The sequence below is a fragment of the Hylaeus volcanicus genome, chromosome 2 (assembly GCF_026283585.1).
Source record: "Hylaeus volcanicus isolate JK05 chromosome 2, UHH_iyHylVolc1.0_haploid, whole genome shotgun sequence".
In the NCBI taxonomy this organism is placed as follows: domain Eukaryota; kingdom Metazoa; phylum Arthropoda; class Insecta; order Hymenoptera; family Colletidae; genus Hylaeus; species Hylaeus volcanicus.
In genome coordinates, this window is record NC_071977.1 from 25,786,694 (window position 1) to 25,858,782 (window position 72,089).

The 72,089-nt window shown below is 47.0% G+C and overlaps 1 protein-coding gene across 1 annotated transcript; it reads left to right on the forward strand.

The window, feature by feature from the left end:
* The first annotated feature begins 5,464 nt into the window (after positions 1 to 5,464).
* On the forward strand, positions 5,465 to 49,803 carry LOC128872133 (iroquois-class homeodomain protein IRX-6-like). Its single transcript, XM_054114524.1, has 5 exons — positions 5,465 to 8,602; positions 28,532 to 29,026; positions 32,736 to 32,848; positions 45,793 to 46,097; positions 46,644 to 49,803. Exons 1-5 carry the CDS (start codon positions 8,564 to 8,566, stop codon positions 47,549 to 47,551), a joined length of 1,860 nt encoding a protein of 619 aa, XP_053970499.1. The 5' UTR covers positions 5,465 to 8,563; the 3' UTR covers positions 47,552 to 49,803.
* The last annotated feature ends 22,286 nt before the right edge of the window (positions 49,804 to 72,089 follow it).

Consider the following 72,089-nt stretch of genomic DNA (forward strand, 5'->3'; position numbering starts at 1 on the left):
CTAAAGAAGATCATGCACCATGGTGACCATATTATGTACATATTAAATCATGGTACATACTTAGTTGATTCCAATAAAAGCTAACATTCTTTCAGTTAAGTCCACTATCTCAAATACTGGCACGTGCAGGGGAAAGATTGAAAAACTCAATCAATTCGATCACCGTTCATCGCAGATCACGGTTGCATTCCGAAAGAATCCCTCTCGCAGTTCGTAAAACAGAGAAGTTTCGTGGTCATGGGTAATAACAGGTTACAACGACGCCAATATCCGGCCCGAAAGGAAACCAGCCATTCCGTAGCAAGGTGCAAGATCGAATTCAAAAGTGCAACGTGCGCGCACTCTACCGAGTGCAGGCTGAACCCGTCCATGATTCTTTCCTCGTTCCACCGTGGTCTAGCGTTAGAAACGTCTCACTCGTAGAACCTGTCGAAGTGCGGGTACTCAACACGGTGACAACCGTCGCTGCACACATCGTTGAAAGTATACGTGATCGCCCCCACCCCGTTTCACCAGGTGAGAGAGGGACTAGAAGAGGGGTGGTCCTCGCGGAAAGTGGAAAGGGAAATCCCCCCACCAGACATCCATGTCCAATCCCCTCTCCCCCACCACTTTTCGCGCGCCGGCAACTATACCCGCGGGTGCCAACGAGGAGGGTCTATAACCGTCCTTTGTCGAGTCGTGCTGCCACCTGTGCAGCAGCTTTCGTCGACCTTGCCCGTGACAGGTCGTCACTGACTACTTCGAACTATCCGCCGGCCGTGCTCTTCGAACCGTCGACCTTGCCTGTGGCTGGTCGTCCCTGACTACTTCGAACTACTCGTGACCTGTCGATCTTTCGTACGAAACGTTTTGTTTCTAAATTAAAATATATCAGTTCCCAGGCTACATATCATATGATTCTTTGAGAATGTATTTTATTTTATATTATTATTCTTTTACCTTTTCAGCAGGATCAGCACGTGGTCGAAAAGTAGAAAAATTTGTTGAATAAACAGCGTTCACTGCCTAACGACGTATTTCTTAATTGATTAAGTCCCAATAATTATTGAAAAAGTCTATTATGTTTTAACTATATGATCTCAATTTCACTTCCCGTTGGGAGTCAGAAAGTGACGTTTGATCCAAAACGTAGAGGCATTTATTAAATACACTTACTGGAGACGGGTGTCTTCGCGCACACCTGGAGTAAAAACTATTAATTCAATCAAACCAAACGATCAATTAAAACATTTTTTATCCTGCAGTAAATCGAGCAAATCGAATTACGTGCTGCACTACAGGGTTCGGAGGTATCGCGAATGAAATGCAGACTTCGGATATTAGATAAACATGTCAAACGCAAACGTGACGCGTGTATCGTGCGAATAATTACGGGGTTCAGCGGACGATGAGGTTGACAGCTCTGTCTGACGAACTTCCCCCGTTACGTGCGCCTTTTACTCGTGATCTGTTATTATAGATTAATTTGTAGTCAGTTTTTACATGTCAGATCCGTACGTAACGTGCTCGCATACGGTGGACGTTCCATGGCTCTCGCTTATGGGTTCAAGCGACAACTTTTTATCGCGACATGAATTTATCGAGCTAGGTCTTAACCCGTGTTCTCGCGTTCCAGGTATGTCCGGCGATGAAGAACGCGATAACCGTGTATAATTATATTTCGGCATCTCTACAGGAAAGTTTCATACAATTTGTTGGTTGCTAACACTACGTTCTTACTTCGTACGCAGGTGACATTATCGCTAAAGACAGGATGTACTAAAAATAAAGCTTACATAAATCCTTCGGTAGATCTGGAACGTAACCTTAGATTATTATGCTAATCAGCTTTATTCTTTCAAATTAATCCAAATTAATGTAAGTTATCGTTCGAATAATTACGAACTAATTCTTGAATCTTACAGACTAATATTTTTCCAACTACAGTATCGTTATTTATTACTCGTTTAGTAATCGCTACTCAAGATATACATAATACTGAATTCATTGATAATAAAGGATAGACAGATAAGTAATATACGGTTAAAAAGGATTTCTGCAAGTGTAGGATAGTTTTTGAGAACACATTTTTCAATTCGTAGCGTTGCTCCGCCATTATCCTAATCCCAAAAACCCAATCGCTTAGCAGGTCATGTAATGAAAATGGATTGCGCGCAAGGTACACGAAACGTTGAACCATATCATCTTTCGTTTCATTTGTATTCAAATTCCAGGCAAAGTGTGAATCATTAGTCGAAGCGTAACAATGCGTATAGCCGATGCATTTAACATGAATCGCATGTACGCGCCGTGCTACACTATAGGCTATAGGGTAGAACGCATTAACATGTTAATGCCTTGTCTCGCGCTACAGTTAACCGTCTCGGCTCACTACGGCTAAACGTGTTGGTTGATCCACGGCATTAGTAATTCAAAGCCTGGAGACACCTACAACGCGCACAATCATAATAAAACACCTCCGGTGTGTCGTGTTTGCGGATCGACTCGATACTAATCGCTCCAATCACGATCAACGCTGTTTCGCGACCCGAGATGGGCGGAAATCTTATCTAGATTGTTTTCAAGTTGCTTCTTCTACTATGTTTTTATTAGTAGTGTTTTTATTTTTTATATACTTTGTAGTCGTTACTTTTATTTAACATTGCAAAAAAAAACCGTTGCGCGTTAACTTGAATCGTTTATATTTCTCAAGTAAGATTTTACCCATCTCTGCGAATCATTTTTCACCGCGACTCTTTGATTAGGAAACAATAAACACTACGGAGAGGGGTTGCTTTTGCCCTGGAGATTAATCTATCCGTCGAATCAAGAAACAATTGCATTATCAGCATCACTTCAAACTACATTTCTGAAAAATATCTTACAAATTTTAATATCGGAACGTCCCTTGTTAGTTTACACGCTCATCTTTGGTACGCGGCCTAACACAGCGTTCACGCGACGGTACCGTTTACACCGAGCGTATCAAGTTTCAATAAACTACGACTAATGAAATCCTTTGATCACTTTCTTTTACCAACTACGTTACTAGATATCGTCGCGAAACACAGGGGAACAAGGAAAATCTACCCCTAATTAACCTTCCTCTATCAAATCGATACGCTATCATCCCCCACACCACAATTTCGTTAGTAACGCTCGGTGTAAACTAGCTCGAACGACGCACGATTCGAAGATGGCCGAGAAAGCGCGTTGTTTCACCGCGAATTTCGTGGCACCGACTCCGTATCACTGGCTGGATCGGGTACCTCGATTCATCGACAACTGGTACGTGGCGAGAGCGAGCACGAACAACGGACAGCGGCCACTGTTCCTCCCCCGTGGGTCGGCTCCACGATTCCCGATCCCGAAGACGCACCCGGCTTCGATCCTCTCGGTAACACACGCACAGACCGGGGAAATCCAAAATCGATGTGCGACGACGACATCGGTCAGCGGCTTTAGGCTTGGGCGTAGTCGTAGCGGAACGTCGACGTTCTGTGCCGTCGACAAATTCGGTGTCGCATTCTCGGAAAGTCACCGATGTAGGGATAGAAGAGCGATCAAGGGGTAGGGGGTTTTAAGGTGGAGTCAAAGAGCGGAAGCGTGGGCCGACGGAGAGGGTCGAAAGACGAAAGACGACATCGGCCGCGAACGAAGAGGGAGAATCCACCGACTCACACCGTCGGAGACACTCGCGTACATCGGCTCCTTACACTCGCACGCTTACGAGCTTACGAAGCGTATACGCATAGTAGCTCACCAAGTCACCAAACGTGGAGGGGTGAAGGGAGCATGGAGTAGTCCGTGGAGAGGAGTTGCGCGCGGCTGTGTGTAGACCGCGGTGTTAACAAACGGTACACTAATGTTTCACATCTCGGTGTGCCTCACCGTATGCTCTCATCTCGCTCCACCTTCGCCGCCGTGGCGAGCAAGAGCGCGAAGTAGTAGCTCAACGTGCCGCGCACACTGCAGGGTGACGAGAAAGGCGGCATCGGGGTTTGGTGGTAGTACGACCGGCTTCGCGCCAACAGGAGGGGGCACGGAAAGGTGGCGAGGGCGGGGCGAGGTTAGTCCGCGCCCACGGAGGGGAAAAAACCAAAGCTCCGCACCCACACGCGGCCCGGTGGAGGGGGAACGAAAGAAGTGTGGAAGGGGACGATTTATCCGACTCGCTCTGACTCTTTCTCACGAATTGCACGCCACGGACGCCCGCCCGAGCGAAGGGTAAGCGTCAGCGCACGAGATTCACCGTGAAACGGAGAAAAAATCTTTGTACGATCGAGCAAGCCTTGTTTAGGTGGAAATTTCGAGTTCGGAACGAATGATTCGCAGAATGAAATTAAAATTACTTGGTGTGAAAATATTACACTCTTAGAGAAACATTTGTTTTTCCGGATGCTCTTCAACATATTTCAGACTGTGACATAATTTTGAACTACATATGCATTGCAATGTTCACAGGGCCTGAATATTAGTTAGGTAAAGTAGACGAATACATTCGTTTCCATTCTGGTGAGGATTAAAGCAAGATGTTATAGCCATTGTATCAATAGAAAGTAGTATTGGAAGACGTTAACGGGTCTGATTACTTACAGCATAATCTTGTGTCCGCATATCCACGCGCCAGCGTAAGCGCGACAGGAGATTATACCAGGCTCGGTCAGACGCGCTAAGTAGTTCTCGTTATCGATCTGGCCACTCTTTCTCTGTACTCCCTGATTTGTTTTTCTAACAAATGAGTAAGATCAATTGCGGAATATTGGAAACTATGTTCAATTATGCGTTTACATCGTACACAAATATGGAAAAGACATGCTAAACGTATTTAAAGTAGATCCACTACTTATACAAGACGAAACGTTACCATTATTCCATTGTATCGCGAAGCGTATTTCACATACGATACCAGCGACACCATAAATAAACAAAATCTGCAGTCCAACGACCAGTCACATTACAACCATTACTTTTCCTAGCGGGAGCGCAACACAAAAGACAGAAACGTCGAAAAACTACATTCGCTGTAAACAATATTTCACGACGAAGGAATCAAAAATGATCCGGCATAACCGTTCACACGTACAAACGTCGTCAATAAATCAGTATATGGTATAGTGTTCTTGTTCCCTCATCTATTGTTCGAATAAAATTTCGCCCGTAGATAGGTGTGTATATCGGCGAAAAATGTCAGTGCGCCTTTTTACCCACCCCGCTATCCGCGTCGTCCCCTCTGTGACCTCCCACCACGCGGCAAATATCCTCCCCCGCAACCTCCGATGCTCGCGATCCGCCACCAACAGCCGCCCCTGCCCGCCCCTTTGATCGGCGGTCGTGCCAGGAGGGCGACAAGTAAGCGCGAGGAGGCGAGTTCCCTTGAAAGAACTGCGCAAAACACACTTTCGCGACGCCACGGCCGAAGTCGTTGTCGTCGTATCCGTCGCTCGGCTGTTGTCAAGTTGTATATTGTTAGTGATCGTCGGCGCGTTGCCGCAATCGCGCGCCTCCGATTAATCGTTCCACGATTCCTCGACGGATCGATTTTCGCCGTTCGATTGGATCACCGTGAGACGTACTCGATCACGAAGGCCCCGTTGTCGCGACATCCCGGAATGAAGCGCGACTTCTGTGACGCTCGCGATGGGAACACTCCAAAAATGGGCAAAACTCTGGTCGATTAAAAAGTAAAATTCATTTCCCAGAACGATGGTACGTATCGAGTCAAAGGTGCGAAACGTGTGAACAATCGTTGGATGGAAGAAACGTCGCCGATTGTTCGAATCAAATTTTCCCAATCTCTGATTGTCGGCGTACGCGTCTGTCCCGCGTAAACGCGCCATACGTTCGTCGCGAGGTGATCGTGCGTTTCGCTGGATAAGCGTTCGAGCGAGAAAGAGGTTGCATCTGTGCATCGGAGCCAGAAGGAGAACGATTCGCGATTCATTGGAGAAAGAGAGAAAGGTTGCCTAGTCAAGTGTCGCGTACCACCGCGGAGCAAGTAGGAGGATCTTCGGAGGTGGGGGCAGAGGGACAGCGAGAGGTACGAAGTAGTTGACAATCGTCGCGGCGAAGAAGGAGGAGAACATCGCGATCCCGCGAGAGAGAGACGGAGAGTGAGAAAACGAACGGGGGTGGTGGGGAAACGTCAGAGTGTGCGGTCGTGTCCAAGAAAGAGGTGGAGAAGCTCCAAGCGACGGGAGAGGGGGCACCGAACAAACTACCGGGAAGAAGTCAGCGGCAAGTAAAGCAGCGCCGCCGAGGCTAAACTTCGGGATCTATCGAACTAAAATTGTCGTGTAGTTTCTGTCTCCTCTTCTCGCCCCTCCTAACGCAAACTACCTCCCCCCTCGACCCCACCAGAGCCAACACACGCGGGCAAGGGCAGCATCTCGGCCGGTTGCGCCCCCTCCGGGCGTTCGAGCACCCATCCCCTCCACGGAAACGAACACCGAACGAAGAGGGAAGAAAGCAGCGGTGGGGCGACACGAGGGACGAGGAGGAGCCGTAGGAAAGAGCGAGAAGAAGAGATCGGAACGGCGAAAGTGGAAAAGGAGCGAAAGAGACGGGAAGTAGGGGAACTTTAGAGGGGGTTAGGCTGCGTTGGCTTGCCCCACGGGCAACTCACCATATTTTATTGTCGCGTTTGCCGACGCTAACCGCCGGGCGTACGGCTCCGTGTGCTCGATCTACGAAGATGCCGACCTAACTCGGGAGAAGAGAACTACACGGGAACTCGGGCCTACTGCACACATAGCCGCGGGTACGAATTCGCGCGAGTATACGAGGTGCCGGTAGTCGCATCGTCAGCCACCCAGCAGAGGTGGCACCGGGCACCCCCACCGCTACGCGCGGCGTGCCAGGTCTGGACCCTCCCACCCGTCTCGCCGAGGGCAAACCATCTCGCAAAAATCGTCCCCCTTTCCATGGAAGGAAAAGAACTACGGCGACGACTCTGCCACCACCACCGTCGGGCCGACCGTTTCTCGTCACTACCACCACCACCACCGGCGGCACACTACCATCGTTATCGCCAGCGCCACCGTCACTGTACCGCTGCCTCCTCCTACACCGCGATCAACCGTCATCCCGCGGAACGAGGATACCAGAACTTACGGACTCGGATCGCGTTGTTCGGTCCTTCGAGGAACGCGGCACTCGCAGCCGGTCGACTCGGCCTCTGCACGCTGCTCCAATGTGCGATGGTGATCGTCGCGTGAGTTCCACCGGTGGGTGAATCATTTTTTTTTTCGAAAAAAAAAAAAACAGTGCGCGTGTGGATTGGTATAATTAATCGGTTTCGATATAACGAGGCATCGGCGGCTCGATCGGACTGCCCCCTCGTAGCGCGCGCAAAAGAAGTTTTCAAGTTACGAAGGGAGAGGGAAGAGTCGCATGGACGGCTCTCCTTCTCGTGCCCCCCTCTGAACACGAGCGAGAACATATGCATACATGTGGACGCACACGCGCGCGGATCGCGCAGAGGACGAAGACAGAAGCGCCGAGGCGTCGCACACGCGTAAACCGTGCCAGTTTGTAGTTGCTTGTTTAAAGAGTGCGCACCACCCGCAGGGACCGCACGAGTCCGCGACTCCAGAGGATCGTCGTCGGTGGACTTCCGTTTCGTAGAGGGGAAAAGAAGGAAGGAAGACGCGAAGAGAAGACGACAGGGTGCCCCCGAGCAATCTGCTGCGTGTGGAAAGGACTCTACGCGGAGGGGAGAGAAAAAAAAAAGAGTGCGCGTGACAAGTCGATCCTTTCCTTTTTTACGAACCGTTCCTCCGTCACCATCGCTCGAGTTCTCGAGACCTAACCCAGACCTAACCGCTAGTTCCCTCTCCGTTCATCGTTTCGTCCCTCTCGAAAGCTTCCTCTCGCTCGCTCCTCCCTCTATCCCGTCTCGCTTTCTCGCTTCCATTCTCTCCCCGTCTTGCTCTCTTGCTCGCACCTCCGCCTTCCTATCCGCCGAGCGGAGGACTGGATTCCGTCGAAAAGAAACGACGATTCGGAGGATAGTCGCGACCGATCATAGCTGGCGCGTCGATCGGATCAACGCCGCGAGTTGGATCCCCGTGGATCATCCACCCTGCGCGTGAGATCTTTTCGTCTTTTCTGTCAGTGAAGCGGTGGCAAACTCTCGTTGACGTACGGTTGTCATCTTCATCGCCGTCAACGAATCCCCGAAGCCGGACGGTGCCGTCCGCGAGACCACGTTGCGGTCAGAAATCGGAAAACTGGTCCCAGCCTTTGTGTCCCCGCGTATGTGACAGTGCGAGTGTATACCGGAGACCGCATTCAGGGTCGAGTACAGTCGGCTAGCAGACAGTGCGATCAAAACACGCCGCGAGTGAGAAATTTTTTTCCACCCTGTATACGACGTTTGTGACTAGCTGTGAGACAGCGCTCCGTTATTCCCATTTGGCGTGTCCGACAGTGAGAAAAATCGGAGCAACGGAAAAGGAAAAGTGCTCTTGTATAACTTGGAGTGACTCTGTGAGAGAGCTGCGATACACGGATGCCACGGGATGAAACGATGATCGCGTAGCGGTGCTCGACCATCACGGCCCTGAGTGGCCGACACATCATGTCACAGTTCTCTTTTCGAGGATCGCCAAATCTACAGGTGAGTCCTCGCGTGATTTTCCGGCTACCTAGCGACGACGGGACACGCGATTACTCCCTGATGGATGTACCTTTGATGACGATCGATCAACCGCTCAAATCTATCGATTGGGTTTGGGAAATTTGTCGTTGGGATCCGTGGGACGTCCTATGAAAATTACATGTTGTTTCGGTAGGGTGCTTCAGCCATAATGGCCATAATAGGCCAGTTGGAGCCAGTTGGTGCCACTTGGTCAGACTCGCGATTTCTTTCGTCTCGAATATATATAAAAAGAGGTAGTTAATTCTATTATCGAATTTATATAGATCAATTTCAGCTTAAGTTTCTATTATTTTTCTCGTGAAATTTGGAGTAGATGGGCTAAAAAATTTGGAGTGGGCTAAGAAATTCTTATGTTCTCGTTATCGGTTCCCGATTCGAGCGAACGGCCAAGAGGAATATTAGTTCGTCGAGCTCATCGACGAGGTGTTTATCAAATCCCGCCTTGGGCGTTGAAATAATTAGGACATTTGTATGTTCTCGTAATCAATGCACGCGGTTGCTATAACACTAATAGTTCGTGTACAAAGAGCAACATCGCTACGTTTAGTCCCGGATCTGCCAACGGTTCCCATCGCTTGGGTATTTACAATGCACGTAACAGCTTCTGCCTCGGGCGTCGAAATAATTAAGACATTTGCGTGCTCTCATAATCAGCGTATGATGCGGCAATTCCGATAGTTTCGATTGGAAAATCAATATTACTGCGTTTCACCTCGCATGTGCTAATTGGATTTACCGGTTAGGCTTATCTGGCATAGGGATGGGGAATCTGTGGCCTGAAAGGCTGCATGCGGGCTTTTCTGGTGTTCGGTGAAGATCTTTCACGTGTTTTATCAATTATGTGTTTCCTTGCTGCGTAAAGAGACTTCTTTAATTGTAGCGTAGCGTAAATAATTAAAATCGAAAATATTGCGGAGGCATGGTGTCTTTTTCTTGTTTAGTTCATGGAAATAAAAGGTAGATTACAAAATCGATGGATTATTCATGGGTTTCTACGATGAATATAAATTAAGATAAATTGATGTATTAAAACACATGTAATTAAATATTCCTTATGCTCTTAGTGAGCTTGATGTATTTGAATTTGCGAATTCACTGAGGCCTGTTTAAATCTCTCTGTCCACGCTAACATATTCCTCGAAACTTTGTTGTGATTTGCTCACTGAACGATCTTAAAACTCGCGAATGCTTTACCGTGGAAAAAGTATCTTGCTTCTATCATATTTCAATATAATCTGTAGATAGGAACACGAGACGCGATGAAACTTTGCTTACCGGCCTATCTAGGCATGAATACGCGACAACGACCGAGAGCAGTGCGCGCGTTTGTTTATAAAAGCCTCTTTCGAATAAAACTTAGGCACACTTTCTATGTTAGTATATTTATCCGGGCTGAGATCAACTCGCGCACTACGTAGATATGTTCCCTCGCAATTGAGAATTGCAATTTGTGAATCGAAGACGCGGTTAATAGGCTCTGTTAGGTAGGCGCTGGGAATTAAAACGCTTATGAAACAGGCTCTCGGTATGTAAAGTGTAATATGCTGCTCTAATTAGTGAGGTAGGAGCACCAATATTGGGTGCCTTCACGCCAATTTTCTTTAGGAAAATTACTAACGTTACTTTGTTTTATACTGGATTGCTCCATAACAAGTTACCAGGCTTTATCTCCTTACGCGGTTAAGATCGCATCGGAATGCGATGAAAAAGACTTTTCTAACCTATTCCTGAACCTACAAATTATTTCGTTAGAGTAGACGCGTTAGAAAGACAAAAATTGAATTAACACTTTTCGCGTCAGTAATAGATTTATACTTAGAGAAAGCGGTAAAAATGTATACTGAATTGCACTCTTTAATCCAGTTGCTTTCGTTACCGAGAAGACTCTTTCTTTTTCAAAAAATGATGAGTCAAGTGATGTAAGTGCGAAGCGTATCTACTATCTACGCGTGTGAGTGACGAGTGTTTGGAGCAGTATGTTAGGAGTTTGAGCGAGTGTTTAGATTAACGTTCCCCGTTGCTGGGAGGGGGTGAATGAATTCCAAGAATGCATGTCGAGATTTTGGCTGCAAGAGAACGAGTCACTCTTGAAAAGAGAGTCTTCGAGTTTTGGTCAGTTGCCACGAGAGAGTTACCGGAGTTGAGCAGAGGGAGTGCACGGTCTAAGAGTTCTAAAATAGTTGACAGAGTTAGGATTTATTCTTAGTTTGTTCGAGCTTCTTTATGCGTATAAAATATCGTATAAACGCGTGTTATTTCCCAAGACTTGAAACGAAGACCCAACACTCTCATGATGATAACGGAAGTTATCTTGATTTAAAGTATCGTCGAATAACCACATTACAAAAAAAAAGGAGTAAAATAACAAATCATATCTTTTCAGATGTAGTTTTCGCTACTCGAGTTAAGAATTTATTTTGAGGATTACTGGTGCTGCTACCTTAGCGTGTTTTCACTGCATCAAAAAAAACGGTATCAACGATTCGTTTAACTGATTTATTTCGTTCGCGATAAGAGATTCCAGAGTTGCGTCACTCTTTGCGTCACAAGAATTGGAGTAGTCTTCAGATCTTCTATCTACGAAAAGGATTCATATTCCCAAGCACAACAGACGCTACCGATTCAAGATACATTTTTCAAATGTTTCAAAGAAGATCGATGCTAATGTTGCAAGGTGGTGCATCGCGTAATAATAAATAAAAGTTGAAAAACTTTTATACCGTGCTCGACTATCGTGTATCCTTTAGGCGATCACCTATGCTACCTGTACCGCAAAGAGAAGCAACGCGAAACAACGCAGTTACAAATTGCGCGGAAACGGTATGGCAAGGAGCGCAAAAAAAATGAACAAGACACGTGCAAACGCATAGTCGATGGTAGGAAAAACTAAAACCCATTGAAATATCGGTGACAAGTGCACGCATATTTCACCTCTGGACGGCGGACATTAAAAGAACCGTCTGGTATACGTTTCGAGATTGTCGTCCAGCTACGGTCGTTGTCGTCCGGCCAGTAGACGTATGAATCCGGATATAATTTCAATCGTTTGAAAGTCAAATGTATTCAACGGTCGAAAGCCTCGACTATTTGCGTCTATCTGTTCCTTCTGGTGCGCGATTTCGCATGTGTCGGGCTAAACCAGTGCAAGAATTGTTCATACACCATGGTTCGCCCCAAGAGTACACAAGCTTTACCCGAATGTATTGAAGGTAATAGTTGGGTTAATTGTTAAAATAAGATGATACGGTTTCCAATGAAGTTTAACTTATGCAAACGTTATTAACAGCAGTGATACTACTAATTAGACACACGCCGGGAAGTCACGATGTACCAGAAAGCGGAACTTTCGCGTTCAAAATATCTCATTGCGTTCATCTACTCGTGTTATTCGCCTGATTTGACTCTCAGCGACCACTTTTTATCTCGCAAATTATAAGAAAAGCAGTGCGACACGATATCATCGTACATTCTAAAGGCTTCGACCGCCTCTTTTTACGCCCATCTCGAAGGAGGCGTATCTGATATGATCCAACAGCTACGATCGTGAAACTTGCGTTTGTTGGGATGTATTCTCGCTAATTGGTAATAAAAGATATTATTCTATGAAGTAGCTTTGTTATAATGCAAGTTCGGAAAGTTTTGGAGTAAGATATCCCCGTTTATTCCTCGCGGAAGCGAATATCCTCGCTATCGTCTCGCATGCGCGTTTACGAGCTGTCGAAGGAACTCCTTCGCCCCGAAGAACTCGAGATCGTTGCATGATTTCCTACCGAGTTGTCGTTAATGAAATTGCACTAGAGGCTATGGACTCGGTTTGCGGCTCTTTTGTAGCGAGAAATGGTATTTATTGGGTACTCGTAAAAGAGTACATATTCGTAAAAATACATATTCTTCTGTTGATAATCTAACATGGACCCTTTAATTTTTTCGTAGATACAATTTTCGCGCGTTTCTGGTGATCGTACGGTTTGATTCGCACTACTTTCCATAGATCTCTGCGTCGAGTAGACGCGATCAATCGTTGAAATCCCGAGAGTTGCTTATGGAAACCACGAACAGAGGGCCGAAAATGGTTCGTTTCGGTGTTGCGACTGCAACGGATAATTTGTAGCGTGGGATCTTGTCTGTTGCGAGAATGGATAGCCGTTGGCAAGGCTGAGAGATTCGGTACCACGTGTCCTGACATGTTGCATATAGGTGTACGCCGCATACCTATGCGGTGTGCATAGCGCCGAGCTGAGAACATGTGTTGCCACGCCTAAAGCAACGTTCCGAAATGATCGAAGAGCTTGCGCTCGCTAGAATAATTATCTCGTCTTACCATCAACGAGCTTTTTGCCCTGCCACACCGACACACGAACACGCGTAATCCGTACCTAGGGTTGCCACCCCCGTATCGTAAGAAAAGAACCGGATGGGCTACAATTTTTTAAACACGAGTAGATTGAGATTTCTCCATTTTCGAAACAATTAAATAATCGCATTTCAACGCAAACTTTCCCGCTTTTCCGTCGAACGACTCGTTTTGCGACCTCTGTATAAAAAGACAGGCTGTCCCTGAAAGTTAATTCGCTATCCTTGACGAATACATCAAACACTTAAACCTCCTTCATTGTCACTGTATTGACTTACGACTTGAAAATAACAAAAGCGTAATTAGCGGCGTGCAAACGCATACATAATACGTTCCTGATAAATGTTTCAAAGGTAAAAGCATTATTCGTGTTGTTTTGCAAATTTGTTGGCAATTCAGCGAATAAGCGCGCAAATTACCTAAGAACTACCATTTACGTTAAAGCAGGTGATACAAACCGAGTGGTTTCTTTTTATAAGCGAATGAAACATATGTTGAACACCGGTAATAGTATGGCGTACGACTAAATAGACCGTAAGCGCTAATGTCTTTCTTTAGACAAAGTAGAGTCGTGGTCGCTTCCACGCGTATCGTTATTATTTAAGCGGCGATACAAATTAATGGCCTATTATCTATGAGTATATCACTCCACTTACAATAGACCAAAACAAACAAGTAAGCACTTTAGTCACGGTTCTTGTATTATCGTTGACACACTTTTCTTTCGAATTGCGTAGCCGGTCAACCTTAAACGCTGATCTCTGTAACGCACTATGCATCATTTATTACACGAAGAGAGATGTCGCAGTATCGTGCCACCCGTAATCGTAGGATTCAATTTCCGAGCACAGAGGGGTAGGGGGGCGAGAGCGAGGTGGGGCAGAGTTGAATCATCGAAACGCCACTTTCTCGAAGAGTGGTGACACTCGTTATCGTAATTATATCATAGCCTCGGCTAAAATCCAGCGATACGACCGCCTTCGTTCCAACGTCCGTCGAGCTTACCCGCGCGCAACGTAGAAGTATATTTCTTTGCCCCGTCTCCAACCGATAGACAATGAGTTATTAATTGTTGTTGGCGACTGTCTTATTTCGCTGGGATCGCGACACCGCGGGTGCTTGGCATTTGCTTCTACGCGATGATGTAACGAGTCGTTGCGCTCGCAACGATGAAACCACCAACCGTAAATACGTGCGACACGCGGACCGTGTAAACTTATCATTAATAATCGTTAAGCGCGTTACAGGTGTGTTCGACATCGGCTTTCGCCGTACACTTTCTTTGCGTTTCGCTCTCTCGACGCGACAACGGACGTCTCGTGGAAGGAAGGTTTTATTTCTACGTTGCCGTGCGGAAACTAGGGCTGTCTTCAAATGTTGACTATTCGAACATAAGGGAAGGCCTCCCTGTTAATGTTTAAGGAACGAACAAATGTCGAGGAGGAGTCCGTAGATACTTCTTCGAGGTGTAAAATTGGAGCGAGTCTTAATTCTGGCCTGAAAAATTGCGAGTGCGGTTTAAGATAGAGCACTGTCGCGACGACAGTCGTATATTAAATTTAGAACGCGACGAATTCATATCACTAATCTGTGTCGCTCAGTTTAATTGAGCTAACAACCCTTCCATCTTCGCTGCTCCGAAACTCTCTTAACCCGACTTGGCGCGTATTTTTAGAGCGTAGTAACAAAGAAGTGATTTTTTAAAAATAAGAGTCGAATATTACGACAGATGCATCATTCTCGCACTGCCACGATATCGGCCCAGGCGATTGGTTACGCGTTCGAGTAGACTCCGAGATTATGGGGTCGCGAGTCTCTCGCAAGCGAATTAAAGCAATTAGGGATAACGTCCACTCGAAGCCGCGAATGCTCCGTTGCGAGCCTCTATGCTGATTATCGACGCTGTCGTACCGATTTTTGTCTTGTAACTCTTCCGTGTAACGACCGCCGGACTTGTTTTGCATAGCGCACACCGTGTAATCGGGCAAAGGTGGGAGTTCTAATTGGAATTTACGTACAGGTATTTCAACATTTCAAGTATTTAATTATTTCATTACCTCGGATGGAAAATTGACGCTAACAAGAATTCAGATTTCAATTTACCTCGTTATTTTCAACGCACAATTATTAATTTCAAAAATTATCTCGTGAAATTTTATTTAAAAAATGAAATAATCGGAAAATAATACGACTCGTTATTCATAGTGGCATTTCAATAATATAAATATCGAACTTATCATTGTTGTTTTATATTTTAATTAAAATACATTCTCTCATCTCGTGTAATAAAATGGAAAATTGTATCAGGCGAAAGGTACAAGCAATTTTTTCGCGTCTAATGATTCCTCTCGATAGAAAAAAGTTCTGTATTCGAAACAATAAAAAAAAAACCGAAGTCGAATTCAATTTGTTTCTAAGTATAAGTACTACTACACAACTACGACATGTTCCGGACGATTTTTACCGTGACTGACTGTATGCATCTAGAGGACGACGCTTTTTTCGCGAACGAACCACATTCCCTGTTATCAAGACTGAAATTCTACACGCTTCCACCATTCAACATCAACATTGTCTCCGTTGCTCGCGGTAGTTCGCGTTAGCCAGCCCAAGCCGCAAAAAAAAGCATAAGCTGGTTTCGCGGACCGCGATAGCGAAAGCTCGCGGGAACTTTCGAACAGAAATCGCGGAATTTTACTTGAGTAATTGTGTCAAATCTGTAGAGCTGAGAGTAATAAGATTTCCAAGATTGAATATTCAATCGTTACTCTAGCGGAGGAAGACGAGCGGAAAAATTGAATTCTCGATAATTTTAATGTTTTTCATGCGCACATTTAGGTGTACGTTCTTTCATAAGAAAAGCTTAAGAGCTCAAAAGCCATAAGAAAAGCTTTGAATAAATTATCAAAGCTAAGCAATGGTGGAGAAAAGAGTTATCGAATGAATAACGGGACAAAACGTAGTTTATCTTTGATTCGTTGTTCAAAGTTCGTTATCTGGGCGAGAATTCCACCTTTCCCCAGTTTCCGGAGGTGTCGACGCACCTCAGCACGAAATTGCGAACGAGGCGTCGCGGAATTTGTGGAATCACGTGGCCTGCTGCGTAATCCACCGCGATTCCTCCGCGACGAGGACAATTCGGAGCGCGTTCCTACGAATCGGAATGTTCATCGCGAGGTTGAGAAGGCCGGGGGCCGAGCCACGGCTTCCTGAATGACGCTTGGTCGCGTAAAAATTATGAATGGCCATATAATTGCAAGTTGGCAGCGACGGTGCGCCAGCGGTACGATACGTTGGCACATACAGTCTGCGACAAAAGGACACCGCAATCACGTTAAATTAATTTTTTCTTTACTTCTACGAGACTTTTGATCTTTACCTTTTGCGCAAAGCTTCGATCACATAAATTTGAAGTGATTTATATATATATGTTTTGTAAATTCTTGCTGAATTTGCCTATGCAAGTATCTCGGCCTGACCAGCACGATTTAAGTACACTTAATGAAGTCGTCGATAGAGGTTTTGCAGAAGAAAATAGGGTTCTTTTCGCATATGTTTACAATAATTTTATATATTTGCAAGAATTTAATATATCGAGGATTTTACCAGGTTCTTAAATGGTACTTTTTTTAAACTGATCATACTACTCTCTAACGTAACCCTGTCAAGATCAAGAGTGAATGAATGGATTTCGCATAGAATCTAAACAAATTAATTTTGCGGTGTGTATTATCTTTTTGTCATGGACTGTAGATACGATCTCCGGTAGTAGTTCGCGGGGCAAGCAGTTAGCACTGTTTGTGCACGCTGACTCGACGCTACTCGATCCAATCGAGCTGACTCAGATCCTCCGCCCTCGCTCTCTTGCACGCTCGCGATCCTCGGCTCGTCTCTGTCTCGGATTCTCTTGCCCGTTGCATTCATTCACTCGCATTGCGCCTCTCCTTCTTCGTCCCGTGGCTCTTGTTCCTTCCGATCCGCGGGCCCCTCCTTCTCTTTCCAGCCTCGCCCCCCTTTTTTCTCTCCCGTTCTCGGACTTCTATTCATTCACTTGCGCGCTCGCGTTTCGCGGCCCCCGATTTTCTTTTTGCTCGTCTTTCCCACCTTCTTCTTTTTTCTTATCCCCAGCACACCCTTTCGCCACCGACTTTCCTGCCCTTCGCAATTTTTTTTTCACGCGACTTGTTGTTTTTAGAGCGCTTGTTTTTGTTGGCCTCGCCGCTTCTTTCTTCGAATTCATTCACTCGCCACTGCTTCGTGTATTCGCGACATTTAGGTACCCGTGCCCTTCGTATAGTATGCATCGTGCAGTGGTGGGTAGTTCTTTATGCATTAGCGTAGAACTGAACGTTTTCCAAAGATTTTAAACTCGAAGTTTGCTAGAAATTGTAAATATCTTTTACTCGACGAGCAACGCGAACATATTGGTGCGAGCCGAGTGTTCTCGCATACCGATTACATTTCGCCCCCTGGTACCAGTTGTCGCTTATGATGAATCGCTGGTTCTTTATCGGCTACGATTAGGCTCGATGGAGTCGGCACGCTCCTCTTCCGGTTCAGTTTCGATTTCGATACTGGTACGAAGAATCGCGAGATAAGGTTGCAGGAAGTTAGCCTCTCGCACAGGTCTACCGATCACTTTGGAGAGCTGTAACGATGGTCCTTTTGCGAAGCAATAATGTTAACAAAGATAATATTTTGCTGAGCTATCGCTAATATGTATATCGATGTTATTAAGTCATTCTAACTACGACGAGACTTTTTAGTTTCTCCTGTACTAATAAAATCCATGGATTATAACTTCTTCATTTCTCATAACAATGACAAACTATTTTCAAGTTCAAACATGAGAACCTGTATTTTCTATAAACTGAACATACCGATCAGCTTGTAGTTTTCATCACCCAAGTGAAACAATAACGGAATTGCTTCAATTACTTTTCTCTTTCTAGATAGTTACGATACCACATGAATATGATAAAGTTGCGGTGAATTCACGTCAGTGTCACCAAAACTAGAGTTCCAAATGGCGCGAATCTGTGTCATCGGTCGCGAACTTATTCAGATTCAACAAAATCTATACGTGTGCCGAAGAACGTAGATCAGATTATTCCTATTGCAACGAATGCCTCAACGGGACCATTTTGACATCATTTTCGAATGTGCGAGTTATCAGTTCATCGAGATAGAAAATCAATTTTCGAGATCGTTAAAGCGGTGTACCAGTTAATGGTCGAGTATCCAAGAAACGAAAAGTCTCGGAACGGAAACCGTCGTATCGGGAAAGTCGCGGGACACCGAATCGTAATGGTCCGTTTACAAGGCGGCCGCGAAATTTATTGCGCGGCCGCGCACACATCGCCGGTGCCCCGCGAGCCAATGATTTATACCGTGAGAAAGATTAGGCATTCGCGGCCTGAACCCTTGCACCACTACCGTTACGCGAGAACGTGTGCCTCCGTCCGCTGGTAAAATAGTAACGAGCCTCCCGGTAAACGACAATTTCAATAAATTATCTCTGTGCTGCCGCGGCGCGAACGATCGGAGATCGGCGTCGTCTCGCCTTTCCCCGAATGCTTCGAACACCGATTACACAGATCCCTCCGACTTCGCATTCTCTCGCCTTCCGTTGAATTTGCATCGACGTGTTCAGTCTGCCGCGACTCCCGTCCCGCAGCGACGAGAATGCACGGAACGAGACTTCTTTCGGTAAAAACTGATCGAACACCCGACGTGTGCTCGCTCGGTGCACGCCGATTCCATTGTTCGCCATTTTTAGACGGACGAAAAATGCCCGGAGAATTTTCGACTCCGACACTGTGTACTGTCACAGATGCCGTACGGTCGTTTCAAAGTTAACAGGCTGCTCGATTTCGTACGGTGGTGAAATTTACCTCGTTGATAGGGTCACCGACTTGTCCACGAGGACCTCCGTTGACTCCTTTTTATATTTAAAAAAGAAATTGCTCCTGCGGTATTTATATATTCGGGAATGAATCTATACGGAACACAGAAATATCGTGTACCCATTTTGTTATCGGAGCTGGGGAGTCATAAAATGGTTGTCGTTGCGAAAATCATGGGACACGTGCTGTATAAATGTAAATTTTCCAATTCTCATGGAACTATTTAATTTTCAATTAGTCAGATTCTGACAACTTTGAAAGGATACACGTTCTTATTATTTCCACCTTTTTACTCTTTCCCATATATATTCGTCACTCGCAAATATTTTAAAACCTGCTTGAAACAAACCTTAAAAAGGATAAAATTCTACCCAAAGAAGTAAAATAAACTTTCCCCCTACCTCCGCTAATGAAGTTTCGTAGAACATCCGAAAGTACCGAGACAATGTAACAACGACTGCTGCCACGAAGAAGGGGGTGAAAGGAAGTTTTGTTTCTCGGCTCGCAACCGCACTGCAACATCTAACACGCTGCTCGCCGATTACAAAGTAACTCTTTGGCGCGATAAGTGTTATCGCGTTAATACGTTCGTGAGCCCCCGCGCTGCAGTGTATGTTTAATAAATAGAGTGGGAGGCACACGAGGGGGTTAGCGTATACGCCAAGGAGAATACGATTATGCCGACGAGGACAAAAATATCGCGCGACAATGCGTAGAGAAACAACCACCGCTATCGTTCGGCTGATGGCGTTAGCAAATGACGCCGGATGCGCCATTGTATCGTCACCGGTTCTATTCCGATAACGCCACTCATGCTCGTTAATCGCTTTACGGCGAAGCTTCGGTGTCCGATGCCGACCACGGCGATCCTTGCTCCGTCGCTGGTCTCGCTTTTGTCGAAACGCGTGCAAACCTTTTCCGTTGGATGATCTTCTCCATAGTCGTCGACGCGATTGCCGCCCCCCTTTACCCGATCCACGATCACGATAACGTCTCCAACCCCTTAGATTCGCGACACAGAGGGAGTCGTACCGATTAGTAAGGAGCAGCGAATTAATTCAACCGGATATCCCAGGAATACCTCGTGAGAACCACCGATTTCAAGCTTTATCAGATTTTCCAATTGCATTTCTAATCGTGCAGGTGTTTGGAAAGATAACGCATCGGCTGGTAAACCGATTTTGTAAACATATCCCGGAAATGTAGAGTTCCTGGAAATCGTGATATTTCCTGAAAATTAAAATTCGGATGTCATTCATAAATTAATAACGCGGCAGCGAATGCGATCACAGTGTTATCAAAGAACGCGTAAACGATTTCATTTCCGGTCACGTCGCGACGATGTAGAGGTTCTAGATTTAAGATGTTTGTTTAATTTCTTTTATCAATAAGATTCAACATAAACAGCTCATAGAGTCTGCTATCGTGTCCTCGACCTATGAATAGAACCACCGTGGTATAAAGTTGCAAATTATATCTACTTTTCTTCACGCGTGAAGAAACACTACATATTGGTAAACTTTTCGTGGAAAAACAAAAATACTCGATACGAAGGCCGATCGTTCTCTCAATGTCTCAATGAAACTGCCAAAGTTTCGCGAAAACATACGTGAGCTAAATCCGTTGCTTGTTTACCGTATCGACGATTTCGCAAGAACTTTTGGCAACAAAGTGTAATTTGCTTGCGATCGACGATTCATATTTTCAATCACACCATCGATAATTACGGCTGATTCGTGTTTCCATTCCGTAATTGTTGTTGCACCGTTTGTTTACCAACCGGAAGATTTGGTCGATGATAATGACGACACCCTACGCGTATCGATAAATAAAGCTGCGAATCGATGTGTTATTTAAATAATCGCTCTTGAAGTATTTCCCAATAGGCTTTGAAAGTTTAGCCAAATTCGACGATATTGATAAGTTACTTAATTGACTTGTTTTTTTCAATTGGAATATTTCAACAGAAATCATTTATTGTGCGAACCGTTCGACTGTATTTCAGGCTTTATTTAATTTTCCTGACAATCGCAAGAAAATAATTCGACTTTTCCTTGCTTTGTTAGATGTCATTCATAAATTTAACTTCAGTGCAACGAAACTATTTTCTTTTTTCGCAAGCGACGCTACCTTTATCAAAATGAATCGTTTCGTTAACACTGCGCGTTGGCCAGAGAACACGACTCAGGTTTTTGGCTAAATAGTGCCAGCCCAGGTAGGTCTATTTATCGGGGGTGGCTAGACGTAGTTCGTTTCACGGCAGAAACGAATCGACCGACCTTAAAATAAATTCTGTCGTTAACGTGCGCTCCGTTTGCGTTCGTTCCTGACCGAACGGTCCCCGTTCCTCGTTGGTTCGATCGAGCGCCGTCGGAATTATGGCATCGCAACCACTGAGCGCCTAAAGTCACTAGAGCTGTAGTCTGTACTGACGACTGGAATTCATTTTTGTATCCCACCCTTTAATTAATGGAGGAATTACAATATACAATGCGGTTGATACGTACTCATTTAATTAGTAGCAAGACAAGACTCTTCTTCAAAATTGGCGTATCTTTCTCTATGTTTAAAATGACACATAATGAAATACTGAGAAGTTTGAGCTCCATAATTTTTCCAATATATCTCAAGGTGTAATCCTATTCCCACGCGTATAAGACTGTCAACCGTTTGAGGTCCAAAACTGTGTTCCCCTCTGTTTAATACAATCCTAATCTCGGTAGTTGTCTTCTATATCTAGTGACTTTACGAGCGGCCAGCCACTATACCTTTCGAGTTTCTCGTGAACGATTCCGTCCTAAGCGGCAAGAGGAGGGATGGTCGAGCTAAACAGGGACTAACGAGACCAGGGTGGGAACATAAGTGAGTGCCGCTAGGCCTAAACACACACGTTCGGAAGGTCCATCAATCTGGTCTGTAGTCAATATTGACTCGGCTGGGCCTCGTTGCAAAGAGGGCATCATCGACGAGCGTAAACCGAGAGAAAGAGCGAAACGACCGGTCCCTTTTCTTCTCGCCAGGACACGCGTGACAAATGCTCCGTGTGCAAACACCGGCGCATCTGTGTCCACAGGATAACCGATTCTCTCTCGGATCTATAAATCGTGAACGCGACGGAGGTCCTTCTGGTTCGCGCATTCGACCATCTCCTCTCCACCTTGGATCGCCGCGCAAATGGCACTTCTTCGTATCGAAATCGAAGAATGCAATTCGTGTCCACTCCTGAGTCGAGTTTATAGAGAAACGATTTGAGAAGTTAACCGGTCGATTTTGTAAGACTCTTCGTCGAATCGATTATACTCGTTTCGATACAAAATCGATTCTAGAGTTGCAAGTATCGAATATCCTTCATTCCGCGCGTTTACATCCATCGGATTGCGCAACGTTCCGAAACCGCGATTTCCTAAGCAGCGACTCGGCGTTTTCGGACTTTTTATGCAGACGCGTTTCATTTACCTTCACATATCGTCAGTACTCAAATCGCTAAGTTTCATCTAAATTTTAATAAACATCAACTATCATTTGCTGTCCTTTAAACGAAAAATTGAAGAAACAAGAGGAAATACCTCGATGAATTCCAGTTACTAGACAATGAATTTGATTTAAAAAAAAGATCCATCCATGATGTATCCATGCACTTAATACTTCACCTACAAGTAGTCACCAAAATCGCCTCACAGAGGAAGGTATAGGATAATGTGACTCCTACGACCGTTTACCTTAAGACGGTCTCGATTCGATTTTTATCTCGCGAAGATGAACGCGTTAAAGCCAACGAGATTTCCGTGGCTGAATATGGAAAGCCAATGAATTCGAACGATCGAGCGACAGACCGCTTTCCGCCGCGATCGTTGGCAAAAAAGCCCATTGGTCAATCCACCGTCCCGATCGCGTGCCTTTCTACCGTGCTCTTGCCCACGTGATACTCGCGGCTCTTTGCCCGCGGATAGAGGGGACGTTCTTACCCAGGGCAACCAGAAGAACAGAACGACGCGCAAGGGATCGCGACGTTACGTGTTCCCACGTCGACGCGACTGTTACATTGTGCATATAAATCGCGTCATAAAACGCGTGTACCTCGGGATCTGATGCCCGACCGTAGTAGTACTGGTTTCTAGCCTGCACGTCCTGGCATTCGATCGCGAACGTTTCCACCCGAGGACTTCCAGTTTTTTCCAACGGCCAGGATCGACGTCCATCGATCATCCATCGTCCACTCGTCGCGCGTACGATACGTGGCGGTTTTTCGTGGTGTAGCGGACACAGGTATGCGAGCCTACCAATGGCCTTGCCCGTGAACGGAATCGCAGACAATTTTCTGCAAACCCGTGCAGAAGGTGTCACTCGACGCCAGACTTCCTTCGGCGTGTTCACTGCGAGCGCCTGCCATGCTCGTTTTGTGAGATTCGTGGATAATTCGCTGGGGCATTCGTGGAATCGTCGAGTTTCTGTATTTTCAGAATGTTTTTGTAGCGTGATTTGGTAATAGAAGGGCTTGATGCGATTCGAAGGGTGTGTGTAAGATAAAGAAGGAATGGTAAGGCTTTACACACTCTATCGCTTGATATTATATTCAAATTGCGTGGTATGCGAGTATATTGAATAAAATGTAACTGTCGAGAAATCTTAATAAGCATGGTACTGTTTAAGGTGCTCCATCTTTGGTTCTCATCGTGAATTCGATTTAAAACGAAAATAGAATTTTGAAGATTACGTGAAAGACTAATATACAAACATTGTATCGCATTAGAAATCGTTAGAATAGTATGTAAATTTCCATTTACTAGTTAACTTACGTGTACGTTTGTATGCGTGTTACACTTTATGTCATGCATGTCCAAGCCAAGCTCTGCGCTAGCTACCCTGCTCCGTTCAATTCGAATCCTCGCCTCTCGACGGTGTAGGTATCTCCGTCCAACTCAGCGCTCTGCTCCAAACTGAAACCTTTCTCTCTCTCTCAGATGTGACACGGGAAGGGAAAGGAGCCACGCGATGGACTTCCCACGTGAGCATGCTCAGCGCCGCGTGATGCGTGATCTAGGTGCGCAATAGCTTACTCGCCGTCTACAACCGCGTGGTTCAAATTGGACAGGCATATTCTCGCGTTGTTATGGGCATTCGAATATTTGAGTAAAACCAGAATAAATCTTGCGTGAAATGACAAAGTATGTATATACAGAAACTGTAAGTTCACATTCGCATCATTAACACATTGGCCGCCACGTAATCCACATGTGGGCAACAAGGATTTTCACTTAAAATCAAAGTTAATTTTTTCTCATAATTTCGACAGTTAATTTATGAATATATGGATGCAAAATTAATGTACTTCTTTAATACATTGGTTTTCACTACTTTGGCCATTATAAAATAAATATATTTTGTAAAAGTGTGATGAATCTCGCGGATCGCGGGTGGCCATCCCGGCTCTATACCATAGCTCAAATAATTTCGATAAGTTTCTCTCCAGAAACCGAAACAGTCGAACGAAGCTCGGTTAAGGCTTCTCAAAACGTGTACTACCTTCCCGATACGTACAGCTTGATATTCCCTGCAGTTCGCAGAAGCAGTAATCGTATCGTAAGGCGTCCGTCGGTACGTGACGACGGGCTGACTCCCGTTTTCAGGTTGCTCGCACCTCTGAGGTGAAATCGCGGCGCTGGCAATTAGCATGCACGCGGGAACAAACGAGCCAACGTATCGGGCTAATGCTTCGATATATCGATCCCCCGGCGCACGAATAATTATCTCTCGCCTCGCTACCAACGCAAGAGGCTGGTGTTTGGCGGGGCTGCACGACGCCTCTGAAACGCTACTTTAAAGGCGACGACGGGAGCAGCGGGCACGGGGCCGGGGTGATATAGTTGCCGACCAGGTCGGTTTGCAGTTTGCACGGTTGCGAACCAGGCGTGCGCAGCACACCTCGATGGGATCGCGTGGAGTAACTCAGGGACCTCGCAGGCTGCTTCTTCCCTGGACCCCTAGGACTGAATTATGGCCCCCGTGGCCGCGGACACTCGCCAACACGCTTCGTCGTTTAACCCCTTGCCCGATCCTGAGCCCCGAAGCGCATTCTTGCCTCCCGTCCTCTGCTTTTCTCGCGAACCCGTGGAATCTTACGATTCCCGGTGAGAACGCCCGCCGGCCACAGTATATCTGCCGCGTCGTTGTTGCTCTTCGACCGCTTCCTCTCCCACCCGGTGTTGCTCAGAGGCATTGAATCTTGCCGCTGGGAATCGCCTCGTGTTCGAGATGGTGTTCGTCGATCGAGGTTTTTTGGGAATTCGCGCCTCTTTCGGGGAAGAAAAACGACATTAGAAACTTCTATTCCACTTTGCAAGCAGCGTGGATAGATACCGATCGTTGGCTGGGATACACGAGAGTTTCTACAAGGCTGCTCCATTTTGTGTTTTGGAGCAATGTTGATCGTTGGATGGGAACCTAGTGTGCCTGGAGAATACGAACTATCGCAGCTAAACCTCTTTCCGTGAATCTTCCCAACGTCCTCCAGATGTCCAGACATCCACTAGAAGAATTCTAGCTTCGATAAAGCCCTGCCTACGAGTGCCGACCTTCGTGACAAGGCATTCTCGACTTCTAGCGGCCCGAACCTCACGGGGATCGGTCGATCGACCCATAACCGAACCTGTCGACAAACTCTGTTCGATCGATCGCGGCGACCAACGCCGCGGTCGTGATTAAAATATCAGTCGTGTAAGCCGCGATAGCTTACACATCCTCGCGCGCGCATTACCGAGCCGAGGATCGAAGGGCGACGCGAGCGCAGTATCGAGTTTTATCGTCGATCGAGACACACCATCTCTCTCCCTCTGGATCCAACCAACGGTCGAGCAACCCGCGGTTATAACGGGTGTCCATCGTCATCCAGCAGCAGTTGGAGCTGGAAGTGGCGGATTCGGGACACGCATTAACGCTGGCTCTCGATGCCATAATGCGCTGTGGGTCACGTTTTTCGTCCCGACACAATGCGCGCGGCTGGCTTTCGACAATGTGTTCCGGGGGCCATCGAAACGAGGCGGTAGACGGATGGATAGATGGATGGATGGATGCGGGACGGATTGATGGTTGGGAGACTCGCACGACCCTGTGGGGACGATCGTCGGGGGTTTGTTTAGGCCCCGGGGGCGCGAAAGCCACTCAACCCGCTAATCTATTTAGCCGTGCTGTTTGATATGGAATTAATGAGGACCCCCTGGTATTATGTACGGGCCTGATTTTCGGTTTACCTTCTTTGTGAAGGGGGGAGAGGATGCCTCGACTCGGCAGTTGCTCTGCCTTTTCAGGCTGCTGGAAAGTCCGGGGGTCGCGTTTGGGTGTGGTTCTTTCGCAGCTGCCATGCGTTGGCAGCGATTATCGGGATCGATCGGTGCTACAGAGGCGTTTATTGTTTCGCTGATCGGAAACAATCGAGTCGCTGGCATAGATTAAGCGTAGGTTACGTGTAAGTTAAATGCGAGTTATTCAATCTTTGCCCGAGACATATCCACCCGGCGAGAGCTAATCACGTTGAAATGTAAATTGCACGGGTAAATATTAGACAACCATCTTATCGTACGATCGTAGGAAAATTGCCATGGCGTCTTTCGATATGTACCGCGATCGAACATTCGACATCGGTTCTTCAAACGATACTGCGACGCCTTCAAACATCTTCCTCGATGCTACCTATGAGTAGCATGGTTCTCAAACACCTATGAATGACTCTCGGCTAATTTTGTCGCCATCAGAGTCGACAAATTCTACAAACGATCGACTCTAGCGTGTCGCCATGACCAGCCAAGTCGACGACTCGCTTGATGCAGCGTAATAGAAACTTTGGAGCCTGTCTCAGCTGGCCATGCAATCGGGACGGCGTAAACGCGGCGGGATACGAGAGATCGAGTGACGATTAAAACATCAGATCTGGTTGAAGGGATGCGAGCGCGATGTCGTCAGCGAATTCTCGACGTGTCGCTGGTGGCCTCCTCGTGAGCAAACTTTGGCTATGTTAATGGGACCGCTTGTGTGTACCCAGCGCGGTCGACTGAGACGTTAACGCGTGTTACACGGCTGCCTGGCTAATGTCTGCAAACGCAAAAACACCATCGACGAGTTTTCCGATTTTGTAATCGCCCGACGACGCGACCGAGGGTGTGCGACGCGTGTCGAACACGCAAGCGGCTGAATTCGAAGAGCACTCGATTTTTTAACAAATACGATAGTCGGATATCGTGTAGAAGCTCGTAGCGATGTGTTGGACGAGCAATGCTCCCTCTTGATATGTAAAAATGATTAAAAGGCCTCTGAGAATATTTACATTCAGAAAATGAAAGATTTCTGATAAAGAAAATTTCATCGCGCCGTCTAATCAGGATTGTTTTGAAAATTTTGTTAATTATTCTTTTCTGGAAGATAGCACTTTGTTCTAATTTGATCTCAGCCCAGTTACGCCACTGTCAGCGACACGACCCACCGCGTTCGGAGCTGTCTCTCCACGCGAACACGATGTCGAACATAAATCGGGGACTGGACTAAACGGGTCGAGAGGGTGAGGTAAATATTAAGTCTGCGATGAACTAAAAAAATTATGGAGACTGTAGTTACCGTGTAACGGGAGAAGGTAAAGAGGGAGAGAGTGGATGACCTGGAACATAAGCGTACCCGCGCTCAGGGTTGTTTGCTCAGGGTCCCGTAGTCGCTGGCAGTTTCAAGCAAACAGTGTTGATGTAAGCCTCTATTTAAAATAATTTCGTTGAACGTCGCGACATCTTGCTTTCAACGGTGCACCAGCGTTAACCTCCCTCTCTAACGTGCATTTTATACCGATGTTATGTAAAGGGAATACGAAATGTATCCTGCTTAGACCAGAGACGAACAAAACCGTACAACTGTTACTCCGTGTAACACCAGCGCCATTTTGTCGATATAGTACAACGTGATTTTTAAACTGAGAGCCTTTGAGGTAGCGGTGAATCTTTTGTTCGAGCTTACCTTCGAGTTAATAGTGCGATGCTTATGAAACAATCAATGATCACCATTCATCGCGCTGACGCTTTAAGATTGCCTAGGCGCTGCAATGGATCGTAATTAAGTGTCCAATTAAGGCAGCTTCATCGACTATGAATTGTGCCAGGCCCTGTTTGGAGTACAGGGTGTCTATACATTTGCGCACCCCTTGGAAAACTTGATTCATCATTGCATTATTTACGATTAAATTTAATCCTTTAACCGTGCTCATCTACTTTTCCCTGTACCTTATACTAAGATTCGTGGGAGTACATTTCTAACGAACATCGTGGTCGATCAATGACTCATGTGCCACGGGACGTATTAAAGTATTACAATGGACACCGTTTATGCGGCGCATTAAATTAACGACTCTTAATCATCTTGGTGTATATTATGCTACACTGTGCCGTGAATGTTTGAGATTATTTTATAAGCTTGTTTCCTTTAGCTAGTGCCGCGAGGCAAAGAAGATCAAATCGTGCTCATTAATTACTTTCTATCCACACGATTGAGGTGCGTTCCTCTCTGTCATACTCCAAGCGTACATCGTATTCCGATGATTTGCAAGTCACATTTAGATCTTGGCTCCCAATAACGTGAATGAAATGATTGTTCCAGTGTCCTGTGACAGTGAGCTCGTCGTTGGCGTCGTCCTCGGCCTCGCCGGTATCCGGTGCAATCCTGAGCGCAAGCGGTTCGTCGCTGGTGAGCGTAGCAGGCACGACCACGAATCATCCCCTGGGCGTAGCTGCCGGTCTGTCGAACGCGAGGATGGCGGTGACCAGCGCGGTGGTTCGGCCGCCAGGCAGCCCGACCACCTCGGTCAGTCCGTCCCAAGGACACCCGCCGCCGACGACCGGCGGCCCGGCGCCGACCGGAAGGTGTTGCGACACCGGAAGACCGATCTTCACGGACCCGTTGACGGGCCAAACGGTATGCTCCTGCCAGTACGAGCTGCTCGGCGGTTATCAGCGACTTGGAGCCCTCCCGACGGCCGCCCTCTCCATGTACAGCGCGCCGTATGCGGCTGCGGCCGCGGCTGCCGCCTCCGAGGGCATGGCCGCGTACTTCCCGAGCCTGGGTGCCGAGCAAGCACCCTTCTACACGCCTACGGTAAGTCTTCTTTCATTTTTGCAATTTAAACGGATGGTTGGGTTTAAACAACGCAAGCAAAGATACGTTTCTGGGGGTGAAATTAAGTTGCATTGGAATCTGCTGCTTTATCGAAACGAACTCGGTGCCGAGGATTAGAAATGTTACTTTGAAACATTTCCAACTTTCAAGATAGGATGTCAGGATCACCTAAAAATATTTAAATTCTTTATGTTTTTAAGAAATTACATTCATACAGTACATAGCTAATTTCGATTCATATAGTAGCCGCGATTTTCTCACCTCTTCTTATTACCCACGCTCTCTAATTGGCGATAAAAACGGCACGTTTATTAACTAAAGAGAAAACGAACATGTAATTCATTTCGCTGCACGCTCGACGGGCATCGTTTTAAGATAAAGGACCGTGGATCCCATAAAATTTCTGATTTTGCATCACACTCCAAGCAACGAGACGATAACGCGCATAATAACACTCGCGAGGTAGCTAGTCCCAACGACTGCGATACAGATAATTCGAACGGAGAATTGATTTCCCAAATTAATGGCGCGGAGAACCGCGCGGCACGTGCATTATTTCCCAACTAAGCTCTCTATCTACCGGATCTTCGCAGTATTCCTGCCGATTCGCTGTGCTGTGTTTAATTATGCTATCACGGCTCGCGCGAGCGTTACCGCCTAATAAACGTCAACGCAGTGCGCTGCAATGGCACACTGTACGTTCGTGCGCTAGGTGTTTCACTCGTTCCTCGGGCAGTCTTAAAAGCTACTTTTACTGCATTCGCGAGGACTCGAAGAGGTATCGCTTTCGCTCCATTACCGCTTCTGTCGCGATAAATTTCGGTGATAGACAAATGCCTGCTATTCAACCAGGGTTCTAGTTGTATTGCCATTCCCATTACATTGGTCACCATCTTATCCCAGTTTCAGCTTAATAGATAGTTTATCGGATAGATAATCTTAGGAAGATTTGATTGTTGTACGTATTAGTCCAGTCTTGCGCATACAGTCAGTCCCATAGATATTCGTACCTTCTATGTCTATTAAAGAAATCTGTATAAATTAAATGATAGGTTTGCTATTTTCAAATAAATATTTCATTGTTAATACATACAAGTGTAAAGTTCATTCATCTGGATATTTATAATGAAACATTTGTTTGAAAATATCAAACCTATCATTTAATTTAGACAGATTTCTTTAACTTCTTCAGGGACGATTTTTTGTTATTATCAAATTTTTGTCCTTTTTATTATGAAGAGATCATTGACGATATCACGTTTACATTATTTACATCAATTTTTAACTTCTTAGCCCACTAGCCCCCTTCTAACTCGGGTACCTCGGGATCGTTAAGCCCGTACCGTAGCGTACCCGCATGCTACAACCCCTGAGAATCCATCCCATCCCTCCAACATCACTTTCTTCCAAACATGTTTCGATCTTGGTATTTTTACCTCTTCCCACAAATATTCACAACGTCGTGCAAGTTAAAATGGCAAATTTGTTCACCTGACCTTATCGAAGGTGTCGCTGTCTAAGACAACCGCATCCTTAGCAAACGTCCGTTTTTAAATAATAGAATCTCCTTTCAACGCGAAGGAAAGGAAATCAATTTGGAAGGCCCCCTCGAGATGCCTCGCGGAATCGGCCGGTTATCTTGCGTCGCCGCGATAAGAGGGCGATCGTCGATTGCCCAACGCGTTGTTCTAAGCAGATATCAAGCTCGTCGAGTTCGAGTATTGCCCATCTTCGGATCCCTGGCCTCGATGAAATTCGCGGTGCTTCTTGGAGCGCATGCGCGATGCATTATACAATAATCGAGATGTTATCGCGGCTGAAGGTCCAGGTTGGTGATGTTCGCGTGTATTCGTTCAAACGGGAGAGGTTATCGGACCACACACAAAGCGCATACACGAAGAAAATAGCCGCGAAGCGTAAATTTATGAATCCGTCCCGCGGTAACAGTGGGACACTGTCGTGTTCGAGCCGTCGCCGAGACTCGCCTGTTATCGTCGCTCTTTATGATCGAGCTTAAGGGACGAGCGTATAGCCTCGTAACGAGGCAGCAGATTGCACAGGTTGTCCCCGCTGGTGGAGTACCTCCGTAGGTATTCGCGTAGAATGTCGTTAAGTATCGTTTTTAGTGGCAACGTTTACGCTCGACCCCCCACGATTTCCGCCACGTCGCTCCCGAAATATCGATTCCTCATTTTTGCCCATTTCCGTTCGCGGTTATGGAATTGTTCCACGTCGAAGCGAACGCTCTTTGCGTTGTCTATGAAGTCGTTGCGTGAAAAATAATAATACACTAACATTTCTTTGTCGTCATTTTGCATGTAATAGAATTTAAAACGTTAAACGTTTTTGCGAAGATTTATTTTAGCCTTTTTCCACCGAAGAGGGCCGAGAGTCGTTCGTTCGATTACACCGCGAACACGGCGGTAACGTCGAGCGGCAATTTTCCCTAGTGTTCCCGAACGCTTTACATTTTTCCGGAGAATTTTATTCCGCGCATTACTCAACTCCGCCATCGAGGTAAATCCGTGAACTCTCCCTCGAACGATCACCGCGCAACGTCCACTATTTTCGACTGCTAATTACAGTCGGGTGACGATGACTACGCGATTCGAATACGGTGTATAATTAATGCCATTAATGCAAGACTAATGCATATAGAAGAGGCGAGAGAGAACGATACGAGGTAACGAGTATGGGACGGGCTGATTCTATGGTTCTATTATTCTACCGGTTGATGGAAGTTTAAACGCCGCTCGTACGGAGACGGGGTTACGGGTTAGAGAAACAAACAAGACCAGGCACACGTTGATTCCAATTATTATTATCGCCGCTTTTCCAGCTATTTTTCTCATTACCGGCGATGAATTAAAGATCCAGCCAGGCGAAACGACGTCAATTAATCGCCACATCCTTCGAAAAATGGTTTTTTTCCGGCGATCGATCGCTGCGAGCGCGCCGATCGCGGTGGTTTGCTTATCGACGACACGTAACGTTAATTAAAAACAAATTTCAAACTCGATTCTTGCTGCTGGGGAAAACGATAAAGTTGCTCTTTTGGAGATGATGAAATAATTTTGTGGTATGGTCGAGGACGACCTTTTACGTTGAAAATGATCGTGGAATCCATTATTTTCGATAAATATAAACTATTTACTAGCAGGACTTAAGTGCTCGAAGTCGGACTCGAGCAACCTCGTGTATTCGAGCACATATTAATGTGTATGCTTTGCTACTTCACTTTCGTATAATAATACGTTATTAACGCTAAACTGTTCTGTAACAATCTATAAAAGAATAACAAAGTAATGCTTGCAGACCAGTAAAATATTCATAGCGTATAAGCACTGAAAATTTAAAAGCAACGTTGAAACGTGCTCAATCTGTCTTCGCCTTTTTTATTTAATTTCGACGAGAGCCATAAAATTGGAGAATGTCGCGAATTCATCGAGCAACCATTTTGATGTTTGTTTGTTTGTTTTTTTTTTTTTTTTTTTTTTTTTTATAGCGATTGCAGTCGCACGAGAGTTATGCGATTTCATTCGTTTTTTAAAGACCTCGCGACTAATCTAACATCGTGGAATTCCTGCCTTTCTTGTATGCGCCGCGCTAATTGCCCGCGCAACGCGCTGTCGTGTTATTAAGAAGTATAATTGACGAGTGTAATTAACAAACATAATCTCGATTGCAGGCTGCTGGCCTTGATCTGAAGGAAAATCTCGGGGCTGGAGCCGCCGCAGCGTGGCCTTATCCATCCGTGTACCATCCTTACGACGCCGCTTTCGCCAGCTATCCCTTCAATGGGTGAGTTTTCAAAATATTTTTCCGATTCGTCGCGACACAGGAATCGCGAGTTTAAGAAAACGAGAAGCTGAGTACAGTTTCGATTTTAGACCTCTAAGAATTTCTGAAGGTATCAACGTTTTCCAAGGAACCAAAGAATTGTGAAGAATCAACTGATACGACATCTAAAAAATAAGATGGCCTTCATACCATCTCGAAAATTTGTTCCACGGAAACTATCTTCCTCGGGTGTGATCTATATGCCCAATAGCTAGCTTCCTTCCCATTTTTGCTTCGTCACAGCGAGAAGCGCCAATCGAACGTTCGATGGATTAGTCATCGCGATGTGACATCGCGCGGAAAGTTTTTCTCGTCGGTTTTGTAAATTATCTCTCGCCTCCACGACACACGCGCCGAATCTACGCTCCTGTTTTCACGTACGTAAGCCTTCATGGCGGCAATAACGGGGAACGGGTCCCCTTTTACTTACTCTCTGTTCTCGATCGGTCGTGGTCGATGTGCCCGCGCGCCACACGGCCTGATAACGCGCGCGAGAAACACATAAACATTCCAATAAATTAGCGCTCCGTTGACCCGGGACTGTCGCCTTGGGTGTTTTTACTCTCGCGCAACGCGCTAGAATCGGTCAACGCGTGTCACGATGCGATCGGTGAAAGGTCTCTCCCGTTTTGATAAATCGGAATCGTATATCGGCCGCGGTCGAGATTAGAAATTCGGAGCATCGCCATCGCCTAGGAAGGTGGGATCAAAGTCACGCTAATTAGTCATCATATCCGCGTCACTGGACTTTTCAATTTTTACACGCTTCATTTTTTTCGTCTTCTCGATCGTGAACGTGTCAGAGCCGATTCGTGAACGAGTTATCGACGATATGTTGAACGATATGAACAGAGACTGGGAATACGGAAAAAGTTGCATAAAGAAGCCTGCAGACCGAAGAATCAAGGCTATCGAAGGCACATGTGGCCGAATCTTTGAGCTCATGTGCCTTCGGTATGTTTACTGAATAAGTGATTATCGATACGCTAAAAATATTATTACGAGTGAAATCATGGCGCGAAAGAAAAAAGTTTTCACCAGTAACCTTGGATACTATTACAAATCTGATTGGGTGTAAGCATGTGGGTTTCGCCATTGGAGAGCTGTTTAGAATGCAATTGTGCGATACCGTTCGTGTCACAGGATCGAAATGTGTATATGTACAACTCTAAATGTGCCGACAGGCCGCTATTTACATTAACGAGTTGTTGTATCGTAATAACAACTTGGGGACATGGTTATAGAGATATGACTCGAGGTCTCTGTTTTCGTACGCTGTCATTTTCGTATTCTACTTCCTTAAAAGCGAAATTCCGTAACTAAAATTACAGAACATTTGTTTTAAAGTTCTACTCTTCGATGAATCATATATTATGAAAATAAAATATAAGGCGACATCTCTCGAACACTTTCTTTAAATTAATTCCTTTTGAAATTAAGGAACAGGTGATTTAATCTACAGCCTTATTAGATACTCCTAGATCAAAATTTCTTTAAGCAAACTCGTAGAATTTCCTCTACGAAATTTACAGGGATTAATTACAATTAGGTTTCTATAATGAATACGTAATGCAAGGGTCAAAATTAGTGTTGCAATCTGCGGAAATCAGAGCATTAAAAACCTCACAATTTCCCACGTTTGCGACTTGGATTACCCTACGCGATTCGTCACGACAGCCCGCAACCGATTGCACAAATCCAAATAGCTACTTTCTCAGGAAACGCGATACCCGCGGCTGCAAATGAACCCCGTAATCTCCGTGCTCGAATTTCGTAAACACAGTACCACGATCTCTACTCGAAGAAATCGCTCTCGGTATATACAAAGTGTACACTTGACGTATACGTTTTCCTTCTGACAAGCATAATTAATCTGGGGACGATAAAGTGACCGTGGCAACGTATCGGCAATTCCCATCACTTTTTTTTTTAAGTAATTCTGATGGTAATTGTATTTCTGATGGCTTTCGTTCAAAAACAGTTCAGGGTGAAGAAGCACGAATAAATGTTTCGTTAAGTAAGAAAAAATATGCGATGATATTAATGTATTTGTTATGAAGAAGAATATAAAATGAAAGTTTCATGAGCAGGTTACATGTATCGGCAGCTTGATTACGACGTCTGTCGTCAAGTAATGATACATGGACGGTTTAGTCACTGGCATGTCTCTCTTTAGGAAAAGCAAAATTAAGTGTAAATGTTAGAAGATCAACGTAAGATAAAGTGTAAAAAAGGAGTAAAATAAGCCAGACCTAACATTCGTTATCTGGTCCGACGAAACACGGGCCGTGGTCACGTATCCAGTCGACCTGGTGGTCGGCAAACGTCGACGTCGTCGGTCACCTCGTGGAATCTACGGTGCCGCGTGACGCACTTCCGGCGGAGACTGCTTCGTATGCAAGGAAGCGATCGGGTACTACAGCTTGCTTAGCATCCATTCGGTCTAGTCGCTTCGCGCACCGGGTCTTCCTTTACGGAGACCTACCGCCGGTCCAAACCGGAACTGCGACGGCAACAATTACCGGAAGATCGGGGATGCACCTGCCAGTGTCACAACAAAGAGCGGGGGTAGATAGTTCATTCTATCAAAGTACTGTGAACCGTCACTGTGAACCTGTGAACATCGACATATGCTCATAGCGTGGATTGGTTGGTACGGAGCTAGCAAATTCCAATTTCGTATTTATTTATTAATTTTTAGACGAGCAAACTGCATATTTTTCAATCAGTTTTATATAGCAAGAATCAATTTTCATCATCGATCAGTCTGTAAGATAGTGAAGTGTAAAAACCATACTCGAATTACCCGAACATCGAGCACATCAATTACCAATAATTGTTGCACAGAAGCTTCATAAATCATGTTTCCCACGCGATTAATGCATACGATTTCTTTTTCGCTAACGATCGTCGCGTGGACTCTATAATTAATTAGCCGTTTACTCTAATTTTGCTGGGAATGAATATCAGACGAGTCAGGTGGGTTCATGGGTAACGGTAAACTGTTACAATTCAAACTCTAGGAGGCTCTCTTGTTCCTGCGCATATCTAAATTACTCGCAATTTATTTTCATTGTCGTTTCCCTTTTTAACTACACAGTCAGTTTGAAATGGCCTCGGCCGTTACACATGGTGTCTTATCGTTGTACCCATAAAGGTGACAATTAACATCTTTAACGTGAAATGGTTACCAAGTGTATACTCAGGTAAAGCTATCAGTTTCCATAATTCACATTGTCATAGACTGTGAAAACCATTGTGGTTGTCGAGGGGTATTAAACAACAATTCACAGGTCGAGGCAGGGTATCCATTCGTTCAGGAATATCGCGAGTAACTTTCAACACCGTGTATTATTTTGAAAGTACAGTATGAATTTAAAAAAAGAAAAAAAGCGTGGTCTATTCCAACCTTCCGAATACGATCATCAAAATGTAAGGATGCGATTGTAAGCTGTTGGAAAATGTAATCGATGAGAAAATCACTTTTGCATCGGCAACGAGAAGTGAAGACAGGGAGCAAGATCTCGATACTAGAAGTGAATATTTTCCCGGAAATAAAATAAACTTCTTAATTCTGTTTGAGTCAGTGGGATACTCTGATCAGAAATTGGAGATGGCCACCTTTGCGCCGGTGTATTCAAATGTATTCCAAAGTAACGTTATTCCGAGCGACGAATGTACGAGTCGTAGCTGGTATCACGATGCTAATGAAACCGCGACGTGTTGTCAGACGCGAGGAACATAACATTTACACGATAAGCGACGTTCTTTCGTCCCTTTCGCGAATCATTTGCACACGCGACTATTTGTCGCGGTCGACCGATACGTTATCGAAGCTTTTTTCTCCGCGAATAATAAAACCTACGGCACGAGAATCGTTCCTCCGTGTCGCACGAGATACGAGAACTTTTTCAACGTTGCGAGAGAATTTTATTCGAATTTTACATCAGGATTGTTAGAAGCTACATAGACGAGTATCTATACGAGTAACTATGCATACTCGAGCTTATCTAGAATTCGAGCAGTGTCTGGGGAAAATTAGTGTGATCAAGATCAGAAGGAAGAACGAATTTCGTGGTCATTTCCATATTGGGTCTCGTGGACATTTACGCTCTCTGGTCGTAAATTATGATACGGTTTCTTCTACGCGTGGGACATCGGTACCATTGATCTTTCGAACAAATTCTGTGCATATAGGAATGCAAGAAAATATGAAATTTCGTATAGCGAACTTTCAACATGAAGCACTGGTACGATTACAATTGTGCATTCATGTGTATGTTTGTCTTTGCGTTGCTTCATACTTCAGAGTTAGTTTAACAAAATAATCAGACACTTCACTTACAACACATGCATGGTCTTTCCAAATTTGTCCAAACTGCACCAATTTTATTAACCTTCCAATCTCCAAACCAGCAATACCAACGCTGCCAGTTATTATTTTCGATGAATACCTCGCGTCTACACTCCTGAGCCGGCCTCGCAGCTCCTGGAAAAGCGGATGAACGGAAGCCGAGAGATAGATCCGATAGCGGCGTGGAAAATCGACTATAGGTGTGTGCCAAGGATCCGAGAGCATTATGCTCGAGCGTGCGTGGCGGTCGCTTAACATAAGCATACAAAAAGCCAATAATGCAGAGTTGGCATGCACGGCCGCGAGGTCTCGGGATCGTGCGGGTTAACGGTCTCGTCTTTCCGGCGGATTGGCCCTGCTTCCGGGGACATATAGGGTAAACAATAAGAAACAACCGGCCCTGGGTGTATCGGAGTCACTCGTTGTACGAACACAGGCCTCTTACGTGGGCTCGCGATGTGTCCGGCAACGTTTCCTCCGCGATCGTCCGACACGTATTATTAAGTGTGTCCGTACAACGACCGATGTGTCGGCACGCGCTCCGAGATCCGAGCTCGTTTAAGGACGTCACGTCCATCCGCGAATCTTAATAGCGATCGTCGATCCGTCTACTCAACGACGCACCTGCGTGTCACTTTTGCATCGCCACGATCAATGGGCTTGCTAGGTTTATATCGAGTTGAATTACGCTGATTCAAGAGAACTCGAATCGGTCTAAAATACAGCCTCTTTGAGAATTAATCCTTTGGCCTACGATTTACTGTAGCATCGTGCGTGCCGTAATCAAGTATAAAAATTCCTTGTGTCCTTTCATACGACGTACCTGACTCGTGTTTTTTTATCTTCGATTCAAATTCCGTACCACGAATCAATCTCACATGTTGTTATAGGTTAAAGGGTTAATTCTAACTAGAAAGTGCATTTCCCGCGCAGTGTCAAGTTACCCGGGATGCGAATTATTGCTTCGCGGGGGCCTCTTTTTGCCGCGACAGAAATTGGCTCTCAATCGAATTGATTTCCGCCGATAGCTGTATCTTTTTTTCCCCCGGTGAATTCGATAAGATTAAACATATTTTTTCTTTGTTTGTACAGAATGTCCCTTCAGTACACGGTTGTGAAATGATAGTCGTGTACTTTTGAGGGGGCGGAGAAAAGTTACTAGCTGGGTTATTGTGTCTATTATTTACCAACCCGTGGAACGATACGTCGGTGATCCTATCGTAGGCCATTTAGCGTTGCCAACAGGCGGTGTACGTCCCGACGATAAGATCGCTTATTTGATTTACGCTTCGAGTGCGCTGCCAACCCCTTCCGAAAGCCCACGCCAAATATTTGCTGTCTTCGAATGGAATGGAATCATATCGAATCACGGAACGTCCGATTCATCTGACGAGATTGTCGATCGACGTACACGAGATCTGGAAGATAAGAAAGTGTTTATTTGCGAGGTTATAGTCGTAGGGGCGGATCTTGGCGTTAAAGTGATTCCTCTTTAAGTAGCAATTACGTTGCAAATTAATACAAAGTGTTTGGCTTGCGTTTCGCACGATTTATTCACCGATTAGTAGGGCTTATTAGCTATCTGTAGCATCTGAATCCAAATGAGAATAAATATCTAACAGCGATAGAAAAATTCACATCTTTACGAATCACTGTATCGCTTTATCGATCTCCGAGAGTCAACAAAGGTAACAAACTCATTCCCCACGAATAACGTTCCCTGGAGGACTCGTTCGCTCGTCAAACTTGGAATCGCCCCTACCCTCCGTCTTTCTCTCTCGATCCGGCGCAAACTGGGAATATCCAGGGCTAATGAGTCGGGCTCCAGCAACGTTCTGCTTCACGGATGTGTCACGTCCCGGCGATGATGTACGGCCATTTAATGACCCGGTTTTCGTCCTGCTGGGGTGCTTTTTGCCCGCGTGTGCGGCAAGGGTTGCGGAGGGACGCGCCGGCTGAGTGAAAAGCCAGAGATACGCGTTTTTCGTTAGTCGGAGGCATGCTGGGGAAAGAGCACTAATTTTAATGGAATTGGTATGGGGTGGGAAGCATGTAGGTACTTTTAGTCGATGATTTCCTCGGTAGACTTCAGTGGAATTATTTTCCTTAGGTTTCCAAATTATATGAAGGTATATAGATATCGAATCAAAGAATTTGGATAAAGAAAACCTTCCGTTGGATTTTAATTACTTAAACTATTTTTCTCAAATGTTAATGGCCTAACATTGACGTTTGCAGTTTTCATGGCACACCTACCATTGCATACCAAAACCGCAATCGACGTCAACCACTACCGACTTTCCCTCTTCCCTGGCTTCTCGGACATGCGGATGACAGCAGATCTTCGAGCGCGCCTCCTCGGTCTCGCGCTTTTCCCATTAGCCTTAATGGAGGCAGATTAGTCCTGTCGGGTGCGCGCAAAGATTTAATGACTCGGCCGCGCCCCTCGTCTTTCGATACTCGCTCTTGCATCGTGGTTAGGCCAGCGCCGAACGCTTTTACGGATAACGCGTGTCGAAAAGGTCACACCACGTGCACGGATTCTGGGACAGGAAGGAAAAAATTGTCACGTGGCTCGCGTGATTTATCGCTGAATCATTTAACGTACTTTGCGTACTGACGAGCCGTGGACCTCGGGTTGAGCATTAACTTCTCATTGGTAAAACTGCTCAGTTCAATTGCACAGATTTTTCTCGTACGAACCTAGAGAACATGTACATTTATATCATTTAAATCATGTCTCTGGATACTGTAAATAGCATTGAAAAAAGTATCCTCGTGAGAACTTTGGAGTAGTTTGTGTACACGCCAATGACAATGTGTGCGAGGTGAAGTACGTTTCAATCTATTTGAAATAGTCCGGGAGATTTTTACGAAATTTTATTTATTTCTATCTCGTATTCGCTATCAACGTTTCTTTGCAAACGGCGCTCACCCCCATGACGCTTACGAGCATTTCGCCACGATTCCTTTCAAGCATCCACTGCGACGAGTCCGCCGACAGTTTTCCAACGGGCTTCCTCCGCAACAATGCATCGCAGACACGGGTCTCGGTACACGTTCTTTATCGAGCGATAAAGGTTCCTCGTATGACGCATTGTGAGGACGGAATAATGACAAGTGTAACTCCAGGAACGATACACGTGCACGCCGGTATAGATCTCGCGCTCTATCATTCGGGTTTTGTAAATTTTCACGAGTCAGCCATAACAACGGGCCGGGAGTAATCTCTGTTAACGATAATTCAGCGGTGGTTGACTTTAATCGCGGACCACTGGGGCCGGTGTGTCTCTAGAATCTAGAGTCTAGATAAATTTAAACGATCGTATGACAAAGTAGCGTGCCGTGTATCATTTTATATTGTATAAACTTCGTTACATACCCTCGATGGTGGGGCGACTGAGAGAGGGCGAGAGATTGTATAATCTCTGCTCGGGTCGAGGAACAGACGAGTCTCTTTGTGTGGGTGCGCGTACGAATTGTGTACCCGACGGTGTTCACCTCCGGCGAAAGTTCTCGCACACGTGAGCAGGGATACGCTTAACACACGCTCAACAGGAAGTTTACGATCGATCTGTCACGTTGCGACCAACTGGTAATAAAGTTGCGATGTGGAACAACCGACTGTCACCGCGCTCGCGAAACTTACTCGCGACGCGTCGCGCGTCTTTTCCAAGAGCTTAATGCGACATACGTACACGCTGCACGATTCCAATATAAACTCTCTGGCCCTTTTCGACCCTGTGCAGTTATGCAGTAGATGACGATGGGGTAGACCTAGGTATCTTCGCGTCTAGAGATTTTACTAGATAGAACTCTGAATTGAACAAGGAAAAACGCCTGGCCCTTTTTTCACATCGACCACCGAGTACTTTGTCTACATATGTTGAAGAGCGTCGATCCTCCAAACAAATTTCTAATTGTAAGTAGAACCAAGTAGTTGAAATTTTCAGCTATATTTTAACCGCGTTACTCAAACGAATGGCTATTCGAATGGAGCTCGAAGCTCGGTTGAATCGTTCTGGGCGATCATTTTCTACACGTTCTAGCGAAACATTTGGCTAAGCAGATCGTATTGGTCGCGGATCGAATATACCTGAGGATCGACGACTCGTGGCTGCGCAGCGAGACAAGCGGAGGAGGACGGGCTGATGACAGAGACCACAGAAGGCTGGCGTGGCTTCGCGGTTGATTAAACTGAAACGCGACCACGAGACAGGAACCTCCACACGTACGGACACGTGTGCCAGATCGTGTGCGTGCACATGTATCTAGAAGGGGAAGATGGCGACGTCAACGAAAATGGCTGCACCTTTGAGTTGATAAAAGCGCGCGAAGCCCGCAACCCTACCTGGAAAGGTGTGCGCCCGGCGACGGAGGGAGAAAGAGCCGCGTCAGCCGACGAAAGAACGAGCGAGAGGGTAGAAAGAAGTCGGATATCACCCCTAGTTACGAGTGGTAACGAGGGGCGGAGTCGCGCGAGCCGCACACCTGCCTCGTTTCGAGCTGGCCATGGTCACTCACCCCCGTTTTTATCCCCCTTAAAGGCTACGCCTTGACAAACGTGTTTATGTTAACCGCCGTGCGAGAGAGGGTCGCGAGAAATGGCCGTTTCGGTGGACGTTTATGGTTGATCGCCTCTGGTGCTCGGGGGATGGTTGTGTATCTTCTTGCCAATGGACACGAAACAGGAGAACTTCGCTACGCGTAAATTGGGATGATTTAAAGCCGCTTCCTTAAACGTGTACGACGGTGTCGAGTGATAGGTCTCCAATCACCTTCAAAGGGTAGAACTCAGGTGTTTTCCAATTAATGAAACAACTATCGTTCGTAAGAAATCAATCACCGACGAATGGTTGAAGCAGTGGCACGACATTCGGAAAATTCCAATCCGAACCCAAATTTGTTTCCGATTCTCCGTCCATACATAAAGAGATAAATATATTTCAGCGAAGATTGGCTCGGCAAAATACAAATGGAAGAGCGAAACAGTCAAAATAAAGTCATCTTGACGTCCAGCAGCGTCGGCTCGAGTTCGAGGGCTGCCCCTGCGAGGGTTGCCAACGGGGAACAAAGGCAACGACGAAGCGAGAACTGGAGGACGGTCCGATTAGCAATCGCTATGGAAACAATCGGCTGATGCGATTAGCTCTCTCGCGCGAGAGGAAAGAGGCTGATCGCAGGCGTTGCGCGAGCGCGTAGCTGCGTATATACGCGTATATAATACGATTTGTATATAGATAACGCGACAGGTCTATATTCGAGCGGCTCGGGGACCGTACAGCCGGGGTATTTAAAGCCTGTCGACGATCGCGATGCTCCGGTGCGGTGGCTGCAGCGATACCGATGAGAGAGCCTGAGCGAGAGATGGATCGGGAGAAGCGTGCAGAAGCGACGCTTCAACGGGGGGAAAGAGACCGAAAAACGCCACGCAGGGGTATAAAGAAGACAGAGAAACCCCGTCGGGGTTGTGGGAGGGTAGGAGGGAGACAGGTGGACGCAGAAGAGGCAGAGAGATATAGGGACTCGACACGCGGCGGCGGGTGGCAGGGAGACGAAATCGGGTAGAAAGCAGCAGTTCCCGCTCTCGGGGGCGGCTGGCTGTTATCATGAGAAACAAGCTTCCACTCTGATTTTTTAATCCGATCCGCGCACCTCCTCCCCCTGCCACCAGCTGAATTTTAAAATAACTGCAGAACGCCATTTGCTCCTCGCAAACAGACCGGGGTTAAGCCATCCTCTCCTCTCGCCCTCGGCTCTTTCCTGTCTTCCTGTTCCTCTCTGTTTCGCCCAGCGCGCACACAGGTCCATCTAGGCTTCCTCCTTCTATCCTCTCTCCACACCCTTGCCGTATCTCGGCTCTTTCGCTCTTTGCCCGCGTACACCGACTCAGCTTTCAGCCCTCGACTCTGGATGGATGGGATAGGAGAGTCCTGGCGCGAGTGCGTGTGGCTGCGTGGCACGCGGACAGCGATTCCTTCAAACGTTGAAACAATTGTGCGCAGTATTTTATAATGTATCGTTATCTTGAACTCGATGGCGACGCACTCTCCCGCGTGCAATGTTTACAAGATCAGTGGGAAATATTCATTTCTCGAATGGCCTGCAATCATCGCTTCAATTTATGGAATGATTTATCTCGATAACGATGCGTTAGGTTGTAAGGACTTTTCGATTCGTACGAAGAATTGCTCCTGAAAAAGGATTCCACGTTCCGCGTACTTAATTAACGCAATGTTGAGCGGTCACGAGTCGTGATTGCACTTGCATTATTTATTTCAATTTATGAAACCCAGAGCAATATAAAATATTTCAAAGCTTTTTTAAGAATAGAATATACTTTTCTCGGTATTTGGGTTTATATCGCTCGGTACCTTATATGACATTCAATTACGAAATAATAGCCGGTGTCATGAAGTCGCTTCTGTGTAAAACTGCCGGTCAACAATGCGTTAAAATATGTGCCCAAGGGTGTAATTTTTGCCAGAGCAAATTCGAGATAGTACTCGCGCAAGTTTCCTAGGAGCGACTCTGGGAGCGTGGACACCGTGTGCGCAGAAGGAAAGAGCAGGACTGGAGAATGTGTGAACCGCTGCGTGTACATCCTCGACGGGTGGAAGCGGCTGTGATGCCAAATTGAAATGTTTAGCGCCTCGTTTCAGCCCGCTACGAATCCCGCGCGTGCAGACCAGGGTGGGTGGAAGCGAGAGGGGGATAGCCGCGAATGGAACAACCGCCACCGGAAAGATAGAGGGCGGAAAGAAGACAGAAGAGCCCGGGAGATACCGCGTGTAGGCCTGCCCCGGGGAAGGGTAGATAAGTGACAGTTTTATTAATTTCCCATCTCCACGACCATCCCCCTCGTTCCGCCGCCAACCCTGGGAACGTCACTCGCGCGTCCACACACGCCCTCCCTCTTTGTCTTCCCTCTTTTTCTCTGGTTCTGTTGGGACGAAAGAGGGTGAAAATAAAGCTCAATAATGGCGGCTCCCCGTGACGGCGGGCAGGAGTCTCGTAGCCGACAAAGGTGCGCTTCCGAGTTGACTCCGAGGGGATTTGGATCAGCGATATCTCGTCGTTCAGGATGTTGCTCGCTGCCTTCGTGACGGAGGGGTGACTTTCGGGATCCTTCTATTGAGAGATTATTCCGGAACCGCGATTTTTATACGGTGGAAATCGCCGCCGGGCGTGGTCCATACGGTAGCGTTCGTTTGAATGGGAAAGTTTCGTCTTGGTGTCACGAGAAAATGATCATCCATTGTTTCTCCAACTCGAAACCAATGAAACTTAACTAAATTAGGTCCTATTATTCTTGTAATATTTTCTCGTAGCTGTCCTATCGTGTTTTCCGATGAATTTTTTCCAACTAAAACGGATCCGCGAGACCCTTGAACGCCGTGGATTCACTTCGTCACCCGTATCGACGTCTCGGAAGTATTTTCCGCCGCGGTTCTTGCGGATAAATTCCGTCCACTTGTTTCTTCCGAGTTTGACGTTCGCGGTGACTCGCGTCGGAGAGGAAAAAGAGAATCGAGCACTCCGAGAATCGTGGAAAGACCGCTACGAGGAGGACGCGGAGTCGAGTGGAGGTGGAACAAGGAAAAAAGTAGGAAAGGGAAGCGAGAGGGAGGCCGGGCATCTCCCAGCCGTTCGCCTGACGGTGGAAAATTTAATTTCGATCCCGTCGATTCAGCAGTTATACCGAAGTTTAATCTTTGATAAGGGTTAGTCTTTTAGTAATGGGATCCCAGGGAGTCGGTCCCTCCGGTCCGACTGGGTGAGGCGAGGAGGGGAGGGAATCCACGCTGGCACTCGACTCCTTTCCACTCCACTCCTTCAGGCCAGAATGGAAGGAAGGAGCTTAAACCGTTAGATAGAGATCTGCTCTCGGGATGAAAGTAGTAGCTACCCGCTTATATCGTTCCTCTAACCGAGCAGGACTCGGACTTTTCTACCGAGCCAGGGGGAAGGCGTAACGAGCCTCACGATTGGATAAGTTTCCCGACACGAGGTTCCACCGGAGACTTTGCCATCTTCTTCCTCCCTTACCGCACTCCGCCCCGATCGCGGTGTCTTCTCTTATCCAGTTTGCTCCTATAACGTATCGCGACCTGTGTACGTCTCCGACCGTCCTATATCCGGGTCACGTGCATCCTACGACGATGAGAACGACCAACGGCGAAGGACTTAATAAAAGAATGCTTCTACCGAGCGGTCCATTAAAGACTTCGATTCGTGCTATCTAGCCCGCAATGAACTCGAGGTCCTAGGATCTTTAGAGGAATTCGAAGTCCGTTTCTTTTATTTACGCACCGCTAAGAATGAAGTATTTTTCAAAATATTAATAACTTTACCTCGTATGCTTTGAGATTAGAAAAAGGTAAGTGTCACGACGGATTATCCCTGTGGCTGACAGCGTCAGTCCAATACACGAATCGAATAACTCGACTTCGAATCGTTTCAAAGGTCAGGTCTAGAAAGGAGATCGACCATCCGAGCTAGAGTTAGGGCGACATTGTTGTTTAACGGGCACCCGCTCTATTTGTTCCAGTTATGGCATGGACCTCAACGGCGCGAGACGAAAGAACGCAACGCGCGAGACAACGAGTACCCTGAAGGCTTGGCTAAACGAGCACAAGAAGAACCCGTACCCGACCAAGGGCGAGAAGATCATGCTGGCTATCATCACGAAGATGACTTTGACGCAGGTGTCGACGTGGTTCGCGAACGCGCGCAGACGTCTAAAGAAAGAGAACAAGATGACGTGGGAGCCGAGGAACAGGGTAGAGGACGAGGACAACAACAACGAGGACGACGACAGCGGAAGAAAGAGCGTGGACGAGAAGGATCGGCTAGGTGAGGATTACTCGACAAAGGATACGTAACCCCTGAACACTTTTCTAAAAGCGCCGGGGACCCTCGAACATTATTGATTTTATAGTCGACAGGGGTAATATAGCGGGGTCGTAAAAACAGTGGGGGGCTAAGACGGTAGCGCAGTTAAATGTCCAGAGCTACGATCACAGGGATGAATTCTATATACTTTCCTGGACACTATGTACCACATTAGGATTCCGAGTGTCTCTTCGTGCCTCGAGAAACACGTTTGGCAGTTTGTAAACTTAAAGCTGAGCGCTATCAATTTTCAGAAGCGCGCGCATAGGCGTACTCTGAAGTCACCTTGCCTTATTCGTAGCTCGATCCGTAAGTGGAAAGACTAATTTCTTCGATTTTATCGACGCATCTACTTCTATTACTTCGCCGCAATTATCACCTGCACATATTTTCCGTAAAGGTATTTTAAATGCCCCACTAAATTCTATCCGCGATGCGTAACTAATGCGTCTCTAACGAAATCTCCCATTTTCATCCCCTAAAATCAGATTCCATTCCCTGTTACAGATTCCAAGGACTCCGGTACTGGTTCGAGCGAGGATGGGGAGCGACCCACGCACCGAATGGACCTTCTCCACGGCACCAGCGGCGGATCCGCCGGTGTGCAAGGCAGAACCGAGAGCGAATGGAGCGAGTCGCGCGCGGACAGCGGTCCCGACAGCCCCGAGTGTCTCTACGATCAGAGAGAGCCCAGGCATCCGTTGCAGCTCCAGCATCCCGCGTATCTGTCGTCATCTCACGGTCGACTCTTGCGTCACCCGTCCCCGGAGAGCACGCCTCCCAGTAGTCATCATCTTCCGGCGAGCACCAGCGCGCCGTCCACGGTCAGCGGCGTCACCACGAAACCACGGATTTGGTCGTTGGCCGACATGGCGAGCAAGGACGGCGAACAGCAAAGTCCGAATCCGACGACGATGTCGGGCCTCTCGTCGCCCTACAGCGGAAGCAGCGGCGGCGGCGGCGGGGGCGGCGGCGGTGGAAAGCTGGTGAGCCCTCTGGCGAGCCGTCTGCCGCCCCATCATCCCCTGCACCCGGCGATGCACACGGGAACGCAGTTCGTGCGACCGCATCCGGACTTCTACCGGAACCTCTACGGCGCCTCTCATCTGGGATCCGGCGACATGTCCTTGCTGGAGACCTATTCGAGGACTCTGGGTGGTCTCAGCGGCGTAATGCCGCCGTCCACCGCCCCCAGCATACTGACCTCCTCCGCTTCGACCGTGGCCAGCGGCAACGTGAAACATATCTCGATAACCGGGGGTGGCGGTGGACGCGCCGCTCTCGTGACGATCGCGTCCTCGGGCCTGTCCCCGTCTTCCTCGTCGACAGCCTCCTCGGGTGGCTCCGACCAGTCGCCCCATCCGAGCGGCAGTCTGCCACCGACGCAGGAGCTCAAGTCCCCCGGGCGAGTGTGATTCCCCGGTGAACCCGTGGACTGATTTAACTGACTCGATCTGAACCGAGCTGACGGATCGCCGTCGCGCGGAGTCAGTCGCGCGCGGCGCTGTTGTGTGGTGTGGATGACAATAATAAGAGACTACGATCTTGTAATTAGTGTACAGTAACTGACCGAAGAACGACGGAACGAGATATACTGCGCCCCCCCCCCCCCCCGGTCCTCGACATCCCCTCGATCTCTGTCCCCTTTCCATTCCTAGTCTCTCTATCTCTTTATCGTCCTTCGGGCTCCCCTCGTTTATCCTTTCTAGGTCCTCGGCCCTCCGACACAAACTCCCGCATCCTCCGGTCTCTCGTCCTCCTTCACGTCGGTTCTCTCCTTTGCCCTCGACGAAAAGCAAACAAGGAAACGAAATGGAGAAAACGAAATCGTAGGCCCCCTCCCGTTTATCTCCGTAGGCAGCAGCAGCAGCAGCTATCGCGGTTTAAATGAAAACTATCCTAGGCGTCGACTCGACAGTCATAATATACATAAAGTACTATATATATAAATACACGGTAATAATAATAATTATTTATGCGTTTGTAAATAGTAGAGAGGGCCCAGTAGAGAGCGTCCGGCCAGTGTATGTATTGTATGTAGAGTAGGTACGATATTATTATTATAATATTTGAGATCATAATTCATACTAACGACGGCGATGACGACGATGATTATTATTATTATGATTACGATTATTATTATTATTATATTATTATTATTGTTATTGCAATGTTTACAATATTATCGATTCGCGTCGACTCGGTCGATCATGACGAGGTATGGATCGTTGAATCGCTGCAACGGATTACGGGCGACGGACGGAACGCGCCTGAATCCGCGCGAATGTCTCGGTTTCTCCGTTCGTAAGTATTATTTATTTATTGTTCGACGCTCGAGGACGCGAACGACGACACCTTCGAGGGCCTCCCAATTTTTCCTCCTCGGTCGTCTTCTCTGCTGGTCTCTAGGCCGCGGAGATTTCGTCGAACGCGCTCCGCTCCGCCCGTAATCCGCCAGAACTTAGAAATCGCGTTGCGCCCCGCTGCCGCGAGAAGCTTTCCCGTCCTCGCGACCCAACGGGCATAGAAACACAAAGACGTACTACACTAAACTCGGTCCCCAGGTAGTTTGGACAAGGCGCGACACCTGCAGGGCGCAGCGACTGTCAACATATCATGTCATGTCGAGAGTGAACGATCGCCATCACCTTTTAGTCATTCGTGTCCAAAATTTCACGCGAGCTCGCCGATGCCACATTGGCAGATGGCTTGCAGACTGTGTCCTTTCGCAATAAACGAATCATTATAAAAAAAAAAAACAACAGAAAATCTGGCAGGCTTCGTCATTCTTTCCCTGCCTATCCGTCCTGGAGCTTGATCGATGGCTCCCGGGGAGTCGATCGGTGAGAAACTATCGAGGGATCTTTGGGCGACGAAACAGGGTGAGTACGCTTGGACGAGACACTGGGAGGGTCTTTATTCGAGTGGAAGGTTTGTTGAAAACTGAATCTCGAAGAATAAGATATCTATTTCTGAGAAATCTGGCTGCGATGTGGCGACGACGATGTCTTCTGATAAGGTGCCCTACCGAAACAATAAAAATTCCAGCACACCTTTAGAGCCTCGAGCAAAAACGGACGTACCAGCGTGTAACGTTCCCTCGAACGGATTCTGCTCGTTTAACGACTGGAACCGTCCTCGCGGACGAGCACCGCGTATCATTATGCCGTTGTCCGCCTAATCGTGGAGCATGCATCCCGACGACGGAGACAATACGCGCCAGGGTTCCTCCTGGCAACGCATGGGACAGTCGGCCGGCAGCCGGCGACGGCAGATGAATATGAAACGTCCCCGTTCTCGGAACCGACCGCAAGATGTACTTATAAAAATGCAAAGCGACCGACTTCTGGGTGGTTGCGGGACAAGCTTGGTTATTAGTAAACATTTAAATCGACAATCGCTATAGGTATACGGACAGCGGGGAATGCCGTTGCGCGTCTCTGTTCCCTTCTTTCGGGCCCCTCTCTCCCCTGTTCCCTGGTTCTGTCGTCGTCCCGCGGCCGTGTCCGATCGGTAGTCCCTCTCGTTCCTGCTCTCGCACGGCAGCCGAGAGAAACGGAGGAGAACGAACGCACAGGCCAGATCGGTCGTGGTGGAGGAAACAAGAAATCAAGCCGCGGGACCACCCGCCACGGCCTTGGGGGCACCGAGCCGCGGATCTCAAGGAGGTCCATCCCGTCTTCATGAATCAACTCGTTCCTGAATCGGCATAAACCTTCAAAGGGTTGTGGGGGTCCTTCCTCCTCGGGCAGCTCGCTAGATCCCGCAGAGTTATGCGGACACCCGCGTCCCTTTTCGTTTGGCTCCTTCTTGCAATGCGGAGACCGAGGCTCGCGCGGGCCCTGCCACGGAACACGGGCCCTCGCCTGTCTAGGAAAAATGCTCGAAGGGTGATGGAACGCTTCCGTTTACGTTTCAATTTCGATTCAGTCGAGATCTGTCCGCCCTGATCGCTGGATCTGCGATTCGAATGGCCTCCCGAGGCATCGACTTGATGAGGTCTCTGAATCAGGGGAACCTGCAGCGGTTTATGGTTATGTCCTGAAAAGGCATTTTGACTTTGGTGTGTATCTGTCTGTATCATATTGACAGAAAGTTTCGGTGATGCCTTGATTCGTGTAAATTGATTCGAGTTCGAGGACCTGATGAGTTTAAACGTTCTATTACCTGACAATTGACACGCAAAGGGTAATTTCGAGGATATTCTTAACGCGCACACGCGGAGCAATAACGTCCTGAACCTAAACGAAATTAGCCTGTAGCATTATCCTCCTTTCGGGGGTGGGGGCGAGGATAAGTCTAATTTTAGAATTACAAAAATGTACTCAGGCTCGCCGTTAGTGCCGCGAACGGCATTTAAATTGCCGGGTAAACCCGTTTTATGCCGCCATAAAGATACCGATGTGCAAAAATGCAGGTGTATACGAGGGACGCTAAGGCAGCGTATCCCTACGGGCGACCAGTACCTGTCGCAGATAAACCTACCCATTACCAGTATAGTAGCCCAGTTGTAAAATGATCGTGTCGCGGGATACTAACTGAGACAACACTATCTGCCGCCAACGGGGATGCAGTTTTTAGAGGCATTACCGATGGGGGACAAACGATAATCGACCACTTATCTTGCAAGTACACGCAGATACTGTGGGAATGTCCTTGCGGTGTGCAGTGATTCGATTGGAATAACCCGCGATTATTGGGGCCCGTCCCTTGCAATGTCTCCCCACGGGCTATCGATACTCGAGGTGCGGAGGAGTCCACGAGATACTCGGCGAGAAAACGATTGCTTCAGTTTCGTTTTCTATTTCAGAGGTGGTCGATTCATCGACTAAATATATTTTTTAAGGAAATCGAGGAGGAGCGGAGAGACATTCACACTGCAGACTTGTTCATGGGCTTTAACTACAGGACATTTTATACATCCTAAGCTAATGTCAGGAAAGTTCGGCGACAAAGCTTTATCTTCACCCCGCAATCGCGAATCAACTCGTTCCTCCGATGTTTTCGATCCTAAGTTGCCGCAAGATTTTTACGAACCACGCTCGAGAGATAAAAATTAACAGCGACTCGGTGGTTCGTCGTAGCCGAGGGACAGAGGAGTTTTCGTCCGGAGGATCGGGATCGTGGGTCGCGAGGTCCTCGAACCCGTCTTCCGCGGAATCCTCGTAAGTCTTATCCGAGCAGGAGGCTGCAAATGGGCGCGCAGGTTGGCAGCGGTCAGCCCGAACGCCTCGTGACTTCGTGGCGGGAAGGAGCGATAAACTATACTAAACTGCGGCTCCGTGGCGATGCTTTATTGGCTTTTATCGAGTTTTAACGCAAGCACCCCGGACTCCTTTATGGAAACGCCGTTAATTTTACGACGCGGGCATATTTAGCCCGCGGGCTTCTCGTAAAATCATACTTCGGTCGCGATAAAGTTAAAACATCGGCAGGCTTAAAGCAAAGTTCGCCTCGTAAATATGAACGGGGGTGGCCAGGGTGAAAAGGTGACTAGGGAGGGGGATCGGGTGGCAAGTTCTCGCGCCGATGCAATGTATACGCGTACATATAAATATTTATGTATATACATAGGTTATGTGTGCGCCTATATGTACGGAGGGATGGGAAGCACCCCCGTGAGCCGTCGACAGGGGTGGCTGACGGAGCTTTCGCGTCGTTGTAATTAACTTATGGTAATTAACGGAGCCGTGGACGGGAAAAGAGTTTTATTAGGCTTCCGCGTCTTTTCGACCTTTTTTATTACGCCGTTTGATCGGTATCAGGACTGGGACGCAAAGTGGATGGTAGTTTGTCTTTGGAATATTTGAATGAAACACTTCCTCAGGGGTTAAATGACACACCGATGCCGTGAATCGCGAAGTTTGAATATCCACTCCCAATACCTATGTCAAACACAGGCTTTCTAGGCCTCAACTTCCAAGGGTTAAAATAGAAAGGACCCGGTAAAAGGTAGAAATCAAACTGTCCTTAATCGTTCGAGGAGTCCAACTGGTCGACTACACGCGAACGCTCTGAAACTCGCGCAAATGACCCAACGACGAGCATTCAGGGCGGACGAGGAAAGCGGCGCGTTTGTTACGGCCACCGGGGCGGCAATAAATCTTCCAAAAAATGCTTAGCCCTCGCAGATTCGTCGTTGGAGTCGACAGGTAGCGGGCAGCGCCGGGCGAGTGTCGCTCGTAAAATTCGGATTTGTCCAATGCTCGTTAAGAGAGAAATTCAAAACCGTCTTTTCGTTACCACTCTGTTCGCTCCCTCCCCGTTCCCGTCCATCTGTTCCCTCTTGCCTCGCGTTCGAGGCGCGACGAGAGTAATCTACACGGTCGCGGGACGATCTATCACCCGCACAACGAAAGTTTGACGCGACGTCAAAACGCGAGCCCGTTAATTTTTCATGTCGTTCCACCCGGAACTCGCGCCCGTAACTGCGTCCGTCCCAGACCCCGAACTTCTCGTACCTACACGCCGTCCTCCTGATCCGCGTCCTCGACGCTGGTCCAGCAAGTTGTTTCGACGTCGCCATTCATTATTCACCACCTACACGGTTATGCTACCTTTCGACGCACCGGACGAGCTGGTAAAAAGGACGATGCTCGTGGAGAAGCCAAGATGGACTCTCAGGGTTTTAGACGCTTAGGGTATAGGGATTCTAGATTGGTGAAGGTATAGTATAATAGGTCAAGCGGTTAATGCTTGTTATGCTTGAGATCCGAGAACCACTGTACCAATAGTCATCCACTTGTCTTTTCACTAAAATACACTAGAATATACTTTATAAAATAAAGACCAATAAGTAACTTGTGTTATTTACAGAATTGGGAATTATTCAAGCAAATTGGGCGCCAAGTCTATCTCCTAGCTGCTCCGTTTGATCCCGCTCTAACACAAATGCGTTATCAACAAGGCCAACAGTGTTTACTGGCACATCGGTAGATATTCCATTTGTGTCGCCAATGGGACCGTAAAAGCGCACGTAAGATATTCCAAGAGAAATATGAAATAAGGAGGCCACCGCTTTTTCCTTTTTTTTTCTTCCCCCGGGTAACAGCAGCTGAATCGGTAAAGAACGTCGGGGATGTCCGTGACGATCATAATATATCGTCGACGTCTGGCTTTCCGATTTGTGGCCTCGGTATCGAATGTTTGATGCGGCCGCTCCTCTTCGACGTAGGTCCCGGATACGGTGGACTGTCTATTGTTCCTGAATAAACCATCGTATGGCCGAATACCAACGGCGGGCAGTAACTCTTCCACTTCCCGCGCGATTACTTGAAAAAGTCGCGTGTCCGTTCCCTTCCGCTGCGCTTCTTCGTTCGTTCGAGAGTCTACGAACTGTGCTTGGAAATCCGCCGACCGTCCAACTTTCGCGAAACTCGTTTGTTTGTTAGGTCGCGATATAAGTCTTCGACTTTATAACGCTGGGGGAGCTCGGTCTGTATTTCTTCTACTTCCACCGGCGCGTAGTCCAAAATTGTGTGTTCCATTGATGTCTAAGACGCCGGAGTAAACTATTATGCGATAGGATTAGCAACTGCAGTTAACCCCAATAAATATTGGTACTCTCTGTGGCTACTGAAGAAGTTTGACTAAATTAAATAATAGTTTTGATATTACCAAATGAATTTTTCATTATAAATATGTACATGAATAAGGTTATACTTTTATATACTTAGGCAAGTGTACACAACTGTACTCCAAACAGAAAATCCTTCGAATGAAATCATCGACTAAACCAGTCGAAACCGTGTATATTATCGAAACGTCTGTCGCTTCCAAATTCCCTGAAACTTCCAGGCCCAAAAACAACCCTTTCGTCGAGTGGGATCGCGGCTGCCGATAGCTGTCACGATCCCGAGCAAGTTTTCGGGGAAACACGATCCACGGTTAAAGACCAAAGGGCCGCGTCGAAAGGTGCGAGATTCGTGCTGGCAATAAACCGATTGCTGGCAGAGGCCGAGAGTAATCCACGGCAACCACGCGTCCGCGCCGCGTATCCGGGACCCCGGGTTCGCTCGAAAACGCGACGAGATGCATCAACGACGAAAGCAGAAAGAGCTACGCAGCGATATTTCATTCGACGTATGATCCCGCGAATTCGCCTGCTCAAAGACATCAAAGGAGGCCAAGCGAGTTACCGGATGTCCGGCTGCTGCGCGACACCGGGACCGCTTCGTCATCGAACGACCAACGGAGAAAGGGAACAGAACCAGAAGGTACAACGCAGAGAGACGAGACGAGCCTCGAAGAAGGTACGGTCTGTCACACAAGAGCGTAACCGCTATGTTTACAAAGTCCCATTCGTTGGACGGATGTAAAGGTGGTAATTTAAACGGTATTCGCGAGACTATGAGAAGACACTGAAAGCTCTTACACTTGGAGCTCTTAGCGATGAAACGATGATTAATAAGATATCGTTCACCGTACGATGCAGGACGCAACCCTCTATCACATTAATTTCACGAATCGATTAACTCCGCCAGTTACGTAAAAATTGTAACATTACTGACGATTATTTTTTGGCTATTCTTTCTGATTAATTTTATATACCGTTAGATGAAAGCTACATTTGCATTTATGCATTCTATAATATTTATTCGAATTTATATTATAAAGGGAATTTTAAAAACACAATGTACATTATTTCATCAAATTTCTTAACTTTTTGTGTTATGGAGTAAATCAAATTGTACAATGAACGGCTCAATTCACATCCAATCTTAACGATAAATGGCTGAAATGACAATTATATTAGACGTTTCCATTAGAAAACATGGTTCGAACGTCGTAAGGACATTAGCCGAGACACGATGCTGGTGCATTTATGACATTAAAACACATTTCTCTCCTACTATCGAACACATTTCATAAAACATCCAAGGTGAACTCCGCAGGAATCACTTTCATAAAGCTTCAAATCTAGCACAACCTGCTATAGATGATTAAAAACTCTAGAGAGCAACTATTGACTAAAAGAATTCTCCACTATATGCGGTACCCTCTATATGGTGTTAATTACACTCTACCAAAAGTATCACATGCTATCGAGCTCCACTATACTTACCAAGAGTACGCTCGTGTGTAGCGGACCGTAAGCCGCGGAAAGACGATCAGAAGGAGACCGAGGAGAAGTCGGCGCAACCGAGGAAGAATAGGACGAAAAAGAAGAGTCGGAGGGAAGCTCAGCGTTCAGCGAGGTACTCGAATTCGTCCGGGGCTTGTCGGCTGGCAAGTACGACATAAGTCACCTACTAAATTAGTGGGCAAGGGGCGGCGCATAATTCACCACGGGTTAATTGGCGAGCGTTTTCACGCCAGCCGCCAGTCTGTCAAAGCGGCTACAGTTTAGAGGAGCGAGAGATCCTCCCGCGGAGAGGACGAGAACGGACGTCGGCGTGCCACCCGGTATAGAATCAATTTTTAAGCGGTTAACGGGCTGTCTCCCGGGTGAATCCGATGGAAACACACACCGTTCAGTTAAAAGCTGAATTAACGACCGACAGCGATAACGCCGCGGCAACGAGACAGCATTGTTACGTAACGGTAATTGTTCGTCGACTATTCGGATATTAGGTTTAGAGAGAGTTAATCTGTCCTGCGCGGACGGTTCAATCGCGGTTGGAGCATTTGTCCGCGAAACGGACATCCTCGTTGCTTTCGTCGTTGATATTTAATGTCGTGTACGCGCTCTGTGTGGGGTATACCTTTTAGGGGTAGTTCCACGTTTTCTATCGGAATAGCTAAGTAGAGGGTACAAAGGGTAAATCCTACTGCTATTTAAGTTCAAGCATAAATAATTGGTCGATAGTGGTCCTCTTTAGACGTCCAGTCAACTCCAACTTCTTCAGTATCTCTTTTTGGAGATCATGGGCTCTGATATCTTCGCTGTTCGTCGAAGAAAGAAAATACTAGATCGTCCCATAAATTCGTGCTGCTGACTGTGTCAATATTTAATAAAAAAAAAAAACTACACAAATTTGATAGCGACGATATAATGACCACGTCATAAAGATGGGAAAATATTGTAAAACAAGAGAGATTACCTTTTTTTACAACACTTAAGGGCATGTTTCACATATTAATTTGAGTAGCAGAAGAATAAGTGGCATGAACTTGTGGGGCGATCTAATGCTACCACCTTTTGGAGTACATCTGTCGATGAAGCGACTAACGGAGTCCTCTTCGTAAAAATCGTGTACGTAGTGCGATTCGCAGAGAGGGCAGAAGAATCCCGCAGAATCTCATCCGTGTTCCGCGTGGTCCACGGATCTCTTGTTTATAAATACCGTGTCTGGAGCACGCGGCGGAGGGAAAGGGTCGGGAATATCTCGGAGAGGGAGGGAAGAAAGGAGTGGCACGAAAAAGAAGCTGGCTCTCCGGCAGCCGACAACCGCGACAGACGACGTCGACTCGGCGTGGCTGTCCGCGAGGATGCCACGGTGCTTCGTTAGGGTCCGCGACGATATGACTTATTTAATCGTCCAGGATGAACGTTAATGTCCCTCTGCGAGGCTTCCTCGAATATTTGCAGGATCGTGGGTCCGCCGATGTAGCGTGATTTACGAGTGCTCCGTGGAATGTATCCAATCGTTGGTCTTAAAAAGACGCCGATGTCCTCCGTCGTGTCAAGTAGGTGCTGCTGGAAGTTTTCGGGTTTCTTATTTGTTTGTTTGTTTCTTTATTTTAAAGAGGTACGTAATCTGTTTTATATTGATTATGGAATCTATTGGTCCAGTTCTTGGGTATATGTATTTTTTTCCGTATCACATTTACGCTACTTTACAACGAATCCTTAATTTCTATAGCTCGGGTACCTCGGGATCGCTAACCCCGTACTGTAACTGCAATCGAGCATAGCTACAGTCCCTGAGGGCAAAAATTCTTTAGGTAAAGTCTTCGCTGACGTTTTATACTAGCTTATTCTGTTCGAATCGATTTTGAAATATCGACTGAACTGGGTTGATATCGAGGCAAGATATTTCCACCAGCCTAATGTTTTCCGCTTTTCAGGCCTGGTACATTATACGGGGCGCTGCAGCGTGTAAAACGATGTCTGGCGAAGCGGGACATTAGAACATTCGTCGGAGACGGTTTTGGATATGAAAGACATCAATCATTATAACGACCCCGTGGGACGGCCCCCTGTTTCGAGGCGAGCCTGACAACCGGGGGAACTTTTAATCTCTTTCGAACTTTTATAAACTCCTTCGATGGACGTTTTCCCCGTCATTCCAAATGTCGAACCCGGCCGAATCTCCTCGCGATACACCGGTGCATAATTCCTAACCGCTATAGACGACTGAGAGTAATTTTGGCTCGAGTAGTCTAAACACCGACGTCGTTTTGACCGAACTTTCCTCTAACGCGGGCGTTTCCCGAGAGAGGCCAATCGAGAGGGAAACGATCGGACACGCGCTGCCACTAATTATATCGGCGACTCGTGTTTGCCTTCCAGGAAGCCGACGCAGGTTCGTCCACGCTGGTTCCCCTTTTGATTTATTTGCCGGCATTCGCTGCCTCACGGCTGCCCCTTGTCCCAGCGGGCTGCCGCGGATTCGGCCTGCCGATGAAAAACTGTATTTAATTAAACGACTCGAACCGAGCCACGACTCCGGACAAGAACACGAAAACTACGACGTGGAAGATGACTGGTGACTAGTCGAGGGATCGCGGGCAAAAACAGGCTAGCCGCGGGCCCGATGGATGACGAATCAATCCTCGGGATGTCTACGTTGTCCGATACAGGTTGTGCCTCGATCATCGGATGATGGGACGCGGGGAACCAACCTTTGCCGTGGGCTACTTGTCCGGGGGTCGGTTCGTTTGCTTTGGCCGATTATTCGATGGGAATAGGAGACATTTGATTATTATCAAAAAGTTGGAACACTTTGATGTATCTCTGGTCGGTGAGAATAGTCTTTCAATAGTCGAATGTTAAAAATTGCCACCAACTTCTAGGACAACCTAATAATTGAAAGAAATTTTTGGAAGAATGCACTTTTCTAAAAAAAAATGAGAAGGAGAAAAGTACCTTTGCCGTGACTTACTAGCTAGAACGTCATCGCATGTACAGTTTTACGAGTGAATAAAAACAGTACAAATATCGCAGCATGAACAGATAAATAAATCCTCTATTAAAGGGCGTGCTTTTTAAATACCACTTTATTGCAGAACTACCGTGGACCTCTGATCCCCTAATTTGGTTATTAGACAGAAGTTGATTGAGTCTGGCACTGGCTAGGAACACTTAGTCGGAATTGCATTGCTACCACGATGACCAGGTCTCAAGAGTCGTTCGAGAGTAACGTCAACAGACGAAACGCACGTTTCATGGAGCCGTTGGGTCGCGGCAACGGTCGGTGACATGTGGATACCATCGACGGAGAACAGACGCGCGACGGTTGTCACAAAACGCATTCCTCTTGGAGAGATCGAGGACTCCGGGTCAAGTTACGAAACATTGTGCCTGGCATATTACGAAGGGGCAAATACCGACCTTGAGCCTGGTTTTTTTCCCTCGAGTGATACTCCAACTTGAGACCCAGAAGATGAGACCCAGACCTTTTCCCGTGTCCCTGCATACAGTCAGTCCCAAAAATCTATATACTATATCCGTATATTCTTCGTGCATTTCTCGCAACATTTCGTGAAAAATACTACTTCCAATCATACACTCTACAATCTCACCGTTCTCCCTTCCTCTCGACCTTTCGACTACGAAGCCGGCTCGTTGTACAGCACTTAGTCATACCGATGATAATTACAACTAATCGAATCCCAAGACTCACCCACCTAATCGGTATTCTCAACCAGTCACGATCAGTCATCGGCTGTGGTCGATGCATTCATATGAATCAATCGACACGGACTGTTATCTTCGATCGTCCTAAAAGGGTTAACAGGTCGTTCCGCGTTGTCCACTCCGTTTCCTAAGCCAAGATTCAAAACTGTCCGAGGACTCGAGGATCTCCACGCGGTGTCATCGACCCGGAAAGCTTGTCGTCGCGAGGATATACACACGCGACTAGAGACAGCAGCCAGAGTATAAGTCGCAGGCACGTCATCGCGCGGTCACGTCTCAATCAGTGTCTGGTCAGGACGAAGCGAAGAGGAGGGGTTGGGAGGAAGACACACTGTGGCAAGAAGCTCCTCGAGGACTGGCTAAACGTGCCGAATGTTAATTACGCCAGCGGGGTTCCCGGTGTTCCGTCGGGGTCCAGGTGAAAAAGTTCTCGTTCGAATCTCGCCCCTGCCCCCTTCCCTCTCGCGCCGGTCGATTATAGGACCACAGGACGAACGATATCGAGAAAAGAAACGCCAACGTCCAACATGTCTCGTAACAGGCCCCGATCGCTCCTTGGATTAACATTCTGAAAGCAGCGGGACACTGTCTTCTAACGAGATAATTGACCGTAAAAAGCGCAATTAAAGGATCGCCGCCGTCCGTCTACGTCCGACCACCGTTTCTTTCGATTTCGAAGATACCCCGCGATAGCCGACGATGCTAATTTCCTGTCAATTTAGATAGCATCGGTCTTGCGACTCTGTTATTTACCGATACGCCATAAGGTGTACCCGATACATACACACCCCCGAGGTCTATGAAAAACGTTGTTCTCATATGATTATCGTTGAGTTACAGGCGTTCTTGGGACTTTCGATGACTCGTTAGGTATAATTGAATTAGAGAGACTGAGTCATGGTTGTGATGATCGACATCTGGTGAATATTGGAGGACTCGTGGCGGAAATCTCGGTGTAGCGACAACAGTGGCTTGCAAGAGTCAAAGCTTCGCGCCATAATTCGTGGAGAGGGCTTTGATCGTTCGCCACGACAATCGTAATTCAACGAGGAAGCTTTTATATCCACCGAAAAGCCGGCTACATCCGGCGACGCTTGTTGTGACACGGCAGCGACGCGACGTCGTAACATAATTAGTAATACACCGGTACCCGAGGGGTTATGTCACCCTGGCGAGGGTGACTAACTGTCGTTCTATTAATGTTTGTTTTCCACGTGCGCACCGTGTCCGTGATACCTACGGGGTGTCCCACTGAGCACACCTCGATATCGCTACTGTTGAAGGGCCGGCGCACACTTACATAAGGGATGGAAGTCAAGGAATTGGATATCGGGCTTGGATAAAAATAATCTGAATGTATTTCGATGGCGAACAGAAACCGGCTGACTCGCTTTAAGGAGACAACGAGTGCCGAGAATCGTCGGTACGGTACAGAAAAAGGTTGTTTACCACAATACTCGAACGGTTGAGATGCAGGAACGAATTTAGCGCTGAGAGACACGGCGCAATCTCGAGTTTCGAAATATTCATTCCTTCGTGAAATTTGTATTTTTCCGAGAAGTGCGACATCCTGTCATCTGACACTCAGACTCTACTATTTACAATGGATACTCGGATGATCCGTTTTCGGCTGGGACACCCCGTACATCAGGTCGCGGGCGATTTACGATCGCATCGCGTTTTTCCCCGGCTGTGTAGCCGTCGATCTTTCCTCCACCCTCGCTTCGGCCGCTCAGCGGCGTGTATAAATAAATGACGTTTATTATGAGAGAATCGCCGCAGCGCGAGAGAAACGGAGGACGAAGGTGGGACGGGATGACATCGAGCGTCATAACAGCGTCGAGGCGCGAAGCGTCAAAGTGGATTTATGATATTTTCCCACCGACTGCCTGCGGTATCCTCGAAACAGCTCGTCGCCTTTGATGTGGCTCCTTCTGGGCCCTGGTCGAGAGAACTGGCTAAACGTGCCGAATTTTGTCGCCATTTTCGAAGAACGTCCTCGTTAGGCCCCTCTTCGATCCTCTTGTTCCTGTTGCCTCAATGAATTCCACCCTGGTTCGTCGAAATCACGAAGAAAATGGAGTAATTTCGTCTTTTCGTTATCACGATCGAATCTTGGTTCAGATTAGACGCGAAGTCATCGTTGGCGATGGAAGCTCTTGATCATTTTTCCATGAATTCTTTCAGTGCTCAAACTTTGTAGATTAACTTTAAACGTCATGTTTCTGAAATACTGGGTCTAATTGAACCGTTCACTGCACAAATCTATTAACATCGTTTTTTGAAAAATCTTAAATTTAAGTGTCAAAGTATAGGCATAAATGTTTGTATTTATACTAACTTTCCTGAAAAAGATAGAACTTATATTTGAATTTATATTATAAAGGGAATTTTAGAAAACATTGTACATTATTTCATCGTATTTCTCAACTTTTTCTTCTATGAAGTTAATCGATTTGTGCAATGAACGGGTCAATTGACAGTCCTCTGGTGACCAATATTTGCTTATCCCCAAAAAGGACCAAGGGTTAACCAAGAAAAAATTTGTTATTTATCCGTCGGTCAATAAATTAAAGGTCTCCCAGCCGTCACGGGCAAAGAGGACTTCTGCGTTTTCTGGAGTACATAGTTCTCCGAGATAGACTGGTTCGGCGAAATCACCATTGGAGTCGTATTGATCCGTGGATCATGACGGATCGGCCGGTCCGCGGTGAACGATGCACGCGTTAAAATGTATGAGCCACGCGAAATAGATCGGCTAAATAAATCAACATTGGCCAGTCCGCGCGAGATGAATGGAAGTCAAACGCGAACCGCGGGCACGGAGATCCGTCGCTGCAGGACGATTTAATTCTTCGAGACCGAGTTTATCTGGGTTCCGAAGGAACGCCTCGGCGCATTCTCTCTTTTAAGCCATGGAGTTCCCGAATCGGTTTGTTCCGTTGATCGATATCCCCGTATCATTGTTGGATGACTGTACGTTTATCCCGACCCTGTCTCTGTTGCAATCTGTGCTGCAATGTACTCGCCGCGCTTATTTTACTTCGGAGTATGTAGCGAGTCCGAGACTGTGGTCCACCGGGATCAAAATAAATCATAGTCGGTCCATTTCGTAGATCTCTTGGCCTAGACACATGATACGTTTGAAATAAGTCGTCGTTGGATAGGCTGTATATTTGAAGAACAATGCGAAATTTTTTGTCTCTTAAAAAAACATATTTGTAAGAACTCTGTACTTGTCCTACAAATTGGAACGAAGCTTCTGACGGAAGTGGGTCGACGAAGGGAGATGGACGGCGCGGACGAGGCGCCACCACGTGACTTCCGTCGTTCAGCGAAGCCACGAATCCGTCAACGTAACGATCTTGGTGACGCGTCGGTTCCTTTCCGTGGCGAAGACGGGGGAGGATGACAGAAGGGAGCCTTTTGGTCGTTTGTCTGACAGGCGATCGTTAAGGCCGCCCGAAACTGTCATGAATTATTCTGGATATTTTAACGAATCGCGTCTAATTATTTATAATTAATTGCCATTCGAGCGAGTCCGCGGCAGCCGACGATCGATCCCGCCGGGGATCCATCTGCGGGCATCGGCGATATCGCGCGTAATTTGTAACGTCGTTCGTCGTTGCGAGCCTCGGCTCACGGAATGCATCAATCTTCCGCTTTTTACGAGACCGAATATGGAAAAAATCTCGTGGGAAGAACGAATATGTAGCGTGTCTAGTCGTGCAACAGTGACTTTTTGCTTCATTGCAGGACTTTTTTTCGATCCAATTATTTCGAGCTTTCAGGAGAAAAGAATGTTTCGTATTCCTGGCGTGAAATCCATTAAGATGATTGATAAATAATCAGGAAAACGCACGGGTACTATCCATTCGTGAGAAATTACGGCAACGCTCCAGGTGGTTACAGGATGATCTATTACGATGATCGTTCCGCGAGGTACTCGACTTGAAAGCTCTCCGATTTTCTTAAATTTCTTCGGTTGAAACTCTTCCCCCGGGCGTCACCGCGATTGATCGCGCAGACGATGGAATCGTTTCGGCTAAATACGCTTAGAAAACGAGGTCTTCGAGACCACGAAGAGGCGAACAATTACCAGGGAGATTCCACGCACGCGGACTCTGGCGAGCGCGGATTGGGCATGAAAGGCAGCTCTCCGTGGCTCGCAATTATAAAACAAAGTAACACGGTTTCGCGAAACCGGTCTCACTTTTCACCCAAGTGACTCACGAGCCCTGTGATCTCTTCACGGTGGCAAAAGGAAGAGGAGTCGATTCGGCGCGATGTCGCCTCGCTTTGTGCGTTCGCGGCGCAAACGAGCCGAGCACAAATCGTCGAGGTATCCGTTCCCTTGGTGCCCGCGGAGGATTTAGTCCGTTCTGTCTCCTCCGCGACGCGGAATCGGCGCTCCAAAGGGGTCGTCGGAGCGGAGTGGATGCGCCGAGTTCCCTCATCAATCACCACAGCCTCGCAGACCCCGTTTATTTTAAGTCGGCCGCGTTTTTAATACACACGCGTCATTAACGCGCTCTGGCACCTACCAACGCGAGAACGAGGAGGAGGATCGTGTCGACGTGGCGTACGATTAGGTATTCGATGTTCGCCGCTACGGAGGAAGTGTCCCTCTCCGTTGACTCGCGATGCCACGTCCGCGCCAAGGTTCCTCTTGCCAAATTCGAACCGCGGTACTACGCACTGTCGATGTCGTCGATTCTTACGTGGCGATCGCGACTTGCACACCTGGCTCTCGTTTCGATGGCGTTCGCCAGGAATTCTCAATGAAAGAATACATTATCTGTTAAGAGATACGAGTAAAGAATCTAAACAAATATTAACTCTATGAGGGGATATCCTAAGTCTAACAAATTTTGTTAGTGAGACCACTGCAAACATAAACTCTTTACGTGATCTGCAGTGGTGTCAACGCTTCAAGAAAGCTATACGAATTTATGATCAAGTCTAATAATACCAACAAAGACACGTTTCCAAAGTTAGACTATTTAATGTAATGGGATTTCTGTTCGCATATTTTGCGACGAGATGGCGCAGAGTGCAAAGAGTTAATAGTCACTACTCACAAACCTTGATGTTTGTTTACGATTGCGAACCAATTCCATTCCCCAAAACACGTTACCATCGGTGAAAGTCAAATCATTCTAACGAAGAACCGTGTCTGCTTAGAAAGAGAATGCCGATTTCACACCGCGCAATTGATCTCCGATTCACCTCGGGACGAAAGCGTTCCACGGCGATCGCGATTGTCAGAAGCGTCTTCACGACCAAGAGAAAACGTCTTAATCGCGTCCTTTGACTCTCGATCCTTTCAAACGAATCTCCATTGTACGATCTCCCCGTGTCTCGGGGAGCGAGAGCTGCCAGCTGAAAGGCCCGTATCGTAATTTTTGCTCTTTGAACTCGAATACACGCGACTCGACGACCTACTGAATAACGCGGGAATAAGCTTCGTTGCTGTTCAATTTCGAGTTCGCGTTTGAACAGTCGCGCGGTTGTTAAAACCGATATCCTCCGACGAGAGAACGACTCTATTCATCTCAGGCTAGGCCATTGAGGCTGAACGCTCGCGTTTTCAAAGCTCGAAGGCCGCTGGGAATAATCACCGACGATTTTTCGTATTTTAAATTAATATATGATCGATAGCTACGTGTCTCGACCAGTTGATCCGCGATAAAACGAGTTGACCGTGAGGAACTAGGAGAGATTTAAATAACGGCACTCGTAGACGTTCTTGTTTATTGCTCGTTCAGCGCATCGGTAATTGCATTCTAAATTAATTTACTTTCTTGATAGGATGGAGTTATGGAAATATCGTATATATATTTTACATTTTTGGATACTGGCTCTGCGTTACCTCTTGACTTTACGTTCTTTAATTTAATTAATTGCGAAATTTCCTAGGCAGTGTCAAAAATATGTTGAATTCGTGTTTCATGGATTTCAACCTTTAGGCGCGAAAAAGTTTGAGCGCAGATTAATATTCGGTTGTTCCTGCTTTTCCGAGTGATCGAAGTGTGCACAGTGTACACCGTACACCTAAACAGTCTCCTAACTGCGTAGGTGGGTCCAACTAGAACGTACGAGGGAAACTTAGGATCGTATTGTACCCGAACAGCTGGTACCGCGAGTTAATCGTAAGACGTTGCGTATTTTTCGTATTTATTAGAACGGTGCTGAGCTAACGCCGGAGTATCGGCCTCTTCGTATTTATTCGACGAGCTGTCGAATACGTAACGGCATTAACGCCGGAACTTATCGAGCGAAAGTTTTATCGCCTCGCCAGGCACAGGTGTGCACGCACGTAGACCTCCACCGGAACTGGTTTGTACACGGCTGTTTTTTAAAGTAGCCGCGGACACAATGTGCTCCGGGTATAGCTCGCTGCCCTGGCCATTTGCATATTCGCTGAAAAAGGCAGGACCCATCGGAGATTCATTCGCCAAGATTTTTGTCTTACGATAGGTTCAGGTTTTCGGGTGGTCGGCGTTGCACGAGGCGCGAATTCTTTCGCGGTTAGGTAGCTCTCGCGAGACGGATTGGACGTCCTGGAATCCTCGAATCGAACTAAACCGGACTGCGAAAGGAAATCTCACGCGTCGATGGAAGATACCACGGTGGACTGGAAATTCTCCTGGTAGGATTCGGAAGGACATCAAAGATCTAGGAGATATCAGTTTTCGAAACTACAATTTACATGCCCAAACGTGGCGGAAGGTGGTCCTTCGAAAGAAGGAAAGAATTCGTGCGACTGAAACAAGCACGGAATTAATTCAATCAATTTAATTAATTTAATTAATTCTTTGTTGGTCGATTGAAAAGGGTTGAATTCGAGCAGAAGTTCCATCGAAGCAATTAACAGAAAAAAATATTCCCGGACCCAAACCCAATTAAACGAAGCAAATTGGATGGCGAAGATACGCGAATGGCAGCGAACATCAGCGGTGCTTCGTCGAAGATAGCGTCGAAACACGTGCCGCGAGGCGGGACCCGCGTAACGACAAAAACTGCACGCCTGGATTATCCGTCCTCGTTGAAACGCATCGGCCGAATTCCGTGTAAAAGCGCGTAGAAGCGAACAAAAAGCCGCGCCGTTGTACGACTATAATTCATACGCGACCATAGAAGTGTATTGCGCGCGGTGTACACGTTCCACGCGGCGGCCAGACAATGGCAGAGATTGCACCGTCGATGGTTTTCCATGTACGGTGGCTCCGTGACGCGAAACATTCTGCGCGTGCCTCTCCGCGTACTGTTTGCTCGCTGGATGCTCATCCCTCGTCGCCGTCGTCTCTAAATTGTCCGCGGGCCCCGTCGTTTCCGAAGATTTGCGACGATTCGGCGCGGACGCTTCGCTCGATAAATTTCACCCCGTCCTCGTATTTCGTTCGTGGTTTTTTTCCCCCTACAGCGGTAATACTTTCGTTAGCGGGCCGCCGAATGGTTGCGTGACGTGTCGGGAGCTGGTACGTTCCTCGAATACGATACCGCACCACGGGATCGGACGAACGCGATTGATAATAAATTAGAGGAGGTGGGAGGAAGGATGGAAGCAAGTTGTCCTGAGGTCTGTCGTTAACCCTTGTATGGATAAACCGTGTGTTCGATGATTGGGGTATCTTAGCAAGGGGGATTTGAAGGCGAGCGTTACGAATCGAGGCGTCAATTAAGCATTCTTTGACTTTTTTGAGCAAGTGTCGCACCAATCAGTCGCCTCGCGTCTACCGATCTTCTACCCTTTCTTAGAGGAGGGATTTTCAAATTATAGACCGTGAATTCGACATAGCGAGACAACTAGTGTTTCAATTTACATACATATATATAGTCACTTGCATAATACAATATCCACCCAGACTATACATACTCTGCCGTTATTATTTAAGGTCATTCAGCCAGGGCCTTTTGGCACCGAATATTTCGTACAAGGAGTACCAGCAGATCTAAATATTTGTCATTCGTAAAACCCTCGAATCGATCAGCTAGAGATCCTCCAAGCCTAATTCCGTCAATATCCGTCCCGCGACATTTACGATCCCGTATTTACCGAGACGATCCACCCACGCGATCTCGGTCCGCGTGGAAAGCCAATTAACACGTCCAAGTTGCGGGTTCCCAATTAAAATTCATTAAAGTCGGCTAGATTAGCGCCGTTCTGGAAATGGACTCGGAGGTCCGCGCGACGCATATCAATCGGTTGTTGGGCCGAAGGGACGTCGAGGAGGCGGCGAACATCGGGGCTGAACCGCGGCGAAAAAAGGAGCGACCGAGATCGACGTTGAGCTCGAGGAGGACGGGTATCGAGAGGGAAGAAAGGGCGACGGTTGAGGACACCGGGCCCCGAGGAGGCGGAGGAACAACGAGTGTAGAGAGAAACAGGCGAACGGAGGAGAAAGAGAACCGGGCCGAGTCGCTAATGAGAGCGACAATTCAGTGTGTCGAGCACAGGCCGCGTGGAATGCAGCCAGCCTCTCGGGTTCCAGCATTCATAAATTTATTCTCGCCGCCTTCTGCCAGCTTCGTTTTATCGCCTGACAATATGCCGCCGCCACCGCGGCCAGCTTCGCCGACGCTCCGCCGCCAACTTTCAAAATCGACGGAGTCGGTCGTAGCCTTGTACTACAGCCCTCAGCTTTCGAAATCAGCGAATCGATTTTCCCAGATCGAGAAATTATCAGCCTCAGACCAAGTAAAAGTAGTTTGCTAACGATATCGTCTCCCCGGGGACATCTGTTTCTGTTAGACGGATATAGCTACTCCATGGAGTCTGTTGCCAATGCAAGCACTCTGTAGTCTGTTCGGTACATGTCGCGTAATTTGCATCGATTTTCTTGTAGCCAACTTCGTTAACAATAGTAGGTGGGTAGTTGTAGCGCGACTACCGAAACCGTGTGATCGGAAGCTGTGATGTTCCTGGGCAACAGACTGTCGCCGCGGTATGCTGCTCGATGTAGATTATTCAGGGCGCAAGAAAATGAAGACATGCCTCGGGGACGCGTGACATATCCATCCCCCGCGTACAAAGCTCCTCGTACCTACGTTCTTTCCCCCTTTCTAATTTCAGTATCTCAATCTTGATACAGGAAATATTCTTCTTCTACGCTCTCCAGCTATTAACACCTGCCCCGACCATGAACCAGAAACCAAGAGCATCTGCCGTATGCTGATGCACTTCTACTGGTATACTTCTTCGTTGGGAAACGCCCATAGTAATCGAGCTCGTATTTCTACATCGCGAGCTTCCCGCGATTCTTGTCTTCCCATTGCCGACGCAGCGTTGCAAATTAATTGGAGTAAATTCTTATTTATCTCGCGATGGGGGTGTAGCGAGAGAAGGATTAGCCGGAGGCCGGTAGAAAATCTGGTAACGATTCCCCGAGACTTAACCCGAGTTTTACGCATGGCTTTAGGTAAGACAATGGCGAGGTTCCACGTTTACATTATTTAATGCCCCGACGTCGGCGGTGGCGGCGGTCGGGGCGTTAATTAGGCGGTGCTCATATGCTAATACGTGGGACTAAGCTCCGCTTATTCGCATAGTAGCTGCCATGAGCCGCGTACAAGCATACTGCGCTCACTTGGTTACTCGGTTATAGTACACGGGTGCCTCCTGCTAGCCCTACGTGCCGTACCAATCCGAGACCAACACCCGTCCACGAGCGTGTACACACGCGCGTTCTGAGTGCTCTTTGAACGAGGATACACCTACACGCTCGCGCGTGCTGCGCTCTCGCACCGAGCCCGTCGAGCTATTTGTCTCGCTAATATCTCCCCACCTTCTATTCCATGCTTCTGCGAAGGTAACAAAGCTAACCAGCCCTTCTTACCTCTTACCAGCGCGAACGAACGTGTAAGTACCTACGGGGACAACTTACGGCCAACCTCTGCCAGACATCCTCGACTACCGTTTCATGGAGGTCGAATATTTGGAGGATTAGCGAGCGATGATTTTTGTCAGTGCAGACCGGAATAGCGAGGTTTGAGTATCACATGGTGACTTGTTCCTGTACTCGATTATCCTTCCCTTTAAGAAGAGATTATTGGCTTGTTTTACTTTACTTTTGTTATATTTTAGCAAGTGAACGCAATTGCAGTAGATTTCGCGAGTTTAATCGAAGACCAAGTTACAGGGGTTACCTCTGCCAACAGCATCATCCCCGCTTCCCAAGAGCTACCGCGTTCAACTAGCCGATGACATTGTAAGAGGAAAGGCAGGAAATCACAGCTCCGGCGGAACTTTAGTCGAGAAATCCGAATGCAACCGGAGGTCGGTGTTCCACACTTCACAAGAAACGAACTCTCGTTTCCACCGTTGAACCGTCCAAGTCGTTTCCAACTAATCTCGGCCGCGTATTAACTTACGGTCCGGCGAATCCGAAACTTTCGGCTAGCGAGGATCCACGCCGAGAAAACCTCACCGAACCGAGTGTAAATCGTTCTCGATGTCCGGTAGTCGGAAGGCGCAACACCGAGAGGCAAAAGGGCAGAGTTTTTCCAGCGGATTCGAGGTCGGGAGGTTCGGTTCCCAGCGCGAACGAGAGGAACGATCGCCACGAAGAGGCGCGGCGGTTCACATCAAGGCACCTTCGTCGCCTGAGATTCCACCGATAGGAGAGAACCCGGTGCCACCATCGAGATCGGTATCTGTAGACTAAATGGCCCCTCCGAGGGATCCGTCATTCTAACACAACGACCAGACCCCGATGGAGGCACAACCGAACTCTCCTCTCTCCCCCGTGTCCTCGGCCGCTTTAATTTATCCGGGCTGACGCCGAGGAAGCGCGAACCGTGTAGCTCGGTTGAATTGTTCGACTAATTCCAGGTCGGGACCACCGTGAAATCGAACGTCCCGCAACCTACGGCGAACTTTAAATTTAGATCGGGGCTCCGACACTTCGTGAATCCGTTTCTCGAATCGTGGCGAAACTTTCCTTCGCGGGATCGAGAATTACCTCCACGTTCCCTTGTCGCTCGAGAGAACGATCGAGGAACCCGCGGGGACAGGTCGAACGACTTTGGATCGTGAATCACCGCGTCTATCTTAACCCTTCGTGGTCGCTCACCGATGGATACCCAATTGGTCCGCTGTCGGGAATCGCTCCAATTCGCTGCGTGCGAATTTTCTCCCGTTATCGGAGTCGATGCGAATATTCTTCTCGCGAGGTACTTGGATGAAAAAATTCAGATTAACTTCATCTTCTTCTATTCATCATCTATATTCTGTCTAGGAATGCTTTATCGATACTTTTAAGCGAAGAAAAGAAAGATTGCCTATATCGAATCACGTTGATGCATCCAGAATGGAAAATATTTTTAATTTATTGTTATAGATATTACAATTTAAGAGCATGTCTTTTTCATGCATGAATATGTAGTGCAACAAGGATCGGTGGACTCTGATTTATATACATTTTGTCTTCTCTCTTTTTCACATCTAATCTACTCTAGTACTATATTTACCATCTACTATTAATTATATTTCTTTACCCAAATAAATCAGTATGTTGATTTTCGATGGTTACCAATAAATTTCCACATCATCAATATTATATAATTGCTAGCACGACGTTGCTTCATTATTATTCAACGCGACGAAGACATTCCATGCCGATGAAGTCTTCGATTCCAGTTAATCGCTTCTGTAACGTTCAAAAGCACGGGTGTATAAACGAGAACGTTATACATAACGCAGCAACGAAGCAAAATTTTGATTTACGATGCATTCCGCAAATTAACGCCCGACGTCGTCAGCTAGAAAGCCTCATTAACGCCGAATAATAAATGGCAAGCACGTTTCCGAATAAAAGCGTGATAATTCACGTGGCCGACTTGAGAGTTCTTCAATTGGGTCAACGGCGACGAAGTATCAAATTATAACCGTTTGCTTCGGACGTTTCTGCCTTGTGTATACTGGGTGTTTCGTGATATATGGGTACAGGAAGCAAGCTTGACTTAAGCGTAGGAAAGTAATAACAAAACCCTGTGATTAATACATCGTAACATCGTGGAAATTATATCTCGTGGTTTAAAAAAATCATAAAATATTAATTCAATTCTGTCTTAGGAGGATCACCATAAAATATGGGAAAGCGAAATTCGAGGAACGTTGCACATATTAGACGATATTCGTCAAATTGGAAATTTCATCGAATCGGTGGACGCTCGAGTGGTGTTCGCAATTGTCCGATACGGATTGTCGACGTATTAATCAACGGTATGTAATATTCCCCAGTGCAAGTCGATTCGCACAGCGAGTGCGGTTACGACCGAATGCGTTACGTCAGGAGAAGAAAACTCGGCTCCTGGCGGTCCGGCGCGTTATTTACCGATATAGAAACTACTGATTGATCGGCAGCGCGGCGTCTTGTCGCTGCGCCCTTACAAGACGGACAAAAATAGATTAAGCTCATTAGATGTATTAGGCCCGATCGTACGACGGTTGTAAGTCACCGGACCGCCGCGCTTCGAGCAGCGGTTACGGTTCGCGAGTCGCTATTTATTAGCTTCGAGTCCCATCGCAGCCGTATACGCCGTTTATGGGGAAAGACTTATGTCATTCGCGGGTGGCTGGGCATTCCTTTCAGCGTCACTTGGTTTCGTCATCGAACTAGCCTCGCTGCTCTCCGTTCGTGCATCCTCATTTTTTCTTTTTTTTTTTTTATCGAAGCTTCCAAATCCCAAAAGAGAGATTTATTCGCTTTATATGATGTTTATAATACATATATGTAGAACTAGGATTTATTGACATGTGTGAGATTATACATTAACCGTTAGAAGCTTGATTTTACAAATTAAATTTAAAGAATATCAATGTACTTATTATTTGAACAATTTTGACAGCTGACGTTTATTTTTTCAACTTTTGTTCAAAAGAACATTATACAATGGTAACATACATACAGCCAAATATTAAAAACAAACCAATTGCATGTTTGCAATTCGGTTTAAAAGTCCGGTATCAAATTTGAAACTCAGAGCATTTAAGGGTTAATATTACAGTTCTTCAAGTACACGCCGCAGCCTTGCTGCTTCTCTCGCAAGGGTGGGATTAGTAAGTGATCCTAACTGCATCCCCACTTAAATATGATTTTTAAAATAAATTGTTAAGCACTTTCCTACCTCTATACCAAAGAAGAAAA

Coding starts and splice junctions, on each gene's coding strand:
- LOC128872133 (XM_054114524.1), top strand. CDS start 8,564: ATGTCACAGTTCTCTTTTCGAGGATCGCCAAATCTACAG. Junction 8,603..28,531: donor GAGGATCGCCAAATCTACAG/GTGAGTCCTCGC, acceptor TGATTGTTCCAG/TGTCCTGTGACAGTGAGCTC. Junction 46,098..46,643: donor GGACGAGAAGGATCGGCTAG/GTGAGGATTACT, acceptor TCCCTGTTACAG/ATTCCAAGGACTCCGGTACT.